Source organism: Halichoerus grypus, chromosome 9 (assembly GCF_964656455.1).
Source record: "Halichoerus grypus chromosome 9, mHalGry1.hap1.1, whole genome shotgun sequence".
Lineage (NCBI taxonomy): Eukaryota > Metazoa > Chordata > Mammalia > Carnivora > Phocidae > Halichoerus > Halichoerus grypus.
This window is the reverse complement of record NC_135720.1, coordinates 120,883,774-120,955,692: the sequence shown is the minus strand read 5'-3', so window position 1 is coordinate 120,955,692 and position 71,919 is coordinate 120,883,774. Positions and strand designations below refer to the sequence as shown.

At 42.5% G+C, this 71,919-nt stretch overlaps 2 protein-coding genes and 1 long non-coding RNA gene across 5 annotated transcripts; 1 reads left to right on the top strand and 2 right to left on the bottom strand.

Moving 5' to 3' along the window:
- Positions 1 to 3,931: 3,931 nt before the first annotated feature.
- On the bottom strand, positions 3,932 to 5,226 carry LOC118532601 (uncharacterized). Its single transcript, XR_004915790.2, has 2 exons — positions 5,156 to 5,226; positions 3,932 to 4,138 (listed from the first exon to the last, which is right to left on the bottom strand). It is a non-coding gene; the product is annotated as an uncharacterized LOC118532601 (long non-coding RNA).
- On the top strand, positions 4,506 to 13,691 carry SERPINB1 (serpin family B member 1). Of its 3 annotated transcripts, none has more exons than XM_036087274.2 (7): positions 4,506 to 4,657; positions 5,923 to 6,098; positions 8,127 to 8,264; positions 8,907 to 9,024; positions 10,001 to 10,143; positions 10,246 to 10,413; positions 12,344 to 13,691. In XM_036087274.2, exons 2-7 carry the CDS (start codon positions 5,931 to 5,933, stop codon positions 12,743 to 12,745), a joined length of 1,137 nt encoding a protein of 378 aa, XP_035943167.1. In that variant the 5' UTR covers positions 4,506 to 4,657; positions 5,923 to 5,930; the 3' UTR covers positions 12,746 to 13,691. The 3 variants fall into 3 exon arrangements, with proteins under 3 accessions (XP_035943167.1, XP_035943168.1, XP_035943170.2); XM_036087275.2 differs by lacking the exon at positions 4,506 to 4,657 and adding an exon at positions 4,844 to 4,968; XM_036087277.2 differs by lacking the exon at positions 4,506 to 4,657 and adding an exon at positions 5,031 to 5,238.
- Positions 13,692 to 46,033: 32,342 nt separating this feature from the next.
- Positions 46,034 to 70,499, bottom strand: WRNIP1 (WRN helicase interacting protein 1). Its single transcript, XM_036087305.2, has 7 exons — positions 69,458 to 70,499; positions 67,065 to 67,256; positions 65,619 to 65,860; positions 52,393 to 52,622; positions 48,165 to 48,320; positions 47,364 to 47,443; positions 46,034 to 46,768 (listed from the first exon to the last, which is right to left on the bottom strand). The coding sequence occupies exons 1-7, from the start codon at positions 70,274 to 70,276 to the stop codon at positions 46,493 to 46,495; spliced, it is 1,995 nt and encodes a 664-aa protein (XP_035943198.1). The 5' UTR covers positions 70,277 to 70,499; the 3' UTR covers positions 46,034 to 46,492.
- Positions 70,500 to 71,919: the final 1,420 nt, after the last annotated feature.

The window sequence follows — 71,919 nt, the reverse complement described above, 5'->3', positions numbered from 1 at the left end:
ACTCTTAATGGTGTCTTTGTAATAAACAGAAATTCTTATTTTTAAAGTAGTCAGATTTATTAATTGCTTCCTTTATACCAATGCTTTCTTTGTCTTCTTTGAAAACTCATGGAAATATCTCCTACATTTTCTTCTAAAAGTTTATTTAGCTTTATTTTTCACATTGCTTTTCATAGATCTTAAATATCCATGGAATTGATATTTTAGTATAATGTAAGGTAAGGATTTTTTCGTCTTTCTCTCCCTCTCTTTTAAGATTTTTATTTTTAAGTAATCTCGATACCCAACATGGGGCTTGAATTCACAACCCCAAGATCAAGAGTTTCATGTTCTACTGACTGAGCCAGCCAGGCACCCTGCCCCCCCACCTCTCTCGTTACTCTTTGCATATAGATATTCAATTGTCTCTACCACTTATTAAGTATTCTATCCTCTCTCCGTTGGCATCTTGCCACTTTTGTCATATATCAAGGGTCAGTATATGCAAAGGTCTGTTCCTGGACCCTCCATTCTATTTCATTGACTTGTCGTCTCTCCCTGCACCAACACCATGCTATTTTAATTACTACAGCTTTATAAGTTTTGATAGATAGCAGAGCATGTCCTTTTGCTTTGTTCTCCTTCAAGAGTGTTTTGATCAATAATAAATAACAATAATAAAAAAGAGTGTTTTGATCATTTTCAACACCGTGCAAATTCTATAATCAGCTTGCCTAGTTTCATGTGCGTGCACGCGTGCACCCACACACATCCTTTGGAATACTGATTGGGATTGGGATTGATTTAAAAAATCAATTAGAGGTAAACAGCCATCTTTACAATAGTGACTTCCACTCAATGAACATGATATATTCCTTCATTTAGTTAGATTTCTAAAAAATTCTCTTAATGATGTTTAAGAGCTTGCTGTAGAGAGGTTTTTTTATATATCTTGCTGGATATATTTCCACTTGCTTGATTTTTTTGATGCTACTTTTTTTTTTTTTTAAAGATTTTTTATTTATTTATTTGAGAGAGAGAGAATGAGAGACAGAGAGCATGAGAGGGAGGAGGGTCAGAGGGAGAAGCAGACTCCCTGCCGAGCAGGGAGCCTGATGCGGGACTCGATCCCGGGACTCCAGGATCATGACCTGAGCCGAAGGCAGTCGCTTAACCAACTGAGCCACCCAGGCGCCCCTTTTTTGATGCTACTTTAAGTGGCATCTTTCTTTTCATTATCCATCTGTTGCTAGTCAATGGAAATACTGATGTTTAGTTATTGTCTTGCTACATATGCTTGGTAGATCTAAGCAGAGAGCTGAATAAAATGATTAATTGCCCTTATCAGAATGGCCACATATATAGAACACTGCCCCTAATGGATTTCGGATATATCTTTTCTTCTGATACACAGGAGTATTTACAAAAATTGACCATAAGGTGGACCATAAAGCAAGTCTGAAAACACTTCTAAAGATGACAGCAATATAGAGTTCACGTTCTCTAACCACAGTACGCAATTAGTTCTCAAACACCTACTGGTGCTGCTTTGAGATTTTTCTCCTGGGTTTTATAAATCTGGCTGTGGGTCTTTGAAAAAATTATACTGCATCTCCTTTATTGTGCCCCTTGAGCCAGCGGTTGGTGTGTGCTCACATGCGGGGACAGAAGGGCAGGGCTTCTCACCTGGATTCGGAGTTGTGCGTTGCTGGATGTGGGGGAGCAGGAAGGGCATGGGGCTCACCAGCTCATCTGGGTCCCTTGGGCACAAGCTGCTGACACAGTGAGGGGGTGGACATGCTGGATGACATGCCAGCCGGCTTCAAGCTGATTGATCCTGTGGCAGGAGAGAAAGGGGAGACAGGAGAAAAGATAATCACTAGCATTCAACATTTTTTTTGCTACTTTTTAATAACTTTTATTAATTTTTTTCAAAGACCCACAGCCAGATTTATAAAACCCAGGAGAAAAATCTCAAAGCAGCACCAGTAGGTGTTTGAGAACTAATCGTGTTTGTTAACATAACATAACATACACACAGAAAAGTACAAAAGTTATGTGTACAACTCAGTGCATTATCACAAAATGAATACATCTGTGTAACCACTACCCATGTCAAGAAATGCCACATTATCAGTACCCCAGAGCCCTCCCCACCCCATGCTGCTCCCACTCACGCCCCCTGTGTTAAAAATGACACAGGGATGTGTTTTTGTCAGTTATGGTAGGACTGCTGACATGGACATGATAGTCATGAAGGAGGTTTATACTCACAGATCCCTAGAAGTAAAAGGCAAACCACGCCACACCATGCCAGACCATGCAGGACCTGGGGAACACCCCAGGCAGAAGGCAAGAGGCCGGAGCATGGCCCAGAGCCTTTACTGGGGTTCTTGCAGGAAGAAATGGGCAAGGCAAGGTAGGCACACTAAGAAAACTTACGATTGGGTAGTTGAAATAATTTTGCTGGGCTCTTCAGGTGGTCTCCAGCTGTTTGGTACCTGGCCCTGGGGTGATTGAGGGCAGGGGGAGTACTGGCTTGAGGTGTGAGAGTTTGATAAAAAAGATAGTCGAGAGTACAGTCACCGAGCTGGTTGGTTTGTATGCCACAGTTTCGTTATCAGGGGAATCACTATCTCTAGGAATTAGCTAGCCCTGGTAGGGGCAGTCTCTCCAGGATCAGGGCCCCGAATGCCAGAGCACCAAGAATACAGAGAACAAGACAATCGAGTCAGTACAGTAACAAGAAAATCGAGTCAGCACAGTACTCCTTCCTCCCCAGAGAGAATGTCTTTCCTGACTTCAAACACCATGAATTAGTTTTGTTTTTGAACTTTCCATAACTAGAACACTCTTTTGTGTCTGCATTCTTTTGTTCAGCAGTGTGTTGGTGAGATTCAGCCATGTTGTTGCGTGTTGCCATAGTGAGTTCATCTCCATTGTTGTATATTATTCTGTTGTATTAATTTATCTGTTCTTCTGTTGATGGGCATTTAGGTGGTTTCCAGTTTGGGTCTCATATAAATAACGTTGTTGGAAACATTCTTGTACATATTTCCAGGTGCACAATTCCTTGGGTGAAATTGCTGGATCACAGTGAGGGTAAGCATGCGTTTGAGTTCAGTAGATAGGCCAAACATTGTCCAAGCTGGCCGTGCCGTCACCAGTGTACGAGGGTATCTCTGTATGACCTCTGATGTGGCCATGCACAGTTTAAAGCCACAAGTAGGACACTCCAGTGTCATTCAGCAGAACAGTTACTTTGTCTTGACCTTCGACAGTAAATGTATTGATTTAAGAAATGGTTTCATTTTATATTCGACCCAGATTACTAACTCCAGGTAAGCACAAATGCAAAATGTCAGGACAAAAAAAGAAAAAGAACACTTTTCTTTTTTTGGTTTATGTGTCTCAGATTTTAATTTAACACATTTTCAGCGCAGCTTTGTACTCTTGACTTTCTCACGTTGACCTCTTAGCAGAAGCTACCAAATAGTTCTCTAGCTCTATGAGAAGTGGTGGAGAGTTTACCAGATTTGATCAAACCGCTTCAAGTTAATTGTGATTGGCTTTCCGTAAGTGTTGATTTCTTTATTTTAATAAACTGTAAAGCACTCTACAATCCTAGTTATTAAAACCTTGCTGCCTTTTTTTATAACTATGGAGAGTATTTTTATTACTCATTACTGTGATCTTTTTTGCTCCTTTTCATTATAAATAAGTAATCACAGTTGAAAGAAATCTACTAATCTATTCACACTATATTATCCATACTAATAAAACAATAGGATTTTTTCCTTTGTCCCCCTTACATGTTGAGATTTAAAAAAAAAAAAAAACAGGGGAGAAGTTTCATGGACTGAGAATTATTTCATACCCTCGAACACCATAAATTTTGGTGAAATTACATACCTGGACCTTTAAAGGGAGAAACAGACAAAAAACCCACAGAAATAGTTATTGCCTTTACTATTCAACCACAGTCATTCTATTTCAAGAGTACAGGAAGAAAAACTGGTGAGTCTACATTTTTGTCTAGTGGGTAAGCAATCCTTCCTGGCTCACAGATGTGAGTTATCATGGTGTGTGGTGCGTGACGACTCAGCTGGTGTGGTCATCACCTGTGAGGGAGGTACTGGAACGGAGTCCACTTTGGTACCTGAAAGACAGTGACGGCAAGGATGTGGTTTGGGACGGACTTTGTCTTCTCTTATTCTGGAGGCCCCTTTTGTGTCCTATGCAAGAGGTCCCAAATTAGTTTCCCCCACCAAAAGATAAATAAACAAATAACCTCCGAGTTTGGAGTATATCATACATAGATGGGATTCGAAGGGGCTAGTTTGCCCTGTAAGAGGTGACACTATAATCATCGCAGTCATTCACATCTTAGTAAGAAATATTCCATCAGATCCTTGCCAGGGATCTGACTTTGCCTAGAACTCAGAAAGGGGCTGAAAGGAGGACGCTGCGCGGAGCCCTCATCCATCTCGGCTTCTACGAGGCCAAGCCTCCAAGCCCAGACTCCCAGGAAGTCCTGGGGGGAAGGGCCAAGGCCCTGCCCGCCGCCCGCCCGAGGCCTGCCTGGGCGACACTCCCCTTCCGCAGCTATAAGGGCCTCGGGCCGCAGCGCTTCTTCCCACACCTCGCGCCGCCCGGAGCCCGTCCAAGCGCGGAGCCGGTAAGGCGGGGCCCGGGCGCCGTGGGGAGGTGGGCCGGGCGGGACAGGCCAGCCGGGGCTCCATCGGCGGCGCCGAGCCCCGGGTGCCGAGAGATCACCGCAGCCCGGCCGGTGCGCGCGGACTGCTGCCTGCGCGGCCCCCTACCCTGCGCAGCGCCCCCGCCGCCCCGCCCCGCGCCCCGGACGCCGCCGCCCCCGCCGTGCGCCCCGCGCCCCTGGGAGCCCCGGATACCCCGGCACCGCGTCCGGGGCGCTAGGCCGGGCGGGCCTGCGGGGGAGCTGGGTTCCTCGGGGCGTGGCGCCTGGAATCGGTATGGGCCGGGATCAGAATGTTTTTCTTCCTGTTCTCCCTTCTTGCCTGAGCTGTTCGTGGCAGTTTCCAGGCAGCCCAGGCCCGGGCCGGAGGAGCCCGCTTCTCCTTTCTGCGACTGGAGGAAGGGAAAGGAGGCCAGATGAGAGAGAGGTTTATCAGCAACAATAATGTAGCTTATTCCTTACCCGCTAAGCAGCCAGCCCAGCTAGTCGTCTTCCTGGCCTCTCTGTGGGGACATTAATTAAGGCTCTGGGAGAAGTCATGAGGGGTAAGTGGGTGGCTAAGCTGAGATCGAAGGCCAGGTGCACCCAACTGTTGCAGGGGTGACCGAGAGGATGCTGTCACCTTCTCCCTGTCGGGCTGCCCGGGCCTAACCCTGGGACCTGCGGTGGGTTCTTAAGCTCTCACATCCAACACTAGCTAGAGAGACTTGGGACTCTCAACCTCGGGAAGCGTTAGACTGAATCTCAATAATGAGGACAACTGCATTTACTTAAGTGGAATTTGCTTTAGTGCCTGGGTAGGTAGTTAGGATTTTCTAGTAGAAACATTCTTATTTCAGGTAAATATGGACAATGGATTCATTGCCCAGATGAATCAGAGACTTGAACCAAAGGTGCACAGAAAGTCGTGTGCCCCTAAATTTAGCAGGAGAGGCTCAGTGTGGACCCCTCCTCAGACTCACCTGTCTGCGAGGTCAGAGCCCTTTAGGATGCCCTAGGTCCTGTGTCCCTGCTAAACCCCTGGCCGGTCATTCCCAGTCCCACATTCGTGTGCATGGGAAGTGTCTTGTCCCCCTGAAAAGAGAGAGAGAGAGAGAGTACAAGTTCTAGGATGTTTCAGGGTGTTCCAGGGTGGCTGGCACCAGCTGAGGAAGAGATGGGGACATGCGGGTTGCCTCGTTTGCTGGTGCGGGCAGTGGGCAGCTCGGGGCCTCTGTTCTGTGTTGTAGCCTTCACCATGGAGCAGCTGAGCACAGCCAACACCCATTTCGCCGTGGACCTGTTCCGCGCTTTGAATAAGGACAATCCTACTGGGAACATCTTCATCTCTCCCTTCAGCATTTCATCAGCGCTGGCCATGATCTTTCTGGGGACTCGAGGCAATACTGCAGCGCAGGTGTCCAGGGTCAGTAGAAACGAACAAGAACAGCCTGCTTTCCCTTGCGTCTCCTTGCTAATGTCAAGTCTGTACTGAGAACTTGTGCGTTTGAGCTTACAGTGTGTGTGTGTGTGTGTGTGTGTTTAAGATTTTATTTGAGAGAGAGTGAGTGAGGGTGGGGGGAGGGCAGAGGGAGAAGCAGGCTCCCCGCTGAGCAGGGAGCCCGATGCACAATCCATTCGTATGCAGGCTTTCCTTCATGATCAAGTCTTTACCGAGCACCTGCTATGTGCCAGGCAGTTTTTTGTGTGGCTGAGGGTAGGGCAGTGAGGAAAGCTGACGAAACCCCTGCGGTGTGCCTGTCGCTTGACAGCTTTCCTGTAAGCCATAGCATCTCTTCCTGGACGAGGATTTTCCAGTATCTGCTTTGCATGTGATGACCCGCCACTGGTAAATAAAGCCTGTCTATGGAATGCTACTTTTGAGCATAATGACACATAGGAAACGCACCACCGCGGAGAAGTTGGCGATGGCGCCCTTTGGAGGGGACAAAGCGGGTGTGTGATTGCGAATTGCCTCCGCCTAGCCCTGGGCCTGGCACTGAGTGTGGTTGTGAGGGCTGTGACACGGCGTGCCAGTGTGAGCGGGAAGGCCCCGCGGGGAGGGAGGGGTGAAGCCCGGCCGCTGCGGGGGCGGGGCCAGGCCCTTGTGGGTGTGGCGGCAGGAGGAGAAGCGCGATGCCCAGCCTTCCTCCTGTCCTTAGCGGGGGTGCAGGGCACTTCTGTGCTAGGTATTCTTTCCTTCTGAGAGGAGAACTCTGGCTTTCCTTGGAATCTAGGGAAAAGGAGTACCAAGAGTGAAGGGCTTCCTAAGGTACCAGTCATAAAGTACATGGCACCTGCCGCTAGGGAAGATCCAGCCCTGGATTCTAGTTTATGGACTGTTCCAGCTGCAGAGCTTCTATTACTGTACTTGGTGGAGAACCAGCCCTCTTCATCATTGCAGATATGAAAGCATTTTAAAATTTTCAAAAATCTACTTTTTTTTTTTTACCCCCTGGTACTAATTGTTAGTTGCTCCTTGCAGGGTAATACCAGCTTTTATTTATTTATTTATTTATTTATTTGAGAGAGAGAGGACGTGCAGGAGCAGGGGGAGATGCAGAGGGAGAGGGAGAAGCAGACCCCCGCTGAACAGGGAGCCCTACTCAGGGCTCAATCCCGGGACTCCAGGATCAGGGCCCAAGCCGAAAGCAGACACTTAACTGACTGAGCCACTCAGGGACCCCCTATCAGCTCCTATCTTGAGGCTTTCTTTATGCCTTCAGCAAAGAATAGTTTTAAGGTCCTCCCCCACCCCTATTTCCATTGAAGCAGATTGATCATGGCAACTAGGCAAACATTCCATATCTTGGTGAGTAACTGAACTTTGTACACTGTATAGGTTTGTTTTTTGTGTCTTAAAAGCAAAGAACGAGCCCAGGCCTCATAAAACCATAAAGGGACTCTTGGTTTGTAACTGATACATGAGGAATTAAACTTTTGCCAAATGTTAACTTTAAAGAAGTTATTTTCAAATAAGTGAGTTACTGATGCTAATAGTATAATAAAAAATTCCTCTACCTGTAATATCTTTGTGTTCCTGCATAGCTCATGATTCTTATTTTTACTGTTTATTTCTGAGAACTTTCAGTGAAATTATATTAGATGCAAGATAAGCCCACGAACATACCATTTATGATTTTCTGTGGGACAGAAGCAGACTTGTATAAACATTTAGTTTATTAACCACTCATACTGTAGAACTAGAATTATAACAAAAAGTGGTGTAAAAGCAGTTTCTAATGTTGTAATTATAGTGTCTCACAATGCTACACATTTTGGATTCTCTATTATTTGTTCACCTATGAGAAATTAATAAAATATTGGGCTACGGATCATGAATAATTGGTAAAAAAAAAAACACATTAGCTTAATTTGATGGAAGCAAATGCCAAGGAATCACCTTATAATTTCAAAATAAGTGGTTATAGAAAGAATGTTTTCTTTATTTTAGACTCTTCATTTTGATATGGTTGAGGAGATTCATTCAAGATTTCAGAGTCTGAATGCTGATATCAACAAACGTGGAGCTTCCTATATCCTGAAACTTGCTAATAGGTTATATGGAGAGAAGACGTATAATTTCCTCCCTGTAAGTACTTTGCACTTCCTGTTCAAAAACTCACTAGACAGAGCAGATTTTTTTTCTAGCATAACCAAGTCATAGAAATCAGTTTTAATTTTTATAGAAATTCAGAAAAATGTTACAGAATGAAAACATAAGACAGACAGGACTCCCATTAATTGACGTGGCTTCATTTTATAGTCTTCACAGTGAAAATATCGATCCTGGCTGTTTTACCAAAGCAAGACTGAATTCCATAGTTCATTTCCAAGTACAATCAGTATTTGCTTATTTATGAAAATGTTAGCCAAACGTTGGAAAAGAATTGGTAAATTTTACACAAACACCCAAACTACTGAACTATACATTAAAAAATGGTTAGGATGGTAAATTTAATGTTATGTGGCTTTTTTACCATAATAAAAAAGTATAAAGTTAGAATTTTTTTTGTTATAGTGCAATTTGTACCTTTTAGGACCATTTCTGCTTAAAAAAAACTATCTCTGTGTGTAATAGGAGTTATTCATGATATTCCCCCCCTTTTTAAAATTTTTTATTGTTATGTTAATCACCATACATTACATCATTAGTTTTTGATGTAGTGTTCCATGATTCATTGTTTGTGTGTAACACCCAGTGCTCCATCCCTCCCCCCTTTTTTTTAAACAGGAGTTCCTAACTTCAACTCAGAAAATGTATGGTGCTGAACTGGCCAGTGTGGATTTTCAGCAAGCCTCTGAAGATGCGAGGAAGGTGATTAATGAGTGGGTCAAAGGGCAGACGGAAGGTAAGAGACCAGGCAGAAAGTAATTATTACACACTGATGTTCACCTGCCAGGTGCCCCACCTGCATCTGATTGCCTCTCCCTTTTTCCTGTTTCCTCATCCTGACCCTGGGAATCCTGGAGTTCACCCTGGGAATGAACTCTGCACCACCCAGTTGGACAGTGTTCACATGTAGAAATTCTTCACAGAGGAAACGTCAGCATGATTTAACTGAAGCAGCTAAATACGTTTCCCCCCATAAGTTCCCAAAACTACATTGTAAAATGAAAGCTCACCTTGAATGTAGAATAAAAGGGATAAAAAATTTGAGGGAAATCCAGCCTGGCCCCGATTATTTCACATGCTCATGGAAAGAAATACCCTAATACTTGCGAATGAATACTCATGAATCTCTGTGGTCATAAATAATTTTTGTCCACTTCTCATCTAAGAAATCAGGGATGGTAGCTGGGACTGTCGAGCACAACTGTCCCTAACCTGGTCGTGGGAGGAGTCAGGGCAGCTGCAGAACACCTGTCTTCCCCACAAAGAATTGTTCATGGCCATGCTCTGGTCAAGGGTGGATCCCGTGTTTCAGGGGAGTACTTGTCCTACCTTTTGCATATTTACTAAAATCTTTTTTTTTTTTTTTTTGTGAGAGTAGGCTTCTACTTAGAGGATTTGAAAAAGTGATTTACTAGTGAGTAAAAATATTTTGTATTTTTACAGGATATTTTTTTTTCCTGAAAAAGAATGGTCATTCACAAAGTAAAGCTCATTGTTTACCATACAAATTTCCTGTTTTAAACTGTTAGCCCTTTACTTGGATTATTTAAAGTAGAAACACGCTGATAGGGCTTTCCTAACTTAATACTATGTGAAAGGAAAATCAAGTACAGAATATGCTTTTGGATTGCATTTCATTGCTAATCAAATGTCAGTTCCAATTTGGAATTCTGATATGTGGATTTTTAAAGAAGCTAACTTTATCATTTTAGGGAAAATTCCAGAACTGTTGGCTGCAGGTACGGTTGACAGCATGACTAAACTCGTGCTGGTGAATGCCATCTATTTCAAAGGCAGCTGGGAGGATGAGTTCATAAAGGAAGCCACTGCCGATACACCATTCCGGTTGAATAAGGTAAGGTGAGGTAAATGCCTAAACTTGCTCTTCGCTCGAAGAGAACGCAGATAAAAACGTGAGTGATTTGTTTTTGTTTTTTTTTTTTTTCCAACTGTTCAGAAAAACAAAAAGACCGTGAAAATGATGTATCAGAAGAAGAAATTCCCATTTGGCTACATCCAGGACCTTAAGTGCCGGGTGCTGGAACTGCCTTACCGGGGCAAGGAGCTCAGCATGATCATCCTGCTGCCAGATGACATTGAGGATGAGTCCACGGGTCTCAAGAAGGTAACAGCTCCCAGCTTCACGCTTCATGTCTCCTCCCGCTGTACCCATTCTGCCTTGCGTGGTAGTGGTTGGTGGTGCTGGCGGTCGGTGCTTCGTATGTGTTTACGGATGTTACCTCCCTTTCCAGTGCTCTGTCATTCTTTTGTCAAGTAGCTCATGGACATTACTACTCCAAAGCCCTAAGTTTACATTTTCAGCTACTGTCGGGGAACAGTTGTGGTGGAGAACATCTAAAGACGTGTGCTCCATGTTGGGCGCCTGGGTGGCTCAGTTGGTTAAGCGACTGCCTTCGGCTCAGGTCATGATCCTGGAGTCCCTGGATCGAGTCCCGCATCGGGCTCCCTGCTCGGCAGGGAGCCTGCTTCTCCCTATGACCCTCACCCCTCTCATGTGCTCTCTCTCTCTCATTCTCTCTGTCTCAAATAAATAAAAAAAAAAAAAAAAAAAAAAAAAAAAAAAAAGACGTGTGCTCCATGTAACATGGGTCAGTGGCAGCTCATGGAAACTCTCTTAGAAGAACTTTAGGGGAAAGTGCAATAAAATGAAGCTGTTTTATTAAAACGAATTTTTTCAAAATTAAAAATCCCAAAACATTATAGTACCTAAGTTTCATCGTGTGCTATAAAACCCTATTACACTGCTCATCCTTGCTGCAATTCATGTAGGTTGTGAATTAAATTTCCAATAGCTGCAAAATAGAAAAAGACTCATGTGACATGTTGGCTTGAGCGCTCAGGCTGTCTCCGAACAGGAGCCTCGTATGAGGTTCCTATTCTGTGTCATTTAAGGGCTATGTCATGTCTTGCCAGGGCTCAGACTAGGCAAAACCGTGAAGATTATGGTTTGTCAGGGTGCCCGAGTGGCTCAGTCGGTGAAGCGTCCGACTCTTGATTTCAGCTCAGGTCACGATCTCAGGGTTGTGAGATCGAGCCCTGCATCAGGCTCTCCGCTCAGTATGGAGTCTGCTTGAGATTCTCTCTCTCCCCCTCCACCCCAACCCTCTAAATAAATAAATAAAATCTTAAAAAAAAAAAAAAAAATTATGGTTTTTCTTCAGTGTCTCTAGGCTGCTGAGTGGTTTTTCGCTACCCTGTCCCTGATCAAACTTGCTTTTAGGAAGGGGTCTAATGTTAGCCATTTCCACGTATAGGGTATGTATTAGAATCGACGTGTTCCTTCTCTTTGTCTCTTTCTCTGATTATAAAAAGAAAGTCTGTAGCCTCCTGAAAAGAACACTCAGCATCAGTAGAGCAAGTGGGTAATGGTTCTGCTCTAGTCCAACAGCAGTAGTGGTAAGAGCATGAGAACAGCTTCTATTTATGTAGCACCCACTGGTGCCCAGCACTTTATGTATGTCGACTAAGTTAATACTCACACAGTGCGATAAGGTGGGCGCTCATATTACTCCCTTTTTAATGAGGAACGAGGTCTTTTTCTATTTTTACCTAGAAGCTAAGTCTACTAGAGATTTCTTCTGCTCTGTGAGGTTCACAGATAACCACTGTGATCAGTGGGGTTCAGAATAAATAGAAGAAAGCTTTTAAATTCTCCCTTGTACCCCTTGACTAATTAGGTAATACAGTCATCATGGCCTATCACAGTAAGCTGGTGTGGTAGGGGCTTAGTAAGTCCTGGGAGGATGGATCGGTGGGGTGGATGAGTGTATGGTAGGGAGGAGAATGGATACTTGATGGACCCAATATCCAGAGTCCCTGCACTTGGGCCCTTGATGGCCTGGAACACAGATCTGTTCTATTATCACCAATCCCTGGAAAGAAATGACATCTTCCAAATGGAATCTGTTTTGGCACAAGACACAGAGGAGACTAATTAGCAACTGATATAATGGGTCCATTCATTTCAATAATCCTTTTTAGTTTACTTACGTAAAATTGTTCTCACCTCTTCTTTTTGCCCATTGGCATTCCAGATTGAGGAAGAGTTGACTCTGGAAAAACTGCGTGAGTGGACCAAAGCTGAGAATCTGGACCACGTTGAAGTCAACGTCCACTTGCCCAAGTTCAAGCTGGAGGAGAGCTACGACCTCAACTCCCACCTGGCCCACCTGGGGGTACAGGATCTCTTTAGTCGCAAGGCTGATCTGTCTGGCATGTCAGGAGCCAGGGATCTTTTCATATCAAAAATTGTCCACAAGTCCTTTGTGGAAGTGAATGAAGAGGGCACAGAGGCGGCGGCGGCCACCGCGGGTATAGCCACCTTTGCCATGCTGGTGCACGAGGAGAACTTTGTTGCCGACCATCCGTTCATTTTCTTCATTCGGCACAATCCCTCATCTAACATCCTGTTCTTGGGCAGATTTTCTTCCCCTTAGAGACTGGAAATACAAGGTCAAGCTTAGAGCTTTATTACCTGCACTTTTAATGGTGGCGGTTTTCACACGTCTTTGCCAATACCACGACCATCCCTAAGCAGATCTTCAGTTTCCCTTGTCAGTTCAGCTCTTTACTGTTTACATACACCCATGAACTTTGGCACAGGTATCTATTTTCCTATTTTTTTTTTTTTATATTGACTAAGTCCAGTGATTACTTTTGAATGCAAGTCCAAAAAAAAAAAAAAAAAAGCAAGAAATCAGATGTGTAGATTCTTGGCAACATAGTAGTCTATGAAGTTGCTATGTTCTCCTGATAGCCAAAGGAAACATGATAATTCTGTAATTTACTTTACAGATAGAATTTTGGAAGCCCAAATAGACACTGATTGTAGAAGGGAGGCTTAAAAATGGTTATTCAATTGAAATATAGAGCCTCAATTAAGGGCCTGGGTTATGAAGACAAACTTGCCTTGGCCAATATTTCTCATCCCTTATTCTACAAGATTAGTATTTTTGGTTGTTGTTCTTATTCTTTCAAACTGTTGAAGAGCCATATGGTGATAGCCTGCCTTCCCCTTTTTGTTCTCCTTTATCCTACCTGATGTGGCGTTTGTGTGGGATCACATGGAGTCAAGAAGTAGGTGTCTTATAATAAAAGATGCCAAGAGATGACAGAAAGAATAATGTAGTGGGAGACACTGTTAAGCAAAGAGGGGGGTGTTAACCGTCTTCTTGCATGTTTTCTGATGAAGGTTCTTGACTTTCATCATGTGATGCAGGTTTTTGTGGCAATGGGATGGCTTTATGCAGTGCTGTGGGGGGAGGTGGGGGGTGGACTCTGATTAATATATATGTACTCCTTGGAACGAGGCTTGAAATGCTGCATTTTCTTGTTCCCACAAAACTAGTGGGTTGGTTAATAAATTTTCCTAAGATTCTACAAGCCAGACTGATCTCAGTCCTCTTCTTGTTCTCTTGGATCTTAGACAAGCCAAGAATAAAACAGGTAGTTCTTGGCCTGAAAGTACTGATGTCCGTGATGATAGTAAGATAGTCCTCAGAATAAAAACAACATTTTGGCAAATCTGTTGTGGGAAAGCTTTCCTTCCTTCTTTTCTTCTTCTGGAAGGAAATAGGGTAAAAACTCTAAAGTCCTTGCATTGTCTGGGAAGAGAATAAAAGTACAATTACAATTACATTCTATTTTGATAAGTCAAGGGTGCGTGTTGTATAGTGTAAGGTAACCACTAGAAGAAGAGTGAAAGGATTTATAACTTTGAAAATAAACCAAAGAGAAAAAGGGAATACCAAAAAATAAACCATCAATCCAAAAAGAGGAAAGAAGAAAGAGAGAAAGGTACACAAAGCAGGCATGACAAATACCAAGATGGTATATTAAACTCCAAATATCTAAGTAACTACCTAAAATGCAAATTGGCTAACAGTGCCAGTTAAAAGACAAAGATGGTTAGGCTTGACAAAATACTATCTGGTATTTACAGGAAATATGTCTATAACATAAAAATAGAGTTTGAAAGGAAAAGAATGGAAAAGATATATGGTACAAATACCATAGAAATAGATATAAGCTACAGATATTTTTGGTGGAACATGGTAAGTGGTTCTAGTATTTATACAACAAAGTAAATGACCAAGAATATCCGAGACAGTCTTGCAGAAGAACGAGGTGAGAAGACATACCTCATTGAATTGAGATTTATTCTAATTAATATCAATGCCCTCTTTTACTCTGAAAATTGAATCAATTTGGATAATAATGAACGTGGCACTTCAAAGTTGAGAGTGAAGGGAGAAAATTTTCAATCAATCAGTTGTTCTGGGATATTTGGGAATGCACATGGAAAACAGTTCAAGTTGATTTCTGCCTTGAACTTAAATATTAATACCAGCTGGACTTAAACTGTGAGAGCAAAACAATAAAATTTTTAGAAGGTCATATACAAATATATGTTCGTGAACTTGTGATTTCCTAACAGGACACATAGACACACACAATATTTGGTTAAATTCATTTCTAGACACTTGGACATTTTTTATGACAAATTGGGCCAAGAGAAAATTAAGAACTTCAGTCCTGTATCACACCCCACTGAGGGTGAAGAGCCGAGCCTCAGGATAGTTGATATAGGCCAGTGCTCCCAGGAGAGAACATCTTAGTAGTGATTCTGAGAGAATGTCTCCAAAGGCAGGGTTCCAAGTCTGGAGCCTTTCCCTCTTTATCTCCCAGGCTAGAACTAAAAAAAATACTGTTAGGGCAGCCAGACCTTGTGAAGGTACCAGCTTCAGAGAACGGGCTTCCAAGTATCTTCAGAGTTTTTATATATCAGAAACGCTGTCTTAGATTACCCAAAGAAACTGGCAGCCCATCTGGAAGAAGTAAAGAAGGGGAATCTGGTTGGATATTACAGAATCAAGAGGGCTTTTAAGTTCATCAAAAGTCAAATCGGTCAGGCGATTTCTACACTGGTCTGTTTCTTTAAACAGATTACTGCCCTGTTCTTGCCCTCCTCAATTCTTCCTCACTCAGAAACAAATCATAAGATTGTAACCTAGAACTCTCACCTGCCCATAACTACTCTTCTAGTTTAGGTCAGGGAGAGACTCACTCAAACTTCATGAGGAATGACACCGGGTAGCCTCTGTGCTCCGTACATGACATTCGTATTAACACCAACCCCATGAGGTAGGTGTTACTGTCTTTGTTCTACAGACGAGAAGCAGAATGGGGATTGTGGCTCAAAGCTCCACGGTGCTGAGATCACCCTGATTTATCATGAGCTGAAAAGTCCCATTGCGTCTCACCCAGAGGGATGAGAAATGCATTCTAAGCGAGGCTTAGAGATTCTGCCTTTCAGTATTAATGTTACAATTCCACTCTCAGCTGCCAACTTCAGCCACTGAAAAGGAAATCTCCAATAAGTTTACAATCTCAAATAAACTCGTTCTTGAAAAGGCAGAATATAACCTGGAATTGCTTGGAAACTGGAGGTAAAGGGCATTTCAGTAGAACGTGCTGAGTTACCATTTTTCCATGGCAGGAATTCTGCACCCTGTTCACCTCCAATGTCACTGCCAAAAGCTGAGATCACTACAAAAAATGCTCTGGTTGGGGACAAGAAATATACTGGAGGAAGAATTTGTCATTTAAAAAAAACAATTAGGGACTGAAGAAGCATCTGTTACATTTCAACTTGGAGAGGTGGATGACTCATAAACATGTACAGCTATAAAGCATTTCTTCATCTAAACGCTCAGGTTCTAATTACATAGAACTTGACATCAGACACTTTCTGATCTGAAAAAGATAAAATGGTCAGCAGCTGCGGTGACAAGGGCCCAGTCTACAGGGTGTGAATGGAGAGATGTAGGGTGAATGAATCAGTTCAAAATTAGACTGCCAAAGAATAATTTGTAGTGTGAAACCGCATACGTGTCATGGAACAAAGGTTATTTTGTAGTACACAGCAGGGACAAAAAAAAAAAAAAAGCAATGCATAGCAAGAACAAGAGGACGTTACTGAAAGAGGTTTTCAAAGAGTTCTTGCACAAGAGCCCTTCCTTCATTTTGTAACTATGTTACAACAAATCCTGGCAATAAGATTTTTTCCTTCAGCAGATAAATGAGTTTCCCTGTTAAGTGAACAATTTAAATATTTTATCGCTGTACAATATTTTAAAAGGTCAGTTTTCAAAGACTGAATATGCACTGCAAATTTTAGTTTTCTATGCAAAATTTGATACATTAGCTGAAATGTTTAGGAAACTGGGTAAGATTTTCCCCCTCTATTGTCAGGTAAATCCAAGTGTTTTCTATCAAGGCAAAATAAGAGATATTTAAAATTTTCAATTACTTTCACATGACATAACTATATTACTGTAAGGACTTACATACTTTTATTTTATTATTATTATTATTATTATTTTTAGAGAGGGAGAGAGTGCAAGTGGAGGGTTTGGGGCGGAGGGACAGGGAGAGAGAGAATCCTAAGCAGGTTCCATGCTGAGCATGGACACGGGGCTTGATCTCATGACCCTGAGATCATGACCTGAGCCGAAATCAAGAGTTGGATGCTTAACCGACTGAGCCACCCAGGTGCCCCAGGACTTTTATGCTTTTAAAACTCATTAATTTGTTATTATCATTCATGTCCTACATTACTTGCTGACCTACTTTTAAAAAAGTAATGTTTTTTAATCATTGTGGGTTTTTGTAAGTAAAAATATATTAACTCCAGAAAAATTATTAGTCTAAAACAGGTAAAGTCCTTCATATTCAAGGTTCACCATCTTCTACTGAACCACAGTAGCATGACATATCTCTTAAGAGTGTTTGAATCAATTCTCTTTGCTCTAATTTCATTCACTCATTTTTTGAATTAATTTTCCTTCTCTCTATATTATGTGCTAAGCTCTGGCCTAGGCTCTAAGGATGCAACAATGGACAACGAACCCAGTAAGACCCCTGCCCTGGGGTAGTTTATGTCTAGTTCATATAATAGTTCTCCAATAACTCATTTGGTTAACTGACCCACTGGATAGCAATGGTACCAATTTGGTTGCTCGCACCTTAATCCTGTGCTTTTGCTCATATCTTTCCCTTTATTGCAACCCAAGGGGTTATCTTTGATATAGAGTGCCAACATTCTGGGAAGCTTTTCTTCTATATTATTTAGTAAACTGGTAATTAGCTGGTCTGTACTTATCTTGTTATCAGTGTATGTATTCTGGTACCTACTCCCCCTTCTGGATATACTTACCCCTGGGCGTATGGTCGAAACAGAGGTGTGAATACCCAAAGCACAGCTAATCCAGGAGCAGATAGGTGCTCCCCTTGCAAAGGGAAGAATGTGATCAAAGGCACAAGGTTAGGGAAACAAAATCAGGATGGTGTGACTGGAGATGAACAAGTAAAGGGAAGAGCAAGGGGGATGTGTCTAAGGAGTGGAGAGCCTGGATCATGCAGAGCATTGAAGGCAAGGTGGACCTGGGGATTTCTGTCCTAAGTGCAACTACTCCATTCACCCTAGTAGGTCCCATACCCTGTTTTAGGTACTAAAGACAAAACGATTAAAAAACAGAGTGAAAAGTCTACGCCCTCATGGCTATTGAGGTGTTTTAAAGCAGATAGGTCATGAGAAACATTTACTGTGCCTGGCATGTGAACACACATTGGAGGGTAGCCAAGAGTGGGAATCTGAGGGCTACTTAGGGGCTCTCCCAGGAATGAGAGATGAGGGTGTCTTCTACCAGGGCCAGTGAACGTGGATATCAAGAGATGGATTTGAGACATACTTGGAAGAAGCCACTTCTCAGGAGGTAAATTGTGGAGGGTGAGAGAAAATGAGTTATCAAAGTTTTCTTCCAGCTTTCTAGCAACTGGGTGAATGGACAGAGATGGGAAGATGGGAGGAAGAGTAGTTCTGGTGAGAAAGCTGGGAGTCTAATCACGGAGGTTCAATCCATGTTTATCATGGATGAGGCTGCCTGGTGTGAAGCGAATGGAGAGGAGAGTGCCTGGGGTTGGGGGCGAGCCCAGAAGTGCTGACATTCAGGGCCAGCTGGCAAGTGAGGACGAACAGAGGATGCCTAAGAGAAGGAGCCTATGAGATGAGAAAGAACAGGAGAGGGAGTGGTCAGCAGACCCGCAGGAAGGGAGAGCTTCAAGGAGGAGCAAGTGGACAAACTGCATCCAATTCAGGAGAGGTCAGGGAGGTGAGGACTGAACTGCCCTTGTGATTAGCAACATTGAGGTCACAGGGGACCCTAGCAAGGGAATGTTGACACAGTGGTGACAATGGAAACCAAAAGGAAGTGGCTCAGGGAGTAAGCAGCACAACTTTTGGCTGCAAGACTGTGGCAATAGCATAGAATTTTTTTCTTATTTATCAACCTACTGAAGCATAGTTTACATATAATCACCTGCTCAAAGCATAAAGTTCAAGAAATTTTGACAATGTATATATACATGAAACCACCACCCCTATCAATAGATAGAACACTTCTGCCACCTCAGGCATCCACTGATTTTTTTTTTTTTTTATGTCACTATAGATTACTTTTGTCTGTTCTAGAATTTAAAATAAATGGAATCATACAAAACGTGCTTTTGGTTCTTTGACTTTTCACCTGGCATGATTTGGGGATTCATTCATGTTGTCACATGTCCCACTTCATTCCTTTTTTATGCCAACCAGTATTTCATTGTATAAACTACAACTTAATTACCCACTAATATTTTAGTGTACATAACTAAGGTGGATCTATGCTGATGAAAGCAAGAACACTTCAGCATTAGATAATTTAGTAATACATGGCATAATGACTCAATTACTAATCCCAAGAAGAAAAACAATATAAGAAGAAATATAGTAAAAATAATATTAAATAAGAATAAACAATTTAAGAGAAAACCTACAAGAATCCCAAAAAGAAAAAATATGTATACTTATTTTGATAAATAGAAAAAAGCATTTAGTAACATTTAACATCCTAACTTGATACGAAATTTCTGCTAGAAACCCACAACATCATGCTTAGTGATAAAATATTATAAGTATTTCCATTAAAGTCAAGAGCAAAGCAAGGATACCTACTACCACCAGTGTTATTGTACATTTTTCTAGATATTCCAGATAGTAAAATGGGTCAAGAAGGAGAACAAAAATATGATTAGAAAAAGAGAAAGAAAATATCTAGAAAATTAGAGAATCAATGAGCAAACCATTGTAACTTATTAGTTATAACGAGACCAACAGGATAGCAAGATTCCAGGTAAATTTACAAAAATTAGTAGGTTTCTATTTAGCCACAAGAGTAAGTTAGAAATTGTAATAAAAAATCCCATTTACCATACCAACAAAATTAGAAAATATCTAGAAATTAATAGAGGTGCAAGAGTAGAAAGAAAACTGGGATGCCTGGGTGGCTCAGTCAGTTAAGGGTCTGCCTTCAGCTCAGGTCATGATCCCAGGGTCCTGGGATCAAGCCCCGCATCATTCTCCTTGCTCAGCAGAGAGCTTGCTTCTCCCTCTGCCTTCTGCTCCCCCTGCTTGTGCTTTCCCTCTCTCTCTCTCTCTCTTATTCTGACAAATAAATAAATAAATATATAAATATCTTTAAAAAAAAGAGTAGAAAGGAAACCATGAAACTTGAGTGAAAGACAGGAAAATGATGACTTACAGCAACCATATTATAAGACAGAATTAATGTGGTAAATTAATGAATTTCCCCAAATTAACCCATAATTCTAATGTAATTCCAATCAAAACCCTAATTTGACAACTAACTCTAAGGTTTTCCTGGAGGAGTAAGTGAGTAAAACAGGAAAATTTTTTTTGAAAAGAGGAAAAAATGAGAGAAAACTCGGCCTATAGTAAAGGGAACAGTGTGGCTCTGGCTCAGAAATAAATAAATCAACAGAATAAAACAGAGTGTCGAATAATGAATCTGTGAGAATATGTGGGAGTTTGTTATATGATTAATGTGGTGCCTTAAATCAAAAGGATGGACTAAATGGGTGTTGGGACAATCGGCTGACCTTTGGGAAAAAAATGCATTTCCACTTCATACCTGAATGAATCTCAGATTAAAGGCCTAAACTGAAAAAATAAAGCTATAAATTAAGAAGATAAAGTAATAAAAGTACTGGAATAAAATATAAGAGAACATATTTAAAATCCTTGAGTGAGAAAAGACTTTGTAAGACAAAAGATCCAGAGTCATAAGGTAGAAATTCACATATTTGATTTCATAATTTTTTTCTACCTGTAGAAAGTATTTGCAACATATATGACTAAAGTAAAATATCCCTAAGATGTGTGCTACGAGAGGTGGTTACGACATGTCCAGGCATCAGGGACAGAAGCTGGGTGAAAGACCTCTCAGGTGCCATTGGCCCCCTGCTCCTACAATTCTACCGGGACTGGAAATCCCTCCCACCAGGACCCAAATGGAAAGTCCTCTGTCCTCACAACCATTCAACAGGTGGAAAATGAGCACTGTGTGTGTGTGTGTGTGTGTGTGTGTGTGATTGCCCTAGGTCCTAAAGATTAAAAGATAAATAAGACAAAATGATTCTTTTGGAAGGTGACTATCTATTTGGGAAGACAAGTACCAGAAGCAAATTACCACAATAAAGCATGGGAGGTGCAGGACAGAGGGGGGACTAAGCATTTTCAAAGAAAGAACTGATTTATTTTGGCCCAGGGGGTCCGAAGGGGGGAGGGTGAGAGGAGGTCAGTTAATCCTGGAACTGGGTGATTTATCCACACATTACCATTCAGTTCTCTTTTGGATTATATATATATATATTATATATTTTGGATTATATATATATAATATATATATAAATATTTGTTCAATCATTGCAACCATCAAATTTCCTAACGAGGGATCACCTTTATTTGACTTTATAAAACTTATAAAACTCTAAAAAGTCTATATTTTGATAAATAACACTTTCTAAGAACTGACTAGTGTTTTATTTTTTTAAGATTTTATTTATTTATTTATTATTTATTTATTTATTTGTTTGAGAGAGAGAGCGCGGAGCAAGTGAGAGAGAGAGTGCGCTCAAGCATGAGCGGGGGGAGGGGCAGAAGGAGAGGGTGAAGCAGACTCCCTGCTAAGCAGGGAGCCCAATGACAGGACTCCAGTCTTGATCCCAGGACCCTGAGATCATGACCTGAGCCAAAGGCAGACGCTTAACTGACTGAGCCACCCAGGCGCCCTGATAAATCTATTTTGAATGACCAACTTATGACCAAAAATCCCTTAGGACTGAAGCTCTGTGTTTGGCTTTTATGTGCACAAGTGATAATAAAGATTTCTCACCCTATTTGGATTTATCTTTCTCTAGCCTGCTCTTTTCTCTTTGATGTTAAGAAAGCCTTCTAAATATGAGCAAACTTGTCACCCGTTAAGCAGGAAAGCTTTCTTTTTCTGAGCAGTTCAACCAGGTTTGTTACAACAATGAGTACAATTCTTGGTAAACTTCTTTGCTGGCTACTCTTTAGAAGAAATAAAAGTAAATCAAAATCAGCACTGACATGGAAAATCCAGTGAGGAAAAGACAGATTATCACTTAATTTATATTGCTAAGAATCATCAACCCAGCAATCAAGTGGCTCATGTAGTAAATTGAAAACGCCAAAGAAAAGAAAAGAAAAGGTGCTTCCCTTCCCACCACCGCCCCTCCCAACCCTGTACCCTACCCATTGGCATACCCCTTCTGGGTTCCGATCCATAACCCTGGGAGAATCTGCCTTGCAATGGTCAACGATGATATTGACATAGATCCAACTCTAAAAAAAAGAAGGTAATATCTCATACTGCAAAATGTTTATGTGACAGGAACTTTTCTAAACTTACTTGTTTACTTAGAGCTTGTTTAATCCTTTCAACAATCTGATGAGTTTAGGTATAACCAATATCCTTGGTTTACAGATGGCGAAACCGAGGCACAGAGTCAAGTTGTCAAGGGTCACAAAAAGCCAAGGTTCAACCTAGACAGTCTGGCTCCAGAGTCTGTGTTCTTAGTCACGGTAGTGCATTCAGTAGAATATAGGGATGGGCATGTGTTTAAGACACCCTCTGGCTGATTATGATTAACTCCTTGTCTTGAAGATCATTGCTCAGGTTGATGTATTAATACTCCTTTGACATGATGTGTGAATGTGCTGTGCCAGGGGCTGGTGACCAGGGATGAGTAGAGCAGAATCCTCTGTCAAAGAGTCCTTTCGTGTAGGAAAATGACAGGACGGACACATCTGCAGAGGACTCTAAACATAAAGACCAGGTTCTATTTGGAATGGTAGACTCAAAGAGCAAAAGGAGATGGCCATTCGTGTATCAATCATAGAAGCCACATTCCTCACCTGGGAAAGTGAAGAATGTGGCCCCAATGTCTTATAAGTTTCCTTTAAACCCTAACATCCTACAGTCTTCATGCCTGGTCACGGTCCTGTTTATGAATGGGACTCAGTGGCCACATGTTGGTGGTCAAACCAGCAAGACTTTGCCAGGCTTGCAAAACAAGATATTGGCCACAATTTGGGTGCATCTTGTAACTGCAGTTCATTGTGCTGAGTAAAAATATTGCATACAGCTGGGGATACAACCATAGAAAAAAAGCCACAAAATGTTCCACTTACCAAGGACACTACACTCCTCAGATGTGCATAACCCCAGGGCCTTATATTTACAGCATGGTTCTTATTATGGAATGGAATGGAATGGAATGGAATAGCTGGATGCTTTGGTTCTTTGGAAAAGTATTTGCCTTAACCCACTCATGACATCGACATTTTCTAGCTCAGAGATTTATGAGCCATTATTGAAGATTGCTCATGGGTTATTATTGAAGAATATTCTATCTCTTTGACAACCAAGCATGTTGCCTGGCAACAGTTCCCTTGTTGATTTCATATCTCCTCTTATCATTGTTTCTATAACTTCAGCAAATCTATCCCTATTTTGTTCCCTCCTACACAGAATAAAGTCCCTTTATGTTCCTGAATTACCAGGCAGCAGAAATAGAGTGATAGATCATCAGGGTTTATTGTAAGATAAGGGGCTGGGTGTTTCACTGTTATAATTGCATCTCAACTTTGGTTTGCATTTGAAGTATTATGGGACAAATTACTGTTGAATTTAAAAAATACAACCCGTGAGGCCTATGGCAGAGCATGTGGTTATATGGGGAGAAAGCACAGGTGAAAAACTTCAGATTCAGATTCATATGCTGTAAAGAATTTGGTCAGAATCGGGTTTTCCTGGAGAGCAGGAAGAGTGTGGTACTTTGAACACAAAGCAACAAGGCATGTTTCCTTTTTTAAGTTGTAAGAATGGTGGAAGATTCTTAAATAGTTGTAATTCAAACGTGGAAAACACTTAGCACTTACTGTACTTGAAACCAGGCTGGTGTAAGCCAAGTAGAAACGCTGATAGCCTACAGCTGTTCCTTGAATTCCAGCTCCTCTGACTCCAGAGAATTTGCTTATCCTCTGATTAATGCCTGAAATTCCATGACTAAGCTACATCCTGTTACCTTAAAAATTTAAGTCCTCTTTAAAATAAAAATGCTTACTAAAGGAATAATAGTCTTTAGCTACTACCATTTACATCTTAGTGAAGATCAGTCCTTTATATCTGTGTTGGATTGAGGACCTGAGAACAAGATAGGAGTGGGAGAGAGATCTTGGGAACACTGAGATCTGAGTAAAATGAAAAGACAATGGACCTGAATCACAGACTTCAAAAAAACATTGGCCTGGGGTTGGTCCTGACTATGGTGCCCTTGTCCAGTGACTTACATAAATACCTGAATGTACAGATACCAGACAAGTATAGGCTTATTCCGATTCCTCCTTCTTCCTCACAAACTCTCCCATCTTGAATCGCCATAGAGTTGTAAAGAATTATAGATTTCCCCCCAAACCCATTTCTGTTTATGCACATAACAGAAAATAAAAATACATTGAGCAATAATAAACCAACTATTATAGTTAGAGGTTGTAATATATATTGCTCCATAACTGATAGAATAAGTATGCAGAAAATCAGTAAAGATATAGAAGACTTGAATAACACTATGAGGCAAATTGACCTAGTTGACATTTATAGAACACTCCATTCAACAACAGCAGAATATACATCCTTTTCAAGACACAGGACACATCGATCAAGATAGAACATATTTGGGGCCATAAAACAAGGCTCAATATATTTAAAATGATATAAATCATATAAAGTTTTTTTCTGGCCACAACAGAATTAAATTAGAAGTCAATAACAAAAAGAGACGTGGGAAAATCTCTAAATATTTAGAAACTAAACAGTGCACTTGAAAGTAACCCATGTGTTAGAACAAAAATAAAAAGAGAAATAAAAATAGTATGTTGAACTGAATTTCATTTTGAAATGGAAAAAAATGATGTATTAAAATTTATGGTATGCAACTAAAGTGCTTAGAGGGATGTTAATAGCATCAAATGCCTATAATAGAAAAGAAAGGTCTCAAAATAATGACCTAAGCTTCCATCCTGAGAAACAAGAAAAAGAAAAACAAAATAAACCCAAAGTAAGCAGAAGAAAAGCAATACAAGAGCTGAAGTCAATCAAACAGAAAATAGAAACAAAAATAGAGGAGGGGGTGCCTGGGTGGCTCAGTCAGTTGAGCATCTGCCTTTGGCTCAGGTCATGATCCCAGGGTCCTGGGATTGAGCCCCGCATCAGGCTCCCTGCTCAGCCCCCTGCTTGTGCTCTTTCTCACTCTCTTTCTCAAGTAAAATAAAATAAAAATCTTAAAAAAATAGAGGAAATCAATAGAGCTAAAAGATAACTCTCTGAGAATATAAATAAAATTGGTAAATCTCTAGCCAGGCTGATCAGAAAAAAAAGAGAAAAGATGCAAATTATAAATACGAATAATGAGCAGAAGACATCACAACAAGCTCTACAAATAATAAGGAAATATGACAAATATTGTATTAAAACATTCAATCACTTTGATGAGATGAATAATTTATTGAAATTTTAAAACTACCAAAGCTCATCAATAACAAACTGATAACTTCACTACACTGTGTCAATGAAAGGAATTGAATTTGTAGCTCAATACTCTATCCCCAGATGGTTTTCATTGCTGAATTCCATCAAACAATTATGGAATAAATAATACTAATTATATACAAACTGCCCGAGAAAATTAGAAAGAATAAAACACTTCCCACTAGTTATATGGGACCAGAATTACCTTGATACTAAAATCAGAAAAGAAATTCCAAGAAAAGAAAATTAGACAAAAACATCCCTCATGATGTAGATGCAAAAATTATTCATCAAATTTTAGCAAATCAAATCCAGTAATATATTAAAAAGATAATATATCAAAAAGATAATATATCATAATCAAGTGGGGTTTATCCCAAAAATGTAAGGTTGGTTTAACATTCAAAAATTAATCAATGCACGGGGCACCTGGATGGCTCAGTCGTTGGGCGTCTGCCTTCTGCTCAGGTCATGATCCCAGGGTCCTGGGATCGAGCCCCGCGTCGGGCTCCCTGCTCGGCGGGAGGCCTGCTTCTCCCTCTCCCACTCCCCCTGCTTGTGTTCTTGCTCTCACTATCTCTCTCTCTCTGTCAAATAAATAAATAAAATTAAAAAAAAATTAATCAATGCACAATAAAAAAACAATGTAATTCACCATATTATCAGATTAAAAACAAAATACTATGTTTGTGATCATCTCAATAGGTACAGAAAAGGCATTTAAAAATTAAATATCTATTCATAATAACACACAACTCTCAGAAAAATAGAAATGGAAGAAAATGTCTTCAACTTGATAAAGGGCATCTACAAAAAACAAAAACAAAAACAAAAACCTGTACAGGTAATATACTTAATAATGAAAGAGTGAATGCTTTCACCCTAACATTGAGAATAAGACGAGGATGCCTGTTTTTAATCACTTCTATTCAACATTTTACTGGAGGTTTTAACCCATGCAATAAAGCAAGAAAAAAGAATAAAGGCATCCAAATTGGACATAAAAGATGAAAATTGTCTTTATAGACAATATAACCATCTATGTAGAAAATCCTAAGGAGTATGCAAAAGCTACTTGGAACTAATACTTAGCAAAATTTCAGGGTACAAGGGCAATACACAAAAATCAATTGCATTTCTATATATTCACACTGAACAATCAAAAACAGAAAATTTTTAAAATACCACTTATAATAACCAATACAAATTACTTATGGATAAATTTGACAAAATATGTGTAAGATCTGTATACTGAAAACTACAAAACACAGCTCAAAGAAAGTAAAGAAAACCAAAATAAATGGGGAGACCTACTGTGCTTATGGATCAGAAGATTCGTTATTATTAACATGTCAATTCTCCCCAAATTGATGTATTGATTCAATACAATCCCAATAAAAACCCCAGCAGGTTTCCTTGTTTGAAAAGCTAGCCAAAATTTATATTGAGATGCAAAGGACCTAAAATAACCAAAATAACTTTGAAAAAGAAGTACAAAGTTGGAGAATTTAAACTACATTATTTTAAGACATGTAATAAAGCTCTAGTAATAATCAAGAAAGTATAGTATTGAGATCAAGGAAGAAAAAATATATATTTATGTCATATATATATCATACCTGTATATATGTATTTAATACATTTAAATAAATAATGTTATATGATATATATCATGTCTCTACATATATGAAACAGAATAGAGTCTAAAAATAGACACACACACATATGATCAATTGATTTTCAATAGATGTGCCAAGGCATTTCATGGGAAAAGTATAATCTCTTCAACAAATTGTGCTGGAACAATTTGACAGTCATATTAAAAAATATGAATCTCAACACTTATTTCTTATATGTACTTTTTCAGCTTTATTGACATGTAATTGAACATACCATTGTGTTAAAGTATACAATGTGTTGATCTGATACACTTCCATATTGTAAGTGATCTGATACACTTACATATGATTACCACAGGAGCATTAGTTAACATCTCCATCACATCACATAATTACCATTTCTCTTTCGCGTCAGAACATTTGAGATCTGTCTTAGCAATTTTCAAGTATATCATACAGAATTATTAACTATAATCACCATGTTATGTTGTTCATTTGATCCCCAGGAATTATTTATCTTCTAACTAAAGGTGTGTACCCCTTAAACAGCATTTCCCATTTTCCCCACCCCCCAGATCCTGGTAAGAACCACTCTTCTTTCTGTTTCTATGAGTTGAGCTTTTTTAGATTCTACATAAAAGTGATATCATACAGTACTTGTCTTTCTCTGTCTGACTTATTTCACTTAGACTAATGTCCTCGAATTCAATTCATGTTGTCTCCAATGGCAGGATGACCTTCTTTCTCATGGCTGAATAATATTCCTATATATATATATATATACACATACACACTCTTTCTTTATCCATTCATCTTTTGACTGGCACTTAGGTTGTTTCCATATCTTGGCTATTGTGAATATGCTACAGTAAACATGGGAGTACAGATATCTCTTCAAGATCCTGTTTTCACTTCCTTTGGATATATACTAAGAAGTGGGATTGCTGGATCATAGGGTAGTTCTATTTTTAATTTTTAAAGGAAACTCCATCTTGTTTTTTCATAGTGACTGCACCATTTTGCATTCCCACCAACAGTGCACAAGTGTTCCTTTTTCTCCACATCCTTACCAACACTTGTTATCTCTTGTCTTTTTGATGACAGCCACTCTAACAGGTGTGAGGTGATTATCTCGTGGTTTTTTTTTTTTTTTAAGATTTTATTTATTTATTTGACAGAGAGAGAGAGACAGCGAGAGAGGGAACACAAGCAGGGGCAGAGGGAGAGGGAAAAGCAGACTCCCCACTGAGCAGGGAGTCCGATAAGGGACTCGCTCCCAGGACTTCAGGATCATGACCTGAGCCAAAGGCAGACACTTAACGACTGAGCCACCCAGGCGCCCCGATTATTTCATGGTTTTGATTTGCATTTCTCTGATGATTAAGTGATGTAGAGCACCTTTTCATGTACCTATTTGGCCATTTATATATATATATATATTTTTGAAAACTGTCTACTCAGTTTCCCCACCCATTTTTATATTAGATTGTATTTTGGTATTGAATTGCTTGAGTTTTTAAATATATTTTAGATAGTAACCCCTTATCAGATATATGATTTTTCAAACATTTTCTCTCATTCCCTAGGTTGCCTTTCCATTTTGTTGTTTCTTTTTCTGTACAGACTTTTTACTTCTTTGTAGTCCTACTGACTTATTTTTGCTTTTGTTGCTTGTACTTTGGTGTCATACGCAGGAAATCTCTGCAAAACCAATGTCAAGGAGATTTTCCCCTATGTTTTCTTCTATGAGTTTTATGGTTTCAGGTCTTATATTTAAGTGTTTAAATCCATTTTGAGTTGATTTTTGTGAGTGGTGTAAGATAGGGGTCCAATTTCATTCTTCTGCATGTGGTTACCCAGTTTTCCCAGTACCGTTTATTGAAGAGACTAACCTTTCTCTATTGAGTATTCTTGGCTCTCTTGTCAAATATTAGTTGACTGTATATGCAAGAGTTTGTTTCTGGGCTTTTGATTCTACTTCATTGGTCTATATGTCTGTTTTTATGCCAGTACCATACTGTTTTGATTATTACAGTTTTGTAGTATATTTTGAAATCAGGAGGTGTGATATGTCCAGATTTGTTCTTAATTTGTCAGGACTACTTTAGCAATTCTGAGTCTTTTGTGGTTCCACACATTTTTTTTTTTTTCTTTCTATTTCTGTGAAATATGCCATTGGAATATTGAATTTTGATTGATCCAATGATCAAATCTATGGATGGCTTTGGCTATTATGACCATTTAACAATATAAATTCTTCTGATCCATGAACATGGATATCTTCCCATTTGTTTGTGTCTTCTTCAATTTTTTTCATCAAAGTCCTGTAATTTTCAGTGTATAGATTTTTCACTTCCTTGGTTAAATTTATTCCTAAGTATTTTATTGTTTTTGATGCCATTGTGAATGGGATTGTTTTCTTTATTTCTTTTTCAGATATTTTCTTGTTAGTGAATAAAAATGCAACTGGTTTTTGTATGTTGATTTTTAAAAAATTTTATTTATTTATTTGAAAGGGAGAGAGAGATAGCAAGAGAGAGAGAGAGAGAGCACAAGCAGGTGGTGAAGCAGGCTCCCTGCTGAGCAAGGAGCCAGATGTGGGGCTCAATCCCAGGACTTTGGGATCATGACCGGAGCTGAAGGCAGCCGCTTAACCGACTGAGCCACCCAGGCTCCCCTGTTGATTCTTTATAACTACTGTAGTCATTGATTAGTTCTAACACGTTTTTAGTTGAGTCTTTAGGATTTTCTCTATATAAGATCATATCACCTGCAGACAAAGACAATTTTCCTTCTTCCTTTATGATTTGAATGGATTTTTTTTTCTTGTCTGGTAGCTCTGTCTACGACTTCCAGTAATATGTTGAATTGGAGGAGCTGAGAGTGGGCACCCTTGTCTTGTTCCTGATCTTAGAGGAAGATATTTGAACCTTTCACCTTTAGAGTGATGTTAGCTATGGGTTTGTCATACATGGTGTTTATTATGTTGAAGTGTGTTCCTTCTATATCCAATTTATTGAGTGTCTTTATTATGAAAGGATGTTGTATTTTGTGAAATGCTTTTTTTCATCTATTGAGATGATCATATGATTTTTACCTTTGATTCTATTTATGTGCTATATCACATTTATTGATTTGCAGATGTTGATCCCTCCTTTCATCCCAGAGATAAGACCTACTTGATCATTGTGTATGATCCTTTTAATATGCTCTTGAATTTGGTTTGCTAATATTTTGTTGGGAATATTTGCATCTATGTTCACCAGAGATACTGGTCTGTAGTTCTCTTTTCTATAATTTTTTTTAAAAGATTTTATTTATTTATTTGAAAGAGACACAGTGAGAGAGGGAACACAAACAGGGGGAGTGGGAGAGGGAGAAGCAGGCTTCCTGCTGAGCAGGGAGCCCAACGTGGGGCTTGATCCCAGGACCCTAGGATCATGACCCGAGCCGAAGGCAGACACTTAACGACTGAGCCACCCAGGCGCCCCATCTTTTCTATAATTTTTTAAAAAGATTTTATTTATTTATTTATTTGACAGAGAGATAGAGAGAGAGAGAACAGCAGGGGAGGGACAGCGGGAGAGGGAGAAGCAGGCTCCCCGCTGAGCAGAGAGCCAGACACTGGACTTGATCCCAGGACGCTGGGATCATGACTTGAGCCCGAAGGCAGATGCCTAACTGACTGAGCCACACAGGTGCCCCTGTAGTTCTCTTTTCTTATAGTGTTCTTATCAGGCTTTGGTATTAGGGTAATGCTTGCTTCATAAAATGAGCTTGGGAGTGTCTCCTTCTCTTCAATGTTTTGGAAGAGTTTGAGAAAAATTGGCGTTAATTCTTTAAATATTTGGTAGAACTCAGCAGTGAAAACTCCCAGTCTCATCTGTGGGTGATTGGTCTAAGACAGTGTTTTCCAGGATCCTGGACCATGACCAAGAGGGGCTGGAGTTGGTTCCTGGGCCATTTCAGGGTCAGCAGTAGAAACCAAGGTCTTGCTGCCTATTACTTAACTGACAGGTGGGTGGGACTTTTCCTGGGTCCCTTGGGTATGGTCATGGATCCCTAAGCTCCTACAAAGCCACTTTTGTTTGTGGATAGATGCTGATTTTTTTGTTGTTGAGAGGGGAACAAAATGAGGGTCAGCTTATGCTGCCATGATGCTTATGTCACTTCTCTCACATGTAATTTTAATGTACAAAAATTAACTACAAACAGAAACATAGACCCAAATGTAAGAGCTAAAAAGAAAATAACATCTAGAGTAGGACATAGGAGAAAATCTTAGTGACATTGGGTTTGGTAAAGGTATCTTTAAAAATACATAAAAAGGCCACCCAAGTATAAAAGAAAAAATCAATATATTGGAACTTTTCAAAACAAAACAAAACAGAAACACCTTGCTTTTTAAAAGCAAGCCATAGACCAGGAGAAAATATCTGTAAGACACATATTTGACAAAAGACATTATCTAGAATATATAAAGAATACTTAATACATAATAACAAGACAAAAACTCAATTTTTTAAAATAAAAGATTTATACAGATACTTCGCCAAGATGATATATGGATGCTAAATAAGCACACGAAAAGATGTTCAACATCATTAGTCATTAGGGAGATGCAGATTTAAACCACAATGAGGCACATATCCACTAGATTGGTTAAGTAAAAAAGATGGATTGTACTAAGTATACACTGCTGGTGGTGATGTAAACTATGACACCATTTTGGAAAACAATTTCTCAAAAGGTTAAATATGTACCTAACAGAGGACCCAGCCATTCCACTTCTAGGTATTTACCAGAAAAGAAAGCACATGTCCACACAAAGATTGTATGCAAAAGTTCATAGCAGTTTTTTTTTTTTTAAAGATTTTATTTATTCACCTGAGACAGAGATACAGAGAGAGAGAGAGAGAGAGAGCATGAGCAGGGAGAGAGGCAGAGAGAGAGGGAGAAGCAGGCTCCTCGCTGAGCCAGGAGCCCGATGTGGGCTCAATCCCAGGACCCTGGGATCATGACCTGAGCCGAAGGCAGATGCTTAACCATCTGAGCCACCCAGGTGCCCCAGTTCATAGCAGTTTTATTTGTAATAATCAAAACCTGAAAACAGCCCAAATGTCAATCAACAGGCAGATGAATGTACAAGTTGTGGCATATCCATATGACAGAATACTACTCAGCAAAAAAATATCAAATTATTGGTACAATCAATAACATGGATGAGTCTTAAAATGACTCTGTTGAATGAAAGAAGCCAGACCAAAATAAAAGCACACTCTACACGATCCCATTTCTATAACATTCTAGTAATTGTAAACTGATCTAAAGTGACAGAAAACAGATCAGTGGTTGCTTGGGGACAGGACTAGGGGTAGGGAGAGAGAGATTGCAGAGAGAATGAGGAAGTTTTGGGGGCTAATGGATACATTCACTATCTTTATTGTGATGGTGATTTCCCAGGTGTATATGTACGTCAAACTCAGCAAATTATACCCTTTAAATAATTGCAGTTTATTGTATGTCAATATAGCTCAATAAAGCTGTTTAAAGTCTCTCTCCCAGAGCCATTCCTTCTTTTCCACCCCCATGGAACCACCTATGGTCAAGCCCTTATTATATTTTGCCTGCTCTACAGTTAACACCGCCAGAGTTCTCCCTGCTTAGTACCCTCCAATCAACCCATTCTTTGATGCTAAAAATAATAATAAAAAAAAATCCAGCTAAGAACATACAAACTTCTGCTCTAAAATCCCATGACCAACTGACTTAAGGAACGATAATAACGATGGGCCACAGACTTGACATACATTATTTAATCCCTGCAATAATCTTTTAACGCAAACATTATTACCTTCATTCCCACTTTCAGACAAGTCAAAGGATGTGACTCAGTCCAAACAGCAGCATAGGACAAAAACTGTGTATGTGTGTACGGATGTGTGCATCTGCGTGTGTATATATTCCCTGTCAGGGTTCTCAACAGAGAGGATTTTGCCCCTCATCCCCGGGGATATGTGGCAATATCTGGACACATTCTTGGTTGTCATGACTGGGATCAGGTGCTGCTGGCCTCTAGTGGGGGGAAGCCAGTGAGGCCGCTAAACGTCCCAGTCTGCACAGGACAGCCCCTACAACAGTTATCTGACCCCAAATGTCAATAGCGCTGAGGTTGAGAATCCCTTTTCTACACTGAAGCAGAATGAGTGTGCCCCTCCCTCTTTCTGGAATGCTGATTTCTACCCTTTGTACCTGCTGAAATACTACTTAACCTTCAAGTCTCCTGTCACCTTTGCCTCTGCCGCCTGAATCTTTTCCTGGTGACGCAGTGTTCTTGCTCACATCCTCTCTGTTGCTCTTTGTGCGGACCTCCTTTAACACTTACCAGATATGTCTTGGAATGATCGCCGGTGCCCTGTCTGAAAGCTGGCCATAGACTATAAACAACTTGAGAGCAAAGACCCACTTTCTACTTATTTCTTTTTATCTTCTTCAGATCATAGTCATTTCACTAACATACAAAACAGACCACAGAAATTACTATCATACCAAAGATGCTGTACCGGCCCTGTTAGAGTGTGAAGAAGAGAAAGATGAATGCAGATTAAGAGGCTTCCAGGAGAGGGCATCAAACCAAACTTGCCTGTTCCTAGGAAATTTGCTATCCCACACAAAGTACCAACTCTTTTACAATGATACATGAAAGTAATTTAGTTGTGTGTATATTTATTCTGCCAGCTTAACTTGGAAGTTTTCTCACTGATTTTTATATTCCCAACATTGAATCTTTGTTAAACCAGTGAGGGAGGAAATGAATGAATGAATGAGTGAGTGAGTGAATGAATACAATTAGGTAACCGTGTCCAGTGACCAGATAGGGATTTAAATGGAGATGCTATGCTGTCAGGTGGAGCTTCTGAAATGACATGCTGATCTCCCACTTCTTCCTTTTACATTCAATTCACAGGAAAGCTTTCTAGACTGTTCTCCAGCAAACCTGGAACATCCATAGAGACTAGAGAAACGGAATGATGTCATGGGCATTTGTCTAAGTGCACAGAGCCAGTAGGGGAGTTAACTTGGTCTGTTAAGCACATACTCACCGAAAGGAGTTAGGTCTCAAGTAAAACTCTCCATAACGATAGCCTACTCTTTGTTTTTAATGTGTTATATTTTGCTTGCAGGAGCAAGTATTATCAAGATGATTAATTAGGGAATGGTGTTTACTCGGTATATTAATGGAAAAGTTATGATTGAACAAATGCTCCATCAAAATAACTGTGATTTTGATCTTTTCTTTTTCTACCACAGTCAAGTGTCTGTCACATGGGTAGTGGGTGGTGCTGTAGGACCTGGATTAAATGACTCAGAAGTTCCTTTACAGTCCTATGATGCCATGTGAGACAGCATTGATTATCTATAAGTGATCTATCCTTTTTTTAAAAAAATATTTTATTTATTTGAGAGAAAGAGAGCACGAAGAGGCAGGAGGGAGGAGGGGTAGAGGGAGAAGCAGGCTCCTCGCTGAGCAGGGAGCCCAACTCGGGGCTCAATCCCAGGACCCTGGGATCATGACTGGAGCTGAAGGGAGATGCTTAACCTGAGCCACCCAGGTGCCCCATAAGTGATCTATTCTTAGGGCTGAATCCGGGACGGACATCCAGCTCAATTTATTTGCTCTAACAACACAAGGAAAAGGATCCCCAGGAGTAAATCACAGAGGGAATGTCTGGCACACCTGGCTTCACCGGTCGAAGGGAAAATCATATCTGGACTGGTCCCGGCACATGGAAACAATATTGGCCACTTTTGAAAATACCCAGGATCAGAAAAAAAAAAAAAATCTTTACTTTCAGAAAGGGTATTACATAGGGGTCTTTCAAGATTGATAACAAAACACCTTCTATATGCCAGGCATTTTATAGGCATGATTTTGACTCCTCTCTGGCCATAGAAGTAGGTGTCATTAGCTCAGTTATACCAGTGAAGAGACCAAAGTCCAGAACGTAGGTCTAATGAGCCAGGATTCGAACCAAGCCTGACTCCAAGCCCCAGGCTCTCCTCACCACCCCTGGGCACCTGCCAGTGAACAACTGTGGCAGCAGGGCATGGGCTAGGGACAGATGGACAGGCCCGGGGCGAAGAGGGGCAGGTGGGAGAGGGGAGCAGCTGACAACCCTGGCTGCTTTTGATCTCAAAGAATCATAAAGGACAAGGATGTTCCCACCAGACTTCGGTAGCTCTTGGAGACAAAGGTCCTCTCCTTTACCTCCATTTCAAAATAGAGTCGGAGCTTTTGCGATAGGAAATCTGACAGAGCAAGTTACCCATAAAAATGGGCATGAGGTTTGGAGAGCCGCCCTCGACCTGCCCGTTGCCGGCTGCCTCGGGAGGTCCACTGAGTCACAGCTGAGTAAGGCCTCCACCCCTCGCTCCAGCGTCCCCAGCCCAGCGCTTGAGCCCGTGCAGTCCATTAGTCAGCAGGCTGTAGAGGCCCAACCTGAACCGGATGAAGAGGAGAGAAAGGGAGGATTACCGGGAGCTTGAAGCTGCCCCCGAAATGACAGAGGGGTGGGGGCGCTCAGGAACGTCCTCACCGAGGCCTCCGAGCCTCCGGGCTTGTCTCTGCTCGCGTCTTTCCCTGGGTCAGCCTGATTTCCTCATACTGACTTGCTTCACCAAGCAGGAAACCCATTTTCACATCTCTGGGTGTCACGGCCGAGGAGGAACCCGGGCTCGCCTCTCTGGTGTCCGGGAAGAACCGGGGCCGAGCGGTCAGGGCCTGAAGGTCAGGCGCCCAGTGAAGCCAAGTGCACGGGGCTGGGCTCCCGGGCAGGGGCGGGGGCTCCTAGGCCTGTGGAAGCCTTAACTCCCCTGCACGTCCCACGCTCGGAGCGGAGCAGCAGGACGGTCGGTCTGTGCACACAAGATTCTAGGCGTCCCCCGTCACTGCCCAAGAAAACCTCCGCGAGGGGATCCCCGGCACTGGAGGGAGAGGGGGCACGTGGCTGGAAATCCAGCCGGTAGCTCTCCCTACCGCGACTCCTTATACTCAAGGATTAGAAGCCAATCGAGGATTTTACGGGAATTTTGTGTTCAAGCTATTATTTACTTACGCACAATCTCACAAGTGTGTCCTTACACCTTAACAAATATCTATGTAAAAGTATCTTTTTGATGCTGAAAAAACTGAAACGAGGACATTTAAACAAATTCGGATGTCGTGGGTGGGGTTCATTTGAAGAAAGTGGGATGCATTAGCTTGAAGTTGCAGTGGAATCCGATTTTTTAAAAGATTTATTTATTTATTTTTGGGGGGAGGGGCAGAGGGAGAGAGGGAGAATCCTGAAGCAGACTTCCCGCTGATTGCAGAGACTGACTCGGGGCTCGATCCCAGCACCCTGAGATCATGACCTGAGCAGAAATCAAGAGCTGATCACTTAACCCACTGAGCCACCCAGGCAACCCTGGAATCTGATTTTAAAGTGAAACACAGCTCTTTCCACTTCTCCTCCGAGAATTGCCTGCAGCAACTCAGGAAGGACCAGAAGACGACAGCCTGCCTTTGATGAAACCGGGTGGTGACTGGAAGGTGCACCGTGGGTTCAAGTTGATGGCTTCTTTGTGTAAATCTGAGCAAACCCCTCCCTGCTCCCTCAGGTGTAGATTGTCCCCTGGAGGCCTCCAGGGTGCGCTGGGTGCTGGGGACTGAGACTCGGAGGCAGAGGGCAGAGGACGGGCAGAAGGCAAGAACTGAGGACACACTCATTCTTGGTCCTAACATGCGGTTCCAGGGACACGTTTTGGCTCACTCCATCCCTGGGGGCCAGTTCCTTCTCTCCCACCCTCACCAGCATAGGGAGCCTCAGGGGCTTCTGTCACATAGAGAATGAACTCATGGATGAAGGGCGCCAGGGTGAAACCAGGTCTGCAAAGCTGCAGGAATGGGTTTTGTGTTGGGCTTCTGGGCCCTACGGCCCCAGAGTCACACAGGGCCTGCCTCCTCTCACCTCCTTTTCTCTCCTCTGAGGGCCCATTTTATCAATTCACACATACCACTAATGGTTCCAACTGGGCTGCAGACATGGCCAGCCCGTGCCAGCCTCGTGGGGCCCAGCACGGGGGCTGTCCCATATAGTTCTTTCCTCTGCCAGGGCCTGCTGTATCTTTCCCCCAAATCCAGAAGGTATGGGTGGGCCACAGTCAGTAATAGGGTGGGCTTTAGATATACCAACAGCTGAGTACGATTCTTACTGTTGAGGGACATCCAGCCTTGGTGTGGCCCGGACATATCTTTCTAGGAAGAGATTTGGAGTTGTGGAAAAGGACGGATGAGACGGAGTGGATCTGCCAGGTTTCTGGCTGCTGATGGGAGGTGGGTGAGAGAGCCATCTGTCCTCTCCTTCTCCCTGCCCTTTAGGGCTTCCAGACTCTGCTCTGGAAGCTTTCTAGAACTGTGGGAAGATGAGCAAGATCTTTGGGTTCTAGGTAGACAGAAAGGGAAGTCCCAGGGGGGCTCCTGAGAAGATAGAGAAGAATCTGGAGAACCTGATTGGCAATTTGATATTATCTGACTGTTACTGAGCCACAATCCCTTTCCCTAGTATTACGGGACCAAGGTCTCCTAGAATAACTTAGAACATTGTTTCTTAAATTTTAGCGGGCACAAAAATCCCTTGAGACTTTGTTAAAACACAGACTCCTGGACCCTAGCCCTTTGGCTCCCACACCCGGCATTTCTCACATGCCCCGGGGGGCTGCTGCTGGGTTGGGAACCCCACTTTGAGTAGTGCTGACTGAGAAGACAGAGCTGGTTGTCCCGCAGAACCCTACAAGATTTATTGTCCACCCTGGAGTCAGATGACACTCCCAGTTCAAGCATGACTTGGGAAAACATTGGCAAAGATTTCCTAAACATCAATGTTGTAACACCTGTGGTGTCTTCCTCGTTCTGTCCCCTGTGCCGCTGGGACACTCATATGACACAAGACACTCGAAGAGAGGTTCCTGATATGAGGCTCAGGTCTCATCTCCTTTGATCTTTCATGATTTCCACACCATCACCAGGTTCCGATTCTGGGAATGGGAAGGTGGAGGCAGATAGGCAAGGAGAGATTTGGCTCATGCTGTCAATGGGAGCAAGGACAAGGAAGAGCAGAAATTCATTCCCAACTGTGGCTGCTCAGGGCCGTTAGGGGGAGGAAGTGGTCGAGACCGCAGGGTGACAAGGAGCCGGGGACATGCGAGTGGGGGCGTATTTATCAGTTTTCCGGAGTTCCTTCCATTCCTGTGTGAGTATTAAGCAAGCTGATGAAAACAATCTGACTGTCATGGCATTAGGCCTCTGAAACTTGCTAATATTTCTTAACACTTTCATCTATCAGTGGCCAAAAAAATATAACAGTCCCTCATTTTTAGAGTTTACTGGCAGTTGATAAAGTACCCACGTGACCTATGTTGTCTTAATGACTTTCGTGAGAAACGTCCAAGGTCAAAGTGAGCCTGGCAGCCACTGTTACCCTCACTATAAAGCTGAGAAAACAGAGGCCCAAAGAATTTATGTGACTTGCCAGAGATTGGATAATGGCTTTGTCTCCAAATCTCATTTGCCCAGTATTGAAGAGTTCTAGAAAGATCTAAAATGTTCACTTTGTTTGAGTGACTCATCAGCAAAAGGGGGACTTTAAGTGGTTTTATGATGTGAATAACAGGCACGTATCTGCAAACTGTATGAGTTTTTATTTATTTATTTATTTTTAAAGATTTTATTTATTTATTTGATAGAGATAGAGGGAGAGCACAAGCAGGTGGAGTGCCAAGCAGAGGGAGAGGGAGAAGCAGGCTCCCCGCTGAGGAAGGAGCCCGACGTGGGACTCGATCCCAGGACCCTGGGATCATGACCTGAGCCGAAGGCAGCCGCTTAACCGACTGAGCCACCCAGGCGCCCCAAACTGTATGAGTTTTTAGAGATTATTATAATCTACTCTCCTTCAAGAGATAAGGAGACAGAGGTTTAGAGAGGCTAATTAATATTCTGTGATTCTGGAAGTTGTCCAAATGTGTTTTATGATTTACCACCTTAATCATGTTAATTATATTGTTTTTATTCTGCTCCTTTAAGACATCATGGAAAGGTCAAGAAACACTGACTTTGCAATCAGGTTATTGCTTCAATAAAGATATTGCAAAAGGGACACACATTGTGTTTTTAGTGCAGAAATGGAAAATTCATACCTTATCCTAAACGACACCATCACTCCCAGGCATTCTTCAGGAGCCCAGCAAGCCGGACGCATTGCCCTGAGCTAGGGCAAGTTCATACCTGCACCATTGGAGACAGGGAGATGTCTACTCTTGGATATCACCATCTTCTCTAGCAAGTACAGTCAACTAAACAAATGCTTGCTGAAAGCCTGCTAGGAGCCGGATGTTGTGAGGTTAACATGATTAGCACTCTGACTGCCCTCAGCAGGCTTCTCGTCCATCACCCAAAAGACAGACTCTAGGCAATGTTGGCGGGCAGGTGTGATGTAAGCATAGGAAAGAGCAATTTATTCTAACTGGTTGGTTTAGTGAAGACTTCACGTTTTTGAGGGATCTTGGGGCAAGATTTCAAAAAATTGATAATGGAAGAGATGTAGGATTCCAACTCAAATGCTGTCTACTTCAGAAAATAGTTGTGTGGTCATTAGGCTGCCGGTTAGGTAACTTCCACTCACAGTAAAGCAATACCAGCCCTACGACTTTGCAGGTTGCCCAAGCAGGTGGCCACATGGACCCTGGTTTCCTCAGAGCTGCTTTTAACCGGGGCACAACCCCTCCTGAGGCACAAGGCACCTTCCCCGTGTGTGCGCACTTCCCATATCCATGCTCAGTTCTGACTGTCTCCATATTCTCGGCCTGAGAGATTCTCTTCATCACAATACCTGTTTCTGCTCATTGTAATAGTGAGGAGGTGGCCAGCCAGGTAGAGAATTTGCTGGCTGCAGGATGAAGTCCATACATCTCATTCCTCAGGAAGGAGCCAAGTCAGGGAAAAGCCGTGTTTTCGGTAGAAGCTAGAAGTTCATCAAGATAGGTAAGAAGCACAGCAATCATCTTGCCCCAGAATCCATCTTCCTTCAAAGGCCTCGCCAGCCCATGTGGTACCTCCCTGAGAATCAGAAACAGAGGCCCTTTCCTCTGCCCTGCCCCTGAGCCTGCCTGGCCAGCACAATGCATAGCAGCCCTGTTTCCCCAGTCACGTACCGATTTCAGGTGCGGATGACTTAAAGCAGCCACACTGACTATTTGAAGGAGCTGAGGGAAAAGTGGGGCAGGAAGGAGGCAGGCCCAGTTGGCATGGGGACTTTGGACAGTCCTCATGGCTTCATAAGTCCCCAACTGGGGCGATAAAGGGAAGATAAGTGGGTGTACAGGTTGGGGAAAGACAAACATGGCAATTTTACCCTCAGTCTGAAAAGTGTGTTTGCCACTGAAAAACCTAGAGTATTGATGGCAGGGGGCATGGCACAGTGCAATAACTCTCAAAATGTGGCCTGCCCGGACCAGCAGCAAAAGCATCGCTTGGGAACTCATTAGAAACAAATTCTTAGGGCTCATGGCGGACTGACGGAATTAGAAATTCCGGGGTTTAAACAAGAACAGCAGGTGCCTCTTCTGAGGCACAGGAGAGTTGAGAATCCCCTGAAAAGTGGCTGAGCAGGCCAGACCACATGGGTTCCAAGCCTAGATCTGTCACCCTGGGACAGTCACTTAACCACCCCAAGTCCCAAAGTCGTCTTCTTCTTTTTTTTTTTTAAAGATTTTATTTATTTATTTGAGAGAGAGGAGCACGAGAAAGGGGAGGGTCAGAGGGAGAAGCAGACCCAAGGCGGGGCCCGATCCTGGGACTCTGGATCATGACCTGAGCCGAAGGCAGACGCTTACCGACTGAGCCACCCAGGTGCGGCCCCCCCCAAGTCCTCTTCTATATTTAAAATAGACGTAATAACACTACTAGCTCAGATAGTTACTTTGGAAATTGAGATCATAAATGTAAAACACTTCGAATAGTGTCCAACACATAGCAGCAGTCAGTACACATGTTTGCGATTATTGACACCAGCCAAAAATAAGTGTCAAGTGTCCTCAGAAGACTGCCACCCTGCACTGCCCCCGGGCTAGCTCCCTAGTCGAGCGCGGCCCCTCAGGGAAGGAAATGAAAGAGGATGCCAGCCAGCTGGCCAGGCACCAGCCTCTGATGTTACACAGCCCAGAGGAACAGGGCGACGTCCAGCCCACACACGGCAGGCCTGGAAAAGCACAATTGCTCACAGAGCGACGGGCGAAAGTACTTGGGCGGTGGGAGCGTCTCCTGGACCTCACTGGACCTGCGGGGTCCAAGGGCTTTCCAAAGAAAGTGATGTTTCAGCTGAGATCCGAATGAGTGAGGCTCCTAGCTACTCTTTATGAGCACCCACCATGCTCCCAGCGATATGTATTTTAAATCAGGTGATCCCCGTCCTGATTAGATAATATTTTGATCCCTATTTTACAAAGGAGGAACGTGAACAAGATGATAACCTTGACCCAGGTCACATAGTGGAGAAGTGGAGAGAGGATTCGAGCCCAAGCAGACAGGTCCCTGGGCCACGCTCTTCACCCTTGTGGTTGGAGGAGGGGCGGAAAGAACCCGGGGCGGGGGGGTTGGGGGGCAGGAGTGTGGGGCGAAGTGGAGCTGGGGAGGAGGTCGGGGTCAGGTCATGGACTTGTTTTCACACTGAGAGCCCAGAAACAGCATGGAAGGATTGTGAGCACCAGGTAGGGGTGCTGCTGGTGCGCGATCGGACCGTTGCTCTCCTCCCTCCCTCCCTCCCCTCCCTCCCCGGCTGGACCGCGCGGCCCGGAGGGCAGGGGGAGGAGCGGGCGAGCCCGGGCCGAGAGTCCGGGGCTGGCAAAGGACTCCGAGCAAGGGGCTGGAGGCCCACAGCGTATGTTTCTCGGGTGGCTACTAAACCCCGTTCCGAGGCGCCCGCCGTGTCCTGGCCTGCGTGGATGGCACGGCGGCGGCGGCGGCGGCGGGGGGCACACGCCGTGTGCGACCCCCGGGGGGCTCTGTAGGCAGCCATTAAAAGTCAGATGCTAAGAGACTAATTTCGGGATGTGAAAAATCATGTGGTGAGGTGAGAGAAAGCAAGCTGTAGAGCAGATGACGTATGCTTCCAGTTCTCACACACGCACACGCACACATACACGTTGGAAAAACACCCAGAGGACGTCTACTAAATGTTAACACTGGGGATCACTGAGGAAAGATTGAAGTTGATTTTTATTACTTTTTCTCTGTACGTGTGTATGTTTTTTTTTTTTTACTTGCTTTTGCCGTCTCCCTTCCTGTACCTTTTTTGCAGTGATTACTGGCTACTTGTATAATCAAATAAGTTCTTTTAAAACCTGTTTATTAAAAACAAAAACAAAACAAAACAAAAAACCTGTTTATTAGTGTATGAGGCTAATCTCAAATAGTGAGCCCAGTCTTGGCTGTGTGGCCACCGGTCCCAGGGGAGAGCCTGGAAGAGGTGCTGAAACATTGGCTCATCTGTCACGGCTGAAGCCTGACTCCTGGCGGACAGAAGTATCAAGGACAGACCTCTAGTTGAAGACATCTACATAAATAGCTCGGTGAAAGTTTATTTATTCACTCTTATCATCTGACAAATACGTACCGATCACATTCTAAATGCCAAGCACGATGGGAATATGAAAACAAGTTTAAGTAGTGTTTATAAGTTATATTTATGATAAAACTATGTTAAGGAACAAAGCTTGCCTCTCCTTTTGTTCAACTGTTCTCTGTGTCTCAATAGTACAGCAGTTTCTTCTCTCTGGTCCTGCTCCTCAGAGACTCAGGTCTATTCCCAGGCTGTTACTGAGAACAGGGTATTTTTCTTGGTATATTTTCTGACTATAGTTAACCATCCAGAATCTACTAATTTTCATGTATTGTTAACATTGGACCGTTTTCCTGGACTCCATTATTAGTTTTTCAAACTATTCTCTCTGGTTCTCAAGGCATATATATAATCACGCAGAATTTTCTTTTTAAATACAGTAGTTGTATCTCTTACCTCAGAGATCTGTCCATTCTAAGTGTTCATCACTTACTCCTTTAAATCGACTCTCCACCCTTCTTGTGCTGCTTTCTTAACCAGGGAAACTTCGGTAGGTTCTTCCAATGGGAGGCACCAGCAAGAGACCAGAGGGCAGGAGGGAGGTCAGGCTATTCATTTCCTTTTCCCACCTTTTGCTCCCCTATTTCTGCCAAGACGTACAGTAGCTGCTGAGCCGCGGTCCTGGTCATAAGGCAGTCCTAGCGTTTCCCCTCGGCTCCCTCCCCTTGCCTCCTCAGGTCTTGAGTAGGAATTGCTTCTTGTGGTTGTGAGCTGTAAATATCTTCATTAAATTAACTATCCAAAATATCCATAAAGATGGATTGAACCCATGTCTAATTTTTTTCTCTCAAGCATCCCCACTCCCCCAAAACACTACAGTAAAGGAATCTTTAAAAGCCATCGACCGTTAAAATGGCGGAGAACAAGTGATAATGGCAACATAATGTTGGAGGTTGGGAAGATGACGGGCAAGTGGTAACTGACTCGGGGGATCCCAGTGGGGAAAGGCAAGAACCCACCTGATCCATGTGGCAGTTGTCTCAAAGGCTTGGACAACGGCAGGGCTCTCCTATTCCGGGCGATTGGGGAATCTCTAAACTAGACCCCAGATAGAGCTGGGGGCCTGGCTATCTGATTCATATTCAGAGATCAAGGGGATAGGCACTCCTATCGCTGTATGACGACCACCGACATGGAATCCAGAATGCAGGGAGCCAACCTTGACCTACTCAGCAGAAGAGAAGAGTTTCTCTGGGGCCCTACCTAACCAGCTTAAAGACACGGACTTTAAGGATTTCCAACAAATGGCTCAGCAAGGATCGAAGTCCACTCCCACCAAAGGCTCAGAGCTTTCAGTCTGAAAGACAGCGATCAAAAAAAAAAAAACAAAAAAAGAAAAAGAAAGAAAGAAAGAAAATAACAAGGAAGAGAGTACATAGGGAGAAAATTAAAAACAAACAATATCCTTAGGGAGGTAAGATAAGCAGTCTTCACACAAATGAGTAAGCAAATAAACAGTCTACTCCAAAAAAGGAGGGGGGGGGGACATTAAAAGTGAGCTCTTGGAAATTTAAAACATGATGATGGTAAAAGTTAAGGGATGAAAATCAAGTTGAGGCATTTCCCAGAAAGTAGAGCAAAAAGACAAAAGGATGGGAAATAAGGAGGGAAGACATAGACAAAGACCAGTTCAAGAGGGCCAACCAGCCTCAGGGAAAACGGAGGTGAGGAAAATGCACTCTCCCTTCAAGTGTAATCCTAATCACACCCCTCCTCACCCATGCCTGCTCCCACCAATCCTGTCACCTCCTCCACTAGAGTGCTGCAAATTCTGATTTACCCTCTCCTTGCTCCGCCCTGCCTTTCCTCAACAATGCAGGCATGGCTATCCTTACAAAATACAAGGGCCACTGTGACACGCCTTTGCTAGAATCCTTGAGTAAAAACGAATCTTTCTCAGGACTGGAAAGGTCCCACACATTAATCCAAACCCCCATCATCTCAACTTCCACTACTTCCTTCCCTCCGTTCCAATTAGACTCACCTCCTTTGTAGCACTGAGCAGGCCAGGCACCTTCCTTCTTCAGGGCTTTTGTACCTGCTGTTCCCTCTGCCTGGAATGATCTCCCATATCTTTGAACGGCATAATCACTCCTCTAATTCTTGACTCAAATATTCCCTTCTTGATGAGGTCTACCTTGGCTACTCCAAATAAAACCGTAACATCTCCCCACCCTTTCTAGCTCGGTTCTCTGATTATCTCCCCCATGGCACTCATCATTAGCAAACATATTAAAATACGATTTTTCATACCATCTTTTTTATGAGCACAGGATGTTCTTTTTTCTTTACTGATGTGTTCCCAACAAGAGTGCTTAGCATGAGGCAAGTACCCAATAGTTATTAAATGAATAAAAAAACTTTCCCAAAACTTAAAGACATGAATTTCTAGACTGAAAGGATCCACCGAGCACCTGGTAAAATCACTGTGAGCTTTTCAAACACTAGGAACAAAGAGAGAAGATTCTATCAACTTGCTGAGGTCACAAATCAGAATGTCTTCAAATTTCTTGATAGCAACATGGGAAAGAGGGAGACAATTGATAAATAATTTCCAATCTAGAATTTATTCCCAAACTGTCCCAAAGTCTGAAAGTAGACTAAAAGCATTTTCCGACTCTTAAGATCTAAAAATACTTCGTCTCCCACGCACCCTTGTTCCATAAAGCTCCTAAAGCGTGTGGATCCCCTCAGCAGAAAAAGGCAGGTGTTGGACCCTGCAACCAGAACCTGTGAGGCAGGTACAAGGGAGATATCCAGACTGAGGAGGGGAGTTTGCACACCAGGCCTGCTGAGTGCGAGGTCATTGTCGCTCCAGCGTGGTAAAACTAGCAAAGCATGTGTTGTACAGAAATGATGGAATTAACCAAGATGGCAGAGTATACTATGGAGAAAACAGGAATCCTCACGTAGGAGAAAGGCAGAGGACATCCCAGGGCATCAGCTGTGTGTGTGTTGGGGGGTGGGGGGGGAGGGAAACAGAACTGACAGATTACTGGATGGGACAATCCTTGTGGATGACTATTAAGTAGTTTGGAAAGAATTAGCAGTAGCTGCAAAGGAAACAAAGCTGTGTGTGTGTGGTATTTATGTTTAGGAATCACAAAAGTAAAACAGGAGTGTATCATTTAGAAACACGGACCTGCAAGAATAAACTGGAGGAATGAACAGACTACTGGATTCTTCTATAAGCCATTTAAAACTCTATGTAGTCCTTTAAAAATTAAAATGGATTTTTACAAAGATCTAGATTTCTCACTAAGCTTTCCAACCTTCTCACCTATGGGCATTTTTCTTTCCCAGTATTTACCTACCAACATGTGACGGTGACAGATGTTGGTAGCTAGGATCCCAGGTGGGAAAGATGTGAAAGAACTGAAGAGTACTTTGAAATAGTTTTATTGGCTCATAAGACCTTTGCATATAAAAAAAATACCCAAAACACTATGCAGTATTAAATCACAATTACATTTTTTTACCAATTCGAACTACCCTGAATATACATCTTTTAAAGAAAAAAAATCCTACAGAACTGAATTCTGAAATGACATTATGACTTAAATACTATGACAAAATAGATAATTCCTTATAACATTAATTCATTGCACAAAGCTGCCAGATATTTTCATAAGCATAACCATTGCACAGAGTGCAAATGAACACAATTTCAATGTTACACATTTAGTTGAAGTACGTGTGCCTCCACCTAAGGAACTCTGACATTTCTGGCACAAAATGTTGGTCTCATTTAACTTCCCCCGGGCAACCGACTTCACAATTCAGTTACTCTTGCTCTCCTTAAAAAAACAGACACATCCATCTGCTGTCAAAGCCTACGAGAGTCAGCATCGCCTCTGCTTAAAGAAATCGACTCCTCTCAATTCCTCCGGCAGGTATTCCTGATCCACAGGCTCGCTGTACATGGGGTTGTACTTGTAGCCCTTGCCGTAGCCCAAATCCTTCATCAGCCTGGTGGGCGCGTTCCTCAGGTGCAGCGGGACGGGGGGCAGGGGCCCCTGGTGGTTCCGCAGGCATGCTTTGACGTTGTTGTAGGCGCTGTACACCTCAATGGACTTCGGGGCTCTGGCAAAATAGACTACACACTGGGCCAGAAGCACCTAGGACAAAAAGGAAACATTATGAAGGTGCCAGAAAGTTTCTGTCCTGTAGCATATTTTATGACCTCTCTACTTAATTCTGAAAAGATTCCCAGTGTGCTTTTGTTATCCCCCTTTTATGCCTATAGTCAAGATAACCACTTGTGATGGAGAGAAGAAATTCCTACAGGAGGCGAGAGGCTGAACCAGACCAATGATTTACTTTTTGTTGTTGTTGTTAAACAGAAGAACTTTTATTAAATGAATTTTTTCTTAAAACCCCAACATGTAAAACATAAATATGAAGCTGCTCTGTTTGTGGCTGAATTTATAGAAACTTCCTGTTCAGCACTTTGAATACTTCTGCCCCCAGGAAAGGCTGAGCACTTCCTCTGAAACCACAACTACTGAAAAGTTTCAAAACATGACCTTGTTGATACCTAAGGTCTCCCCTCTCTCTAGAGTCTAAGCTTCTAAAATGGGAGTTAAAAAGCCAAGCAGCTTCTTCGGTGGGCCCGGACATTAAAGGTGATAGCAGGACATGTGTTCAAATCCACAAAGGGACATGGCACAAGAAAAAGGAACTGATTTGCAGGAACTGAGCTGATTACTTTACCTCACATTCGGGCATGCCTATAAAATGACAGCCTTGGTAGGCAGCAACTGCTTGTGTTAATGCAGAAGGGTCTGCGAGACCTGTCACACACATGGAAAGACAAAGGAAAGTTTAAGTCATAACGCACACTCCCAGCCAGACCTGTCTACGAGCTGCTGCGACCAGAGATCACCACTGTGTGTAGACGTTACTGACCACAAAAATCCCATTTAGCAAAACGGACTCTTCTCTGATCTCACTAGCTTATTTGAGAAATATTTACTGAGTGGTGTCAAGAATTGTTTCCTCATGGATAAAAACTACACCTAGCAGGAAAAATACGAGAGTATGAATGACAAACGTGAGGAGCCAAGGCCATGCGGACAGGCACAAGGACACATTAAAAGCAGAACATCTACTACACCAAAAAAATGTCTTTCTAATGTTTTTCTTTATACAGTGTCCAGAATCTTCCATTTCTATTTCAGAAGCTCTCCAAAGCCGTCCAATGAAAACCTGAACATGTGACTGCAAAGCATTTAAAATATTTCTTTTATTTCAATGCCCATGTTAGAAAAAGCAGTCCTGAAGAGGAAACAGATAATGATGACTTCAGGAATACAACCCCTCAAAAGCACATACACAAATGCCGAGAAATAAACCAGTGAGTTCATGCTTGTCTTTTTCTCTTCTCCTTCCCTGTCCGCACGGTACCAAGAAATTCCTAGGCCCCAAAGCGGTCGCATTCCTGCCCCCCCCACCCCAAGCACGCAACCCCACCGTCTGTGGACACCAGGGTCTGGTCCTTCCCAGAACACTCACCTATGTCCTCGCTGGCAAACCTCACCAGCCTCCTGGCCACATACAGCGGGTCCTCTCCTCCTTCAAGCATGCGCGCGAGCCAGTAGAGGGAGGCACTCTGGTCTGAGCCCCGCATTGACTTATGAAGCGCAGAGATGCAGTTGTAATGCTCTTCTCCTAGATACCACAAAAAGGACGTGCTCAATTACGGGCAGAAGAGGGAATCCACAGAGCTCACAGGCGGGTCATCTAAGCCATAGGTTTGTTTCAATTGGTTGATTTTAAGGAAGCCTGAATAAGGGACCTAGAAAAGCCTGGGAGAGTGAGGTTTGACCGCTGTCCTCAAGCTGCTCAGCGGGCGGGCGCGATGCCACGGGTGCGGGATGCTGGAGAGACCGGAGCAGCTCCGTGTGGGGCCTGTGGGCCTGTCTAGTAATCCAGTCAGCCTCAGAGCAGGAGGCTGCTGGAGCACCTGTGCGGCCCATGCTGAACCCGAGCAAAGACCCGGGGGTGGGGGGACAAGGACAGCCTCATGTGGAGAGCTGCTTCTCCTGGACCTCAGTGGGTTGCCACAGCCAAGAGGTGGAGGGGACTGATCTGATATTCTGTTTCCATGTGCCCCTACTGTCATTTTGAGGAAAACTGTCCCTGGGCCTGGCTGGAGCCATGAGGATGGAGAGTCAGTGACAAAGACAGCTATTACAGACGGCCCAGTTGTTCCTCAGTGTCCTTTCCAGCTGCCTTTCTGGTATCTGAAGGCTGCGGTCACTTAAATCTGGTGTGGGGATGTCCATGTGGCAGGATCCCAGAGGGCTGACACAGGAACTAACAGCTCTCACGTTGAAAGCTCTGTAGCCCCTCCCTCACCACTTGGGTCTCCCCTCAACTTTTCACCCAGGATTCACATGCAAACAAATCAGTGAAATGTGCTTAAAAAAAACATATTTAAGAAGAGAAATTTCATGATTTTCTGACCACAAACTCTTTCCTAAGTTTGAGGAGAGAATAGTCTCCTCATGAATGAAAGCAAGGGAGTTATTCCTATTCGCATTAGTCCTTCCTGGAAAGCACCAAGGTGGACAGAGAGACCATGACCTCCTTTGCACAGCATCTGGGCCCCAGGAATGAGTCCCAGCAGCTGACCATGCTGGTAAGACCATCCTTGGCCTTCATCTGAAGACAGCATGGGACAAGATGCTGGCCTGCCAGGGAGGAAAGACCCAGGAGGCTCAATGCAGGTGCCTGAGCACCTCCCGTTCAGGAAGAGGGCGGATCAGTGGTTTTCAGTCCAGCCAGCAGATTCCTGTAGACAAATGGACTTGTCATCTATCTCCGGGCTTCCTACCTAAGTCACAATGTCATGGAGACAGGCTGGGAAAGGGTTCTAGGTGAAATCCACAAGGTCCTGGCCCCATTCACAGGCCTGGCCACCTCGTAGATATATGGGAGATGAAAGAAGCCACTTCTGCTCCACTTTCTGTGAAATGTAAATAAGGAGGTGGCAACAAATCTCCCCTACACAAAGATTACTCACTGTCTCATACCTTTCCTGCAGGTCGACACTGAGAGGCAAATAACAGTGAAGAGCATGGGCTCTAAAGCCAGGTAGCCTGGGTGTGAGCGCCAAACTTCTTAGCCACGTGACCAAGAACACGGTACTGATCCTCTCTATGCCTCGGGCAGCTCATTTGTAAAATGGGGATTAAAGACTAGCTGGCTTTTAGGATTCTGAGTCTCAAATAATGTATGCCTGGTATGGAGTAAGCACTACAGAAACATTTAAGTGTTAGATATTACTCTATGCTAGCTTCCATTTTTGCTTTTATCATATAACATTTTTTAAACCTAAAATTTCACATTATTTACATAGAACCCTGACCTCAATGCAAGGCAGAGAACCTGCTCTCATTTAGGAATTTCTTCACTCTGATACAGAAATATGTGAGCTAGTTACTGGATCCTACAAGTGGGTAACTATATACTAGATGACATTAAAAGAAATAATTAAAATCTCGGGACTGGGGATTTTTGTCTCACCAGAGTTATAAAAAGACCCAGGAGTATAAGCTAGCAGGTTTCCAGGGCAATGCTTCTATCATCCCTATTTATGGAACACAGCTTGGAAGAGAACAATTCTCTAGGATCTGAACTGTATTTATGAGTGTCTACAGATCCATGGTTGTACTGCTACACTACAGTGGGGCCGTGGGGGGGGCACAGTCACATTAAGTGTCAGACTTGTAGAATGTGTGGGTTCTCAAGGCCTGACCCCAGGCAGCCTCCACTGTCCCCAGCTCTTCCTGGGGCAGTGCAGAGCTATAGAGAAAGTGATCCCCATTGTGCATGGTTCCCCTGGATGGAATGTGAGCCTCGAGAAGCAGAAACCCTAGGACTAGACATGTCCAACATCCACGGTGTGCGTATGGGTGTCTGTGAGATACTCACGTGAGTGTGTGTTACTGTGTGTGAGTGAATATGCTCTGGTGGGAAACTGGTGACCTCAGGCCAGGGCTGGCGTGGAGGCAGCACCAAGAGTGGGGCAGGACACAGTCCTAGGAACCAGTCTTATACCTGGGGCTGGGAATGAGTTTTACCACTTGCTTTGTGAACCAAGGCAAGTTTTTTATCTGTGAAACGGAGGTAATATTAATAACTACCTCCTAAGGTTATTTTGAGAATTAAAAAAAAAAGGACAATATATATAAAATACTCAAATATTCAGTATTACCTAATGTTATGTTAAATGGTAGCCTTTTGATTTTTAAATGACAGTCTGATAAAATGTGAAAGAACAGTTCCAGTCCATCTAGTCAAAATGAAGAGTCTCCTTTAGGACACGTACAAAGGAAAGAGACAACTGTTGCTGGAACCCCCAGAAACAGTGGAGAGTCCAGCACGTGGGAATATTTCTACCTCTTAAAATTTTAAATTTTGTTCATATCCTCCATTCTTGTATTTGGCCAAAAATAAAGCAAAGCTCTATGTCCAGAACGCTTTACTTTTCAGACTTTTCAGCATTCCTATGACATTCAGGAGTACAGATAGCTGGCCACTTGGGATCTTCGGGCTGTGCTAGGAGAGGTCCTGCCGAGCAGCACATTCACATCAGAAAGGAGCCAGGACTGTTTGTTAAATGCCTCTGAGGAGTCCTTGCGAATGTGTCCCTAGTACTTACTAGCACCCTCCACCCACCCAGCTCCCAATCAGCCGAGGCACACTAAGGCTGACGAGCTTCTGCCACTTCCCCAAAGTCACACAGTGTTCTGTTCAACTCATCAGGAGGCAGTGCCTGGAACCCAAAGTCACTCTTAAGCTCCCCCACCCCCCTTCTCTAACCAGTTAAGAAGGATTCTCCATCATCAAAAAGCATTTTGGAATACTGTGGACAAAGTACTGCCTCTGGATACCTGGACTCTTCAATGATCAGCTTCCTGTTCTGGCACAGCTTTGAAAGATGTGGAAATTATTCCCGTTACTGCAATATGACTCTATCCAGAATCACACAAACACTCAAGCCCCAGAGTCCAGCCTAATCTACCATAGGCTAATCTTCATCACCCATCCCTCTTATAAAAATTTACAACTGTGCTGTGCTTATGACATTTAATATTGCCAGGTCATGGATCTAATAAGAGTATGTTTCAAATCTGTTATCTGTAAATGCAGTTCTACAAAAACAGGTAAGTGTACACAGCAAAATTAATTTTTTAAAAAAGCTATTACAACCAAAAACATCACATCAAGATCCACATAAACTTCATTTTTAGTTGGGACTGTAGAAATTACGGCCTTTAATTCTCATTAAACTAACAGAAATAAGTCACTTATTGTAAAAGTCTTCTTGTTATTACTGCCATTGTAAGTGATCACGAAGATTACTGTCAACTGTGAATGTAGGAGCTTTCAAAAATGTTTGTATCTTAAAAGGCACTACCAGAGAGTAATGGAAAAAATACCTACCTACCTTACAAGGTAAGTTTGAAGCCTGCAGTTTTAAACACGAAAACTCCTCTCAATTCTTACCAGGATACCTTCTGCTCTGTGCCTCTCACAAGAAAGATCAGTCAGGAAGCTAGGTCTTTGAAATCAGGCTCTGAGTTGGAGGTTTAATTCAATAACCAATATGGAGATCCAACTGAGAATCAAGTTCATGTTTTGAACTCAGCTGAAAGTCAGAAGCCTGGGATGGGAATGTGTGGACACAACTTATTTTATTAAAGTTCCCCTCTTTTCACTTTCCGTTACTTACCTGCTCGGTCATATAAAATATGAGATTGCTGGAGGCCTTCCTTGACATCATTTTCAGTGATCAGAACTCTACTGGGAGAATAGGTTTGCCCACTTTTCTTACAGAACATCTTCCTCGAGCTTAACCTGGCCAGCACTGCCAGCTGTAGTCCATTCAATCCAGCTCGGGCATCCCCGTCGCTAAGATAAGCCAGAGTGTCTACTGCTTTATCCTCTATGAACACGGACGGCCTGCAACACAAACAGGGTTAGTTACCATCACTTTCATGTTCGACACTTCTCGTGCTGTAGCACTTCTTACAGAACAGTTCTGTCTTAGCAAGGTCATTAAAAAGCTACCTTAGTTCAAGGCTCTTGCTCCCTAACTCATGTTGTCAACATGGTTAAGCATTATCAAGACTGGGAACTGACCTGACCTCGAGTCATGAGATTATTTTACTGTATAAGCACACACACATTAAGCACGTATGAAGGAGACATGGAAAGATACATGGCTTCTCTGGTTCTTTCCTACAAGAGTGAAAACTACAGAAACACTAGGGCTTCATTATAGTATCCAGAAAACATACTTCAAACACAGTGTACATCCTAACGAGACAGGTATGCTCAGATCACTTCCCAAACAGGGAAGGGCCAGGACTGCATCATGCAGTTCAAGGCCCTCATTTTACAAACAACCCGAGTCCCCACTTACTCTGGACACAGCAGGGCCTAGAAGCAAACCTCTGGGATTTTGGCCCGAGGCGTGCTTCCAAGAGGGTATTAATCACCTAAAGCCGCACAGAGTAGTGGAGAGGTCACTAGCCTGGGTATCCATCAGAAGACTCTGACGGAACTTGGCTGTAAGACCTGAGGTAAGTCACCTACCCTCACATTTCCAAATGTGGACCTTCATGAAGGTCTAATTAGGATTGGTTCTCAAGTCTAATTCAGCAAACTTTTCTATTTCTAGTCTAGTCAGACAAAATATCTCACATATTTAGTTACTTAGAGGGGTCTTACTAATTCTTGTCTAGCTGCTAGCTGCACATTTGCAAAGCAAAATATAATTTTTCAAAGTTAAAGCTCACCCATGTCATTGCCAACCTTCAGCTGAAAATGTCTCTAGTAATTAATAAGCCAAATAGGACTGTCCAAATCAGCTACCCAGAAAACAAAGCACAGGCACCAACTGGGTTGGGCCAAGGCAGGGCGGTGGGGGTCCAGTCCAGGAAGGGGACCCAGCCTATGAAGGTCTATGCATAATACACCTACCTGCTACTTCGCTTTAGTGAATAGCTTGAATTACACTAATTTGCATTCAATTCACTAATAGATTTGTTTCTTTTTTTTTTTTAAAGATTTTATTTATTTGAGATAGAGGAAGAGTGAGTACAAGGTGAGGGGGGCGTGGCAGAGGGAGACGGAGAAACAGACTTCTGGCTGAGCACTGAACCTGACTCGGGGCTCGATCCCAGGATCCTGAGATCATGACCTGAGCCGAGGGCAGAGGCTTTAATCGACTAAGTCACCCAGGTGCCCCTCGTTTCTAACATCTTAAAGACGACCTCATCCCACCCCTTATTTACCAAAGCCAAGACTTCCAGTTTCTCATCTATCACTACACATAAGGCACCTGTTTTGTCTTAGCTTGATAATGAATGACTCTCTCATCACACTCCTCCTCACAGCTGCCTGGGCCCCAGGAACCATGGTTACAGTTCAGAAGCCCATCTTCCTCCCCTCCTGGCCAGATAGATATTCAAAATATACACCAAGCCCGTATCACTGGCACTTTTTAAAGCCAAGGAAGCATTTCTCCAACAGATATTGTTTAGCAGATTCTAGATGATTTGGAAGAAAATGACAGACAATACATACTCAAGAAAACATGTTAGGAGGGACTAACGTCAGAGGGGGTGCGGTAGCAACCGATGTGCCTGAAAGGGAAGGGCACTCCTGAGGCTAGATTACAGTACATTATCTCTGAGTGTGTGCATGTGTGTGCAAACACGTGTTATGTGGCGGTGGAAGTGGGTAGAGAAAACCAAAATTGCCTTAACATCTCATTTCAGCCCCAGAACTAATAAAAGCCAAGCCTTCCATCTCCTTGGAAAGCTTCCTAGCAACAAAGAGCCTACAGGATCATTTGTAGGAAAAAAAGGAGTAAAGCAGGAGCCCTAATCAATCCTAACTGACTGAGCCATCACAAGGAGTGAGGCCATTTGTTGATCACATTTGTCATCTCTCCATCCCCACTAAATGTTGAGGCCTCAAGGATAGGAATTATGTTTTATTCCTTTTTTACATCTCTTGTGCCTGGGAGACAACAGGCATTCAATATCTGCACAATAAATGGACTAATTTCAATTCTCCCCATAATCTCAGAATGAAATGTTTATTTTTTAAAAATTATAACATATGGGAAAACATAAAAAAAAAAAACAACCAAAAAAAAAAATCCTTTTCTGCGCCACCTAAAGATTAACAATAGCTACTAGGTCATTTGTCGAATTTCCTTTATGATGTAACCATCAATCTTACAACCTAATTTTAAAACAAAATTTGGATCATACTATATATAGTTTGCATCCTTAACAAATAATACTCAGAACTCTAAATATTACTTTTTTTATTTTAACAAAATGTACAAATCACCTATTGCTGTACTACCTTAATGTTAGTATTTTGGTATATATCCCCTTTCTATGGACTTGTCCACTGTATATATTTAGCGGCATGAAGTGCTTTTGGGACAGAAAAAAGACAGGTGTCCTTATACACCCTAGCATTGACTCTATGGCCTCATTTCCATTGGTCTTCATGCAAAGGCAGCGAGTAGGCCTTAATAATTACGAGAAGCCAACTAACAGACTGAGCCACAGATTTATAAACAGCACAATGTAAATAGGCCTCTCAATGGGTATTTTATGTGGTTGGAAAATAGGATCTTTCCTTCAACTTTTAAATTCTTAACCAAAGTCCGAATTATTCTATTGTTACCTTTTTAATCAGGTTTGGAGTCACAGGGAGCGGGAGAGCAGCCACAATAAAACCAGAGCTGAGAGCTTTCACCCAAGTTCCCACTGTTCCATTCTCCCTCCCCCTTGATATGATCCACATTCCAAATTTCACCCCCGCCCAAAATGAGGAGTATTTTTAAACACAAATGAATCTGTCAGCAACTCTGTTCAAAGTAATAAAAGGTGACTGCTGACGGCACTCACAGTGGTCACACAAGCAATTTACCAAATGGAATTTTGCTATTAAGAACACTGTACAGGATGTTCAAAAGGCTCTACCTATCCAATATACCTTGAACCCCAGTTTACAAGACCTTGGTTCTGAAAAGTAATAAAATGTGTTAAGATATCTTGAGATCTTAGAAGAGGGAGCACATGAGTGCTCACGCCAAGGACAATGAAATAAGGAATATTATATTGATATTTGCAAAACTCCTCAGCAAACAGTAACTATTGCACACATTATCTTGGAAGAGCGCTCCTAGTCCAGAGGCATTATTTTAAAATTTAAGCATAAACTTAGAAAACAATGGTTAAAATTAAGTGCATTGGAAAAGATCATATTCCCAGTTAACAGATGTAGAAATTAAAGATTTAGCCTTGTTTCTCTAACTGAAGAGAAATGCTTTCATCTTAGCAGGAATATGGGAAGCACACTGTAAAGACAACTTCTTCCTTTCCTTTTCATTTCCAAGGGCCTGAATCTTTCTGCACACTGTTTTTGTGGTGGATGATACTGGGATTTGGAGAATTCTTTTTAGATGGTGAGCTGTTTAAGCTGGAAGAGGAGTGAAAATAAATGAAAATGTACCTGTTATTTCATGGCAGAACAAAAGAGTATGTATGGCTCAGTTAAACTCTCTCTCCATAAATTACAAAACTATACTCTGTGAATCTCTTTCACTAAAGACAAGGAACATTCCATGGTCAGGGTAACAACTGCTCAACAGTGGTCCTCAACCAGGGATGTGCATCAGATTACAGAGAACTATCTTAAAATACAGATGTGTAAATCTAATCACAGATTTACTGATTCTAAAATCTCCAGGGACAGACTCTGGGCACATGTAGAGCTACCCTTCAACAATGTGGGGGTTAGGGGCAATGACCCTCAACACAGTCGAAAATTCATGTAAAACTTCTGACTCCCCTAAAACATAACTACCAATAGCCTACTGTTGACAGAAATCTTACCAATAACAAAGACAGTCAATTAACACATATTTTGTATGTTATCTGCATTACATGCTACAATCTTAACAATAAAATAAGCTAAAGAAAAGGTTATCAAGAAAATCATAAGGAAGAGAAAATCCATTTACAGTGCTGTTCTGTAAGAAATATGTATATAAGTGGACCCATGTAGTTCCAACCCATGTTATTCAGGGGTCAACTATATTTTCAAAATGTATTCCTGGTAAATGTGATGCGTAGATGTGGTTAAAAGGCAATACTGCTAAATTATAGATAGGAATCTTTTGTTCCTAATCCTTTACAAATTAAAAGTATTGTTCTTACATGAAGAAACACAGAGAAAGATTCAAATGTTAATATTCACCAGTAGCATTTTAACTTGGTTCTAAATGAAAGCAAGTGACTCACTTAACTTGGTACCTAGATCCCTTCTAAACTGAGTACAGGCACATCTCCCTTACCTTGCTTCATTTTATTGCACTTCACAGACACTACATCTTTTTACAAATTGAAGGTCTGTGGCAAGTCTGCACTGAGCAAATCTATCGGTGCCATTTTTCCAATAGCATTTGTTCATTTCATGTCTCTAGGTCATATTTTTTTTTTTAAAGATTTTATTTATTTGACAGAGAGAGACACAGCGAGAGAGGGAACATAAGCAGGGGGAGTGGGAGAGGGAGAAGCAGGCTTCCCGCCGAGCAGAGAGCCTGATGTGGGGCTCGATCCCAGGACCCTGGGACCATGACCTGAGCTGAAGGCAGACGCTTAACGACTGAGCCACCCAGGCGCCCCTCTAGGTCACATTTTTTAATCCTTGAAATATTTCAAACTTTTCATTATTATTTGTTATGATGAACTATGATCAGTGATCTTTGACGGTACTATTCTAATTGTTTTGGGGCACCACAAACCACACCCACATAAGACAGATAACTTTTATCAACTGACAAATATTTGTGTTCTGACTGCTTCATCAACCAACCGTTCCCATCTCTCTCCCCCTCCTCAGGTTCCTCTATTCCCTGAGACACAACGATATTGAAATCAGACCATTTAATAACCCTATAGTGGCCTCTCAACGTTCAAGTGAAAAGAAGAGTTGCATGTCTCTCAGTTTAAAAACTGGAAATGATTAAGCTTAGTGAGGAAGGAATGATGAAAACCAAGACAGGCCAAAAGCTAGGCGTCTTAAACCAAACAGCCAAGTTAAGAATGCAAAGGAAACTCTCTTCAATTCTGTGAAGGCTGAGAGAGGTGAGGAAGCTGCAGAAGGAAAGTCTGAAGCCAGCAGAGGTTGGTTCATGAGCTTTAAGGCAAGAAGCCTTCTCCATGACATCAAAGTATAAGGTGAAGCAGCAAGTGCTGATGTAGAAGCTGCAGCAAACCATCCAGAAGATCTAAGGTCACTAATGAAGGTGGCTGCACTAAACGGCATTATTTTCAATGTAGAGAAAATAGTCTTCTATTGGAAGAAGATACCATCTAGGACTTCCATAGCTAGAGAGGAGAAGCCAAAGCCTGCCTTCAAAGCCAGGGTGGTCTGACTCTCCTGGTAGGGGCCAATGCACCTGGTGACCTGAAGTTGAAGCCAATCCTCCTTTATTATTCTGAAAATCCCAGGGTCCTTAAGAATTATCCTAAATCTACTCTGCCGTTGCTTCATACATGGAAGAACAAAGCCTAGATGACCACACATCTGTGGACAACATGGTTTACTGAATATTTTAAGCCCACTGTGGAGACCTACTGCTCAGAAAAAAAGATTCCTTTCAAAATATTCCTGCTCATTGACAATGCACCTGGTCATCCTGAAGTTATGGTGGAGATGTATAAAGAGATAAATGTTGTTTTCATGCCTGCCAACACAACATCCATTCTGTGGCTGATGGATCAAGGAGTCATTTCAACTTTCAAGTCTTATTATTTAAGAAATACAACATCTTGTAAGGCTAGAGCCTCTGATGGACTGGGCAAAGTCAATTGAAAACCTTCTGGAAAGGATTCACCATTCCAGATGCCATTAAGAACATCTGTGATTCATGGAAAGAGGTCAAAATATCAACATGAACAGGACATTCATGTCAGGACATTGAGAGAAGCTGATTCCAATCCTTATGGATGACTTTGAGGGGTTCAGGACTTCAATGGGGGAAGTAACTGCAGATGTGGTGGAAATAACGAGAACTAGACTTAGAAGTGAAGTCTAAAGATGAGACTGAAATGCTGCAATCTTGTGATAAAACTTGAATGGATGAGGAGTTCCTTCTTACGGAGGAGCAAAGAAAGTGGTTTCCTGGAATGGCACCTACTCCCAGTGAAGATACCGTGAAGACTGTTGAAATGACAACAGAGGATTTAGAATATGACATAACTTAGTTGATCAAGCAGTGGCAGGGGGTGAGAGAATGGACTCCAATTTTGAAAGAAGTTCTACTGTAGGTAAAATGCTATCAGAAAGCATCACAAGCTACAGAGAAATTGTTTGTGAAAAGAACAGTCAACTGATGTGGCAAACTTCACTGTTGTTTATTTTAACAAATTTGCGACAGCCACTCAACCTTCAGCAGCCACCGCCCTGATCAGTCAGCAGCTGTCAACATCAAGGCAAGACCCTCCACCAGAAAAAAGATTAAGACTTGCTGAAAGTTCAAATGATGGATAGCATTTTTTTAGCAGTAAAGTTATTTTTAAATTAAGGTATGCACATTGATTTTTTAGACATAATGCTATTGTATATTTAACACACTACAGTGTAGTGTAAACATAACTTTTATATTCACTGGAAAACCAAAAACTCATTTGACTCACTTTATTGCAGTGGTTTAGAACCAAACCCAAATTACGCCTGAGGTATGCCTATGGTTAGAAATATGCCTCAGAAACCGGCCCTCCTGAAGTCAAGCTGGATGATCTTGAACACATTCTTACACCTTTTTGTGCCTCAGTTTCCTCATCTAATAAAAGGAGGTAAGGATACCTATATCGAAGAGAATCATTCTAATTAGCCTATTCAGTAACATACTCTCTAAAATTGCAAATCTTAAAAGCAGAGCCCTCAACTCTGCTGCTTCCAGGATAACCAGACTAAATATAACACAAAACAAAACTACTTTCTCCAAAAAGAGAGAACATCAACTTCACAGATGACGCCCTGTTTGTGTTTAATTCCATGGCAGCACACATTCCCAATTACACTATACCTTACACCTGGTAGAGAATGGGGGGATGAATAGTGGCCTCAAAGATGTACCTAAATCCTAATCCCTGAATCTGTGAATTTAGCCATATTAAGGATTTCAAGATGAGATCATCCTGATTTAGTATGAGCCCTAATCCTAAACGTCCTCATAGGAGACAGTAAGAGAAGACAGAGACACAGAGACAGCCATGTGACGATGAAGGCAGACATTGGAGTGATCCTGCCACAAGCCAACGAATGCCACGAGCCACCAGAAGCTGGAAGGACAGACTCTATCCTAGAGTCTTCAGAGGGAATGTGGCCTGCCGACAGCCAGATTTCAGACTTAGAGCCTCCATAACTGTGAGAGAATAACTGTCTATTGTTGTAAGCCACCCAGTTTGTGATACAGGTTTTCCCCACTATCCGAAAGTAGAGGGTTCCTTTGAAATCTTTTGCAAGCCAAAATGGCATAAAGTGAAAAGGCCATTACCATTAATTTATAACGGAGATTTTTTTAGTGTTCCCAGACCCAAAAAGTGACCTCTCTTAGGCTTTTCTGAGATCTTAGGGCACATCTTGCTAACAGATACACAAAATAAATTAAGATAAAGCACACGCTCACAGACATGATCCAAAGCTATGGTGGCGCGATTCAAGATGTTGAGTGTGGTTCCCGGGGAAGGAGCTGGGTGGGCGCTGCCTCTATAAAGGACTCACTGAAAAACAAGTGCCGAATGCTGTTTTTGCTTTTTGCCTTTTTTTTTTTTTTTTTTCGGTAAGAGGGAAAATCCTCTTCTGATTTTCTCCATGGATGTGAAGTGGTATAATGTGAACTTTCAGAAAGTAGAGGATACCCATAATTTGTGATGGCAGGAACAGGAAACAGATGCAAGGTCAGTGAGATTGACTGGTGTTTCTTTCCGGTTGCCATTATTTTTGTCATCATTTTCGTAACATATTCTTATATACCTTTTTTTCTTTATAGCAAACCATTTTTAAGGAGAATTATTAAAGTCCACTCTAACTAACTAAATCCACAACTCATTCCGATCAGTACTTTCTATTCTGGTGTTCCACTACCTTTCTCTCCATTCAGCGTTTAGAAAAGATTATTTTTGAAAGGCAGGCAATAATATTAATATTAATAATATTAATTAATAAAATCCAACCAAACCAGCCTGCAGCCGGTCTGTGCGGGCTCTTCTCTCCCGGTGATTAGAGAAAAGCCCCAGTCTCAGAGTCAAGCCGCAGCACCCTCACTCCAGCAGGACAGAGCCATTTTAACTTCCAACCAACTGCTGGAACTGCCTCGTTGGACAGCAACAGGGCAATCCTGGCTCCTCGCTCTATTCTCCTCATACCCACAAACAAGTGCACTGTTATCTAGCCCACAAACAATGGATTCTTTAGGGGTGTTTTTGAATATGCGTGTGTCTTATTATCTAGAATCTATAACCCTTCAAAGCAGCGAGTTCTCAGAGTGACTAAACACTAGTTCACTTTCTTATTGCCAGCAGCACAAGGTCACTGGATGACAGACCATGGATTTTTTTTTTTTTCCTGGTCTCCGAAATTAATCCAGTGCAGACACCATGCTTCACAGTTTGTACCATGTGACCAAGATGCTTATAGTAAACTACACGAAAACTGCTGATTACCCAAACAGACCAAAAGAACTATGGTATGGATAATTCAACATAAATTACCAGCTTACCTCTAACTTTCTCTTCACAATCAAATCACAAATGAGTACAGAGTACTACTTTGCAGATGTCTCACTAAAGCTGTGAGGTGGTAAATAGGGGACTAGGGATGGGGAAGATGCTGTTCTTTGGCTCTTCTTCCTTCCTGTTGCCTGGAATGCAGATATGATGGCTAGAGCTCTAGTAGCCACCTTGGGGCATGAGTAGAAGCCATGTGCTGAAGGTGGTAGAGCAGAAAGATAAGGGTCTGGGTCCCTGATGATACGATGAGGCTGACTAGCAGCTGCATTTTTTATACTTCTCTACCTTCAGACTCTTTTACATGAGAAGGAAAATTCTATCTTGTTAATGCCAGTTAATTTGATTTTTTTCCTGTTACATGCATCCAAACCTAATCCTAAATTGTTCAATAACGTTGAGTACTCCCTCCTTGCTGAAGCTCTTCTCTGTGGAGCATCCTTCTAGTTTTCCTACCTTTCTAAACTTTGTCTCTTCTCCTACACAACAAATGCTGACAAGACCTCAACTTATACCCTTAGTTCCTGGCTCTCTTCAGCTCTCCTATTCAAACACATGGGCTATATGTTCTCTGAAGTGCTGGTGGCTCCCAAATCTCTGGCTTAAACATCTCTATTACTCTCCTACTTCTTTACCTAACTGCCTAGAAAACCTCTCCATATGAATCATCCAGAGGCCCCACAAACTGAACAAGTCCCGAACTGAACTCCACACCTCCTCTGCTCCTCTTCCTTAAATCCCTCTTGTCAAAAGTGCAACTATTTGCCCAGTCACCAGGTATGAGAATCATCTTAGACAATCCTTTTTCCTCCCTCCTCACACCTAGGCTCACAACCCGACTTTGCAACTTCTCAGAGCAGCTCCTGCTTTTGTTCAAGTCACCTGCATTTGTCATTTGTCTTCAGCACCACTGCAATAGCTTCCCAACTGGTCTTCCTGCTCCCTGGTGAGGGGTAGGGAAGATGGGACTTGACTCCCTCCAACCCACCCTCTCCAATGCTATTCTCATCTTCCTAAAATGTAGAGCTGTTATGTCACTCTCTTGCTCAAAATCTTTCTATGGTTTCCCATAGCTCTCCACATCACTTACCTTATCTTAGAACACAGGTCTTTCATAAATCTGGCTCTGCCTCCCTCCCTGGCTTCATTGACCATCACTTCCTCACGCCCACTCTTCCACTCAGCTATAATGAATGGATCATACTATTTATTACCACCGTGACTTTCAGGGGCCACATTCCCTTGCCAAAATGAGCTTTCCATTTCATCTAGTTAAATTCTGCTTATCCTTCAAAATTCAACTCAGTATCCCCTCATCTACCAGGTGAGAGATCTGATTTCACATATTCTAGATGCCGCTTCTCTATCCTCTACCACTCCTTGGTCATAACTCAATCACAGCATGTTCCTGGAAGCCATTCACTTACCTATCTCCTTATCATATACTAAGCTCTGTAAAGGCACAGGAATGTGCTATTCAGCACTCAGCCAATGCCTAGCATATGTAGGGCCTTCAATTAATGCTGAACAAATAAAATACAGAAGGAAAAATTTAAAAAGAACACTTTTATCTTACTCTAATGGGAATCCGTCATGTACAAACACATACTAGATGAGAACTCACAAGTCCTCAAGAAAAACCGACAATTAAGGATCAGCCTGACTAGTGTCCAGACCAGTACCCGCTCAGCTCCTCTCATGCGCAGCCGTAAGTAGTCTAGATCTCTCTGTAAACTAGGGCACCAAAACACAAGACTACAAATGCACTCATGGTTTCCCAGAGAAGTAATTATTTGGGGTTTAGTCTTTCCTTCTAGCTAAATTAGTGTAACCAAATCTAATTTATGTCCACAAGAATGTGTATACATTTGAAGACAATCAATAGATGTGAAAGTACAATTTTACCTAAATTGAAAGAAAACAATATCCATTTTTAATTCTCCATGGCAACTGGGGTAGTCAGATGCTTCTGTTAGGAAATCACTTACAATGTAAGAGTTCTTTTTGTGGCCTATGGCATCTCCCAACTTAACTTTCTTGTCAGAATTACTAACAAGTAGATCAATTAATTAAGCTTAATAATCTTTAATTTCATTCTGTTTGCTTAGGCAATAGTATTAAAGACAAAGGTTCTCGATACCTGGGCAATGGGGCAATCATCCCTTATGCTGGACTACCCAAAAATAAAATTAAACTATTTTTCTCATATTGAAAGTTAGAATTTATTCATTCACAAACCATTTACTAAGCATGTATACACTAGGCACTGTGCTGGGAAATATGAACAAGGAGGACAAGTTCTTATCCTCTTAGCCCTCCCAGGAAGGGGAGGGGTGGGAATTAGAAAGGAAACAAGTGAATAAAAATAAGTTATAATTAGGATCAATTCCAAATGAGTGATAGTGGAAAAAGCAAACATCTATTGGACATGGCAGGTTTTCTCTGACTGAAATGCAATTTTAGCAGATTAAGAATCATTGGCTCACTTTTGTATCAGGCTCCCAGTCTCAGTAATAAGAGAAATCTTAATTCTTTTACTTGATCCTCTCAAATTTTACTGTGCATGCAAATGATTCAGGGATCCAGTCAAAATGCAGAAATCCTTTTTAAGATGAGCTCCATGATTCTTCTACTGTCCTTCTCATTTCACCTAATTATGGCATGGCAGTGACTGGGGAGAGAAAAAACCTGAGGGTACCTGAATAACAATTCCATGAAATCATGACATGACTGAAATCAATAAAACTACCCTAGATTAATAAAAATGCAGGATATATAGTTGTAGATATATTATGATAACCAGTACCCAGAAATAAAATACACAGGAATATGCTGGGATATTTGTTCCTCTGCCTTTCCATTTTTATCAGTTGGTTGTATGAGTTTTGTAGTGAAAAACACTGTTTACAGGACAGCTATACTAGATGTGAGGACTGGCTGTATGTAGCCCCTTTTAACCCCGACAAGGGCCAAGCACACAAAGGGCCCCTAAGTATGGATACACTTAACGGATACCAGCAAGTTCCATATTTCTTTTAAGCCACAATTTTGATGGCTATGCCATCACAACTCTACCCTAAACTGATGTGACTTTGTTGCACCTGGGGGTCCTTGGCCATGTTTCAAGGCTTTGTGAGGCACAGCATAATTCCTCCTAGATGAGAAGGGGCAAATGGAAGAGGCCAGACACACAAGGAGAGACTCTTGAAACTTAAACCCTGAACCTAAAACTATGTCTTGTTCTTTAATCCTCATAGAAGAGTGGCTCCAGAACTTGGCCTCAGGGCAGGCACCAGCAGCTGTGGGGTCCACAGCATGAAGAGGCAGGCATTAGTCTCTCATCACACCAGATTATGTTCCACTGTGTTATTTCAGTTGACACATGAATAAACGACATCTGAAGAATATATCTGAATATAAAGTTAACCTCTAACCCAAGTAATCTAATTGATTATACACTATATATATACTCTGTGTATTAATGAACTCACACAGTACTCATGATACAGAAATAGGTTGCCAAAAGGAAAGAGAGAGCTTTTAATGTGTCATTTTCAGGTAAGATTTCTTTACTTTTATAGAATTGAGCTTGACTTTAAAAATGTGCAAAAATAATTCTAAAAAGATTTAAAAATTGTTATGATAACATTTATATTAATTTGTAGTTAGTACTTCTAAAAGAGGAATAAACTGCAGGAAAAAAGAAATTGGAATCTGAATATAAATCTCAAAAGATCTGTAGGTTAAGCCTATTCCATGAAAGAAAATAATCAGTAAGGCTTCCCATAGTCTTCCAAGCCTTATAAAAAAAGTGTTAGGAAAAAAACAAAATCCTTAAGCACAAAAGCAAACACCCAAGGACTGAAATAATGGGCAAAACAATGTTAAAACTTGAAAAATTAGATGCACCCCTTAGAGGGCTATAAAATCCATCTTAAAAAAAGGAAATGTTTGCAGAGATACATTTGGTACAATTGAGCACTTTCCTCCATTCTTGTTTTCATTACTAGATCACCATTTCTTCTCTGTCCCCGCCCTCTCCTTACTGCCGTCCAGCCCTTTCTGGCCCTCTGCCAGGGGATTCTCTGAGAGGTGTGTGCCCCCAGGATACTGCCCGCAGTCAACTTACTCTGAACTGCTGTTACTGCTGTGGCTCAGAGGGTCAGTGGGACGGCTGGAGTCTAGGACGTGGATTCCCAGTGAGTTGATTGCCCGCATTAAGATAGTCACCATTGCCTCTACGGGAAGCTTCTCAAGAACAATAACCCGACAGCGGCTTAGGAGAGCAGCATTGACCTGGAAGGAAGGGTTTTCCGTGGTTGCCCCAATCAGAGTGATCGTCCCACATTCCACGTGAGGAAGGAAAGTGTCCTAATCATGGGAAGAAAACAGAAGAAATTGATTCCAGTCAACAACCTGCAGAATCCTATGTAAGTTGCCCATTCCTTCCTTTTCCTAGTTTTCAGTTCAGGAACAACAGCTTTATATTCATTGGAGATGGATGCACTGTTGGGAGTGGAAGCACTCATGCTTTTTAAGCCAAAAACACACCTTTTGGACTGTGAATGTCTAAGCCTGGCCACCTGCTGGCACACTAACAGCTCAAAGTAGAATTCTAACGTAGTTTCAACATAAATGATTTTTTTACTTAGAAAATTATCTTCTATCCTAAGGCTTCTATCCCAACTGGCCGATAGCTTAAATACAGCAGCTATTTAAGTTTAAGAAAACACAAAAACATTAGTAATTCTAAAATTTTCCTCTGGAGTACTCAATCATAAGTTATTCTTCCCAGCAAACTTGGTAAATATGCCTTGGTGAATATGTAACCACTGGATGTTGTCTTACAGGGAAGAAATGCTAAGATGAGTCAATGGTCTAATGAAACTGAAAGTGATAACATCCTGTCAGAACTCTGAAGAGTCTATTTAAAAAGAGATTCAGATAAAAAAAAATAAAGAGAGATTCAGATCAGTAACAAAAGCTTAGTAAGGTTTTATAAAATATTTCTATCTCTGATTAAAAAGCATTAACACCTATATCAAAGAAAAAAGTGTACTTGAAGAAAAAAGTTAATGTTTACTTAGGATACAAAAGTGACTTGGCTTTGTTTATATAAATAAACTGTCCTTTTACTTTTATTTCAGAAAGCCGTTTAAATAAGTAGTGGGGATTAGCTCTTGTAACATTCACCCTGCTGAGAGCCTGAGGTCACAGAAAACACTCTTTAATTTTGAAAATAAAAAAGTAACACTGTATAGGGGAGAAGTTTAAAAATATTAAAATAAGGATCTTAAAATCAAGTTAAATTGCTTATAGCTCAGGACCATACTAATAATTTCATTTATCAGATAGAGAAAAGCATTTTCTTGTCACCAAAAAACACTAAGAAAAAGTGGGGAAATAGGCTCAAAGGAGATGGGCTAACAATCTATACCTCTCTATACACAGAAAATTAATGATAATGACAGTCCTTACATTTGCATAGTGTTTTATGCTTTTCAAAGTAATCTCACATACTTTATATTCACTGTCATGTTCACAATGACCAAAAGGTAGAAGGAAGTTAATATACCTGCTGAGATTTATTGAACCGATGAATCTCATCAATAAAAAGGATGGTTTTCCTTTTGAAAAAACTCTTTTCATTCTGAGCTTGTTTTATGACATCTCGCACATCATTTGTCTTGGCATTTGTTGCAGACAATGTCACAAATCTTATGCTATGTTTCTTGCTGTTGTTGGCTATGATGTGAGCCAGAGTAGTCTAGAAAATATGACACACAGAGTTTGGAAAGCTGATCAGACACAGAGAGAAAAGCACCCATGGGCACCAACACAAGCAGCATCAGCACTATTTACCAAGCAACTTGAACTCTAAAGAATGCTCAGCAGCACAGATACAATCCGAAATACCACAGCACATTTTTAAAAAATTAAAAAAAAAAATGTTAAAAATAAAACAGGAAAGTAGCTAAACGTTAGTCTAATCCTGACCTTTTCTCCTTTATACCTAACCCTGTTTGATTCCTTTTTTGGGGACTCTAAGATCTTTGGAATCCCCATGAAGAGTAGCTGTCTTGATTTAGCAGAGCCTGAGTGACAGCTGTGACCTCTTCCAGCCAAGAAAGCATTACTGTTGAAGGACTAGTTGTAGAAATGGAGTGCAGAACCACAGAATCAATCAATTCTACAACTGGAGGCTCATCAGTGCAGCTTAGAAAAGGAGTGAGCCTTTGAACTGAAAGGCCAATGACAACTACCTAGCATTTCAGATGACTGCATGCTGCCACCTCTGAATGTCTACTTTGGAAGTAGATTAAACAATAGCACTTTGATCATGTTAGCAGTTACGAGAAGACAATGGCGAGATCCAAGGAAACCACTGCTCAGTGCCTGGCATTTACCAGGTGCTCCATAAATGTGCATATGCTGTTATTAGTATCATTATTGTTAGCAAAAAAGTATAATAGTAAGAATGAGAATTAAAAAAAAGTGTGTTTAATGAGAGGGACAAATTTGGTCCTGAATGAATGGAAAGGTGCATTTTATTTTCTAAAATTTCTATAGTACCATTAAGATACTGTGGCTGCTGCTTCATCAAATCTCGGCCTATGGGCTCCCACACCACATATGCCTAGGCTTGTGACCACCAACCACTATGCTGAGCAGCCCATCACATCTCTTGTGTGGCGTCTTCTATTAGTTCACCCTACTCATTTTCCTCTGGAGTTTTTTCTTGCCATCTAGTCTGCCAACAGCTGATTAGCCATTCTCATGACCTTATGTAAAGATTTTGTGAACAATGACTAATAATGCTCTCGCTCAATCTCCTAAATGGGGTAGCAACTAAATCTACTACCAGGTAAATTATTTGGGATAGATATGATTTATTCCTGGCCAAAGGGAAAGTATGAGCGCGAACAAGAAGGCACAAAATGCGCAAGATGCATTCCGGGAACTGGAGCAAAGGAAGGTGTGATTAAGTTGGAGATGAAGTCGGAAAGAAAACTGGGAAAAATCATCAAAGCCCTTGTATACTAACTAAGGAGTGTGAATCACAAAGCTACGAGGGCCCCTTTACGTTCTGATACTGAATTTTGCCTTTTACTCACAGGTGCTCATCTTCCTCTCTCTTCCTGTGGATAGAAAAAAATCATATATTTAAACACCTCTTAGCCTTCTCTGTTTTGCTTAACTCTGCCACTGTTTCTCAAGTGTTCTCCAATGATATGTTTTCTAAACCCCAATATCTGAACCACCTTCCTCTGGACATGTGCTAATTCCTAACAAGGTACATACAACTGGACACCAAAATGCATAGATGTTTCTTCTCTAAAGTAGAAAGCATAGTGAGGATAGTTACGGAAGTGCTAGATGAAAACGACTTGGAAAGGGAAAAGAGTTTTCATATTAGTCTTGTTAAATAAATATATCCTCAAGGATAAATAAACATCAGTCTGTTAAATAAACCAACAGCTAGAGGGAGGGAAGAGAAACACAAATGAAACAAAAAAAATCTTGATCTTTCGCCCCCAAGCTAAACCCACGTACCTACAAATTGAATATACAAACGTTCCTCTGCAATTTGTAGCATGTCATTTTCTTGAGAATTGGGTCATTAATGGGAGGGTGGGGGTACACGTTGGAACACAAAGATCAAATCTAAGAGTGCAAATATTTTTGTAAACCTTTGAATTCAGACATCTTCATTTTGAAAATGACCGGAAAACGTGTCTTACAAATCTGACGGGGTGTGTCTTTTTCACACCCATCACTAACTCCACCTGTGGACTAGGTGCTGCCCCGGCTCAGATGGTATCTGAGGCCCTGCCCTCAGGTCTCGACATCCACGGTGGACGCGCGGATTCTTCGGGGACGGCCTCCGCCACGGCTCTCTGACCGTTAGATCCACGCCCGACCCGTACAGATCAATACTCAGAACCCTCCTGCCAAGGCGGCACTCACCTTGCCGCAGCCCGGCGGGCCCCACAGGATGAGGGAGGGGATTTCGTTCGTCTCCAGGAGAGACCGGAGCAGCGTCTCCTGCCCCACGGCTCTGCTCTGCCCGATGTAGTCCTGCAGCGTGTCTGGGCGCATCTTGTCGGCCAGCGGCTTGCCCTCCAGCATCTGCCGAATCTCCTCCGCCGCCAGCGCCCGGGCGTGCGGGCGGCCCCCACCGCTGGCCCCGAAGGCGGCGGCGGCGTCGGCGGCGTCCGCATCCCAGTGGCCCGGGTCGTCCTCGCCGTCCGCGTCGGCGTCCCCGTCGCCATCGCCCACCGCCTCTTCCTCCTCCTGCGCCTCCGCCTCGTCCCAGCTCCGCGGAGACGCGCTGCCCGCCGCCGCGGCCGCGGCCGCCGGCCTCTTTCCCGAGCCCTTCCTCCCGGGACTGCTGGAGCGGGCCACGGGGAAGTCGGGGATGAGGCGGGCGCCGCTGGGCGTGGGCGGCGCGTCGTAGCTCTCCCGGCTCTCGGTCTCGCCGCCGTCGTCGCCCTCCTCGCCCTCTCCCTCGCTGCTCTCGGCCGCCGTCGGGGTGGCCGGCTGCTTCAGCGCCGAGCTCTCGGAGAGCCGCCGCCTCTTGGCGCTGGGAGGCGAGAGCCCCTTGGCCCGCTCCCCGGCGCGGTGCGGCCCGGCCGTGGGCTCCGCGTGCCCCGCGGGGTTGAGCAGCAGACAGCGGTCCAGGTGCGAGTTGATGTGCGCGGCGGGCATCATCTGCTGGCACACGGGGCACTGCACCTGGTGCAGCTGCGACAGGAAGGGGTCGTCTTCCGGCCCGCTCACCTCCATGGTGGCCGCCGCCCTCGCCGGCGCCCGGCGCGGCCGCAGCAGCCCCTGCGCACGCCGAGGGCTCGAGATGCCCGCCGCTAGGCCCCGCGCCGCGCGACCCTCGCTCGGGGAGGTAGCAGGACGCGCGCGGGCCGGGGGAGGGCGCCGCTCATGCCTCACGTCCGGAGCTTCCCGCGTCGGCCCGCCCTCGGCCGGCCGCCGGCGGCGCCTCGCGCGGCGCGTCGGGAAGAGTAGTCCGCAGCCGTTTAGCTCAGCCGCCGCTGGAAACGTCTCGCGCGTCGCGTCGGGAGGTGTAGTCCGCGGCCGTTCAACCGAGCCACCGCTGGCCTCGCATCCCTCAGCCTTTCGGGAAATGTAGTACACACTACCCCGCCCTGGCCGCTGCGCGTCCACTTCCGGCCGGCCCCGAGAGCCACCTTTGTGAGGGGCCGTGAGGCCGACGGGTTGCGCGTGCGCAAGAGCGCGCGGTGGCGAAAACGGCGCCCCTCCGCGCCCTTCGGGGCCTGTGACACCGGGGCGGAGTCCGTGACAACGCGCCGAGATTGCACCTGGGAAAGCGGCTTTTCACACCCAGGGAACTGAGTGGGCGTGTGGGGAGGGGTGGGGAGGCCCACGACAGGTTGTTTCTAATTAAAGGGAAATGGGGAAAACCCCCAAATCCTGCAGAAGAAAACTGGACAAAGGACCTGAACAAAAAACAATGCAAGCAACTACACGTCTGAAAAAAATGTTTACGTCAGAGAAATGCAAATAAAGAGAACATTCCCCCATCTCACCCCCTTTTTGATTTTTGGCCTTTTCATCCAAGGGCTTTTTACTTGAAGCACAAACTTAGATGCTTGTCTCAGTCTGCTATTTAAGAGTTAAAAATTAAAAACAGACTTAATTCTAAAGGAGGGTTAGCCAAGTCAGGTATATTTACTCCCACAGCAATAAAATGTTAGGCAATCAGTTAAAATTAACGTTATAGGCAGTGACAGATAATGCCCGCCATAAGAGAAAAAAAAAAAATGAAAATAAAAAGTGTATTACACATTTTCAAATGATAGGGTTACCATTTTCTGTGATTTTCTACTTTTCTGTAAACCTCTCCTTCAAAAATGTATCAGAAGCATGCATTTATTTTTTTGGTATTTTGGGAGAAAATAAATTGAGGGAGAGTGAAGAATGAAAAAATAATGAATTTTAGGAAAGAACGAACTTTTCTAAAAGTTGACAAGAATGAGATTTTTATTTAATCTGCACCAGAACATCTCCATGAAACTTATCCCAAAGCAAATGCCTAAGGATTTTATGTCTCTTTATGCAAGATGATTTTACAAATAGGGGAATGACTCTCGAGGCACTAGAAGTAGATAAAGAATAGTAATCAAAAGACAGGGTAAAGGAAGCATTGTTTCTGTTGATACTGGATGTCAAGTGTGTGGCCCAGCCTCCTGGTAATTGTGAAAAGGTGTGAGATCTGATTTTTTCATGGTTTTCTGACTAGATATGTTAGTTTCAAAAATAAAATTAATAGAAAAGGTATGTTAAAATGAATTAAGAATCTTTATTCTTTGGTCATCATAATTTGAAACTGTGCAAAAATGAAAGAGCATGACCTCTTATAGCCTTTTACCTATCCCCAGAGCAACCAACATAGG

Excerpts from the sequence above, each read along its gene's own strand:
- SERPINB1 (XM_036087277.2), top strand. Across the intron at positions 9,025-10,000 it reads GGTCAAAGGGCAGACGGAAG|GGAAAATTCCAGAACTGTTG; the intron begins GTAAGAGACCAG and ends TTATCATTTTAG. Across the intron at positions 10,144-10,245 it reads CACCATTCCGGTTGAATAAG|AAAAACAAAAAGACCGTGAA; the intron begins GTAAGGTGAGGT and ends CCAACTGTTCAG.
- WRNIP1 (XM_036087305.2), bottom strand. The coding sequence starts at position 70,276 with ATGGAGGTGAGCGGGCCGGAAGACGACCCCTTCCTGTCGCAGCTGCAC. Across the intron at positions 65,861-67,064 it reads GGTTCAATAAATCTCAGCAG|GACACTTTCCTTCCTCACGT; the intron begins GTATATTAACTT and ends TCCCATGATTAG. Across the intron at positions 46,769-47,363 it reads TAGGCATGCCCGAATGTGAG|GTGCTTCTGGCCCAGTGTGT; the intron begins GTAAAGTAATCA and ends TTTTTGTCCTAG.